This window comes from Glycine max, chromosome 15 (assembly GCF_000004515.6).
Source record: "Glycine max cultivar Williams 82 chromosome 15, Glycine_max_v4.0, whole genome shotgun sequence".
NCBI lineage: Eukaryota > Viridiplantae > Streptophyta > Magnoliopsida > Fabales > Fabaceae > Glycine > Glycine max.
This window is the reverse complement of record NC_038251.2, coordinates 24,180,658-24,252,746: the sequence shown is the minus strand read 5'-3', so window position 1 is coordinate 24,252,746 and position 72,089 is coordinate 24,180,658. Positions and strand designations below refer to the sequence as shown.

At 36.0% G+C, this 72,089-nt stretch overlaps 2 protein-coding genes, 1 long non-coding RNA gene and 1 other non-coding gene across 4 annotated transcripts; 1 reads left to right on the top strand and 3 right to left on the bottom strand.

The window, feature by feature from the left end:
- Positions 1-39,409: 39,409 nt before the first annotated feature.
- LOC102661927 (uncharacterized) lies at positions 39,410-40,066 on the bottom strand. The gene is made up of 3 exons (XR_418451.4): positions 39,943-40,066; positions 39,761-39,820; positions 39,410-39,463 (listed from the first exon to the last, which is right to left on the bottom strand). It is a non-coding gene; the product is annotated as an uncharacterized lncRNA (long non-coding RNA).
- Positions 40,067-57,686: 17,620 nt separating this feature from the next.
- Positions 57,687-58,439, bottom strand: LOC102667600 (translation initiation factor IF-2-like). The gene is made up of 2 exons (XM_006598400.1): positions 58,092-58,439; positions 57,687-57,953 (listed from the first exon to the last, which is right to left on the bottom strand). The coding sequence occupies exons 1-2, from the start codon at positions 58,437-58,439 to the stop codon at positions 57,687-57,689; spliced, it is 615 nt and encodes a 204-aa protein (XP_006598463.1).
- A 3,066-nt stretch (positions 58,440-61,505) lies between these two features.
- LOC102667469 (uncharacterized) lies at positions 61,506-61,853 on the bottom strand. The gene has a single exon (XM_006598399.1). It carries the CDS (start codon positions 61,851-61,853, stop codon positions 61,506-61,508), a length of 348 nt encoding a protein of 115 aa, XP_006598462.1.
- Positions 61,854-65,750: 3,897 nt separating this feature from the next.
- LOC112999717 (small nucleolar RNA R71) lies at positions 65,751-65,857 on the top strand. The gene has a single exon (XR_003264924.1). It is a non-coding gene; the product is annotated as a small nucleolar RNA R71 (small nucleolar RNA).
- Positions 65,858-72,089: the final 6,232 nt, after the last annotated feature.

The window sequence follows — 72,089 nt, the reverse complement described above, 5'->3', positions numbered from 1 at the left end:
ACTGACAACAGCCAGAATTTCAACATAGAAATCTAGTGTTTATGTTGCTTAAGGATTGGATAGTTACAATTTGTGTTTTCTTATGCTCAATTGTCTTGGATAACACAACTCAAGAGAGCTTAAGACTTATTTCAATTCACAAATCCAGCCCCAACTCAGCACCACAACTCAATTTCTTTATAGGCATCATATAGGAAACTTAGAAAACAAAACAAGTTCAACAATAAGACTACTTCTAGGAATTGATTTAGAACATGTTATGAACTAAATAACATGCATGAATTAGACCCAAAATTCAAATGATAGGCTAAAAATTGCAAGAATACATGAACAAAAAGTATCTAGAATTCAATCAACAAAATCAAAATTCAACACAAACTAGAACATAATGTGACAATTATTATGACTAAATATGACTCTAAGACAACATGAATGAAGTGATTTACACTTAAGATTTTTGTGTTTTCTTTTCTAATCAATATTTTTCAAGAAAATTGAGATCTAAGGGTTCAACACAAGAAGATCATGATTGAAAAATGGTAGAACCTAAAATCAACACAAAAACATGATTCAAGAGTAGATGCATACAATTTGAACAATAGAAATGCAAGAACAAGTGTATATCTAAGATTTAATTGGTTTTATTTTTTATTAATTTACTCTAAACAACACCAAACCACAAGATAATGGAGGAGATACATGGAGAAGACGATGAAGAACAAGGAATTAAAGTGAATTGACCAAACAAAAGATAGAGGAAGCAAAAGAACATCACCTAGATAAAGATGCTATGATACCACATAATGTAGCTCCATGTAGAGCTTGTAGGCCTTGGATATTCTTCCTCAATGGAGTCCTTTGCTTCTTGAAGATCAATGGCGGCAGAATGAAGAAGGAGGAATGGTGATTGGAGATGCCACTTCAAGGAAAAGATGAGTCAAGAACAAGCTCACCACCATAGGAAGCCATGGATAAGAGCTTGAAGATAGGAGAAGATGAGTGGAGGGAGAGGGAGAGAAGGGAACAAAATTTTGAGAGAGAAAAGAGGGAGAATAAGGTCTGAACTTTGAAATCTAATTTCTCAAATGATCAAAGTTTAAAAAAAAAAAGCACACACAAGGTCTCTATTTATAGCCTAAGAGTCACACAAAATTGGAGGGAAATTTGAATTTCTATTCAAATTTCACTTGAACTTGGATTTGAATTTCTGGAGCCAATTTGGTGCCAAAATTTCACTAATTATGAATAGTGAATTTTAGCTATAGTTCAAGCCATTAATCCAAGATCAAATCCAAGATTCTCCACTAAGTGTGCTTAGGTGTCATGAGGCATGTAAAGCATGAAGGATATGCATAAAGTGTGACTATATGATGTGGCAATGGGTGTAGCAAGCAAATGATGACCTCCACCTTAGGCTGGTCAAAAATTTAATTGGATTAGGCTTCTCTCAATTCAATTAAATTTCTCTCCCAACACACACATCAAATAGTGCACTTAATGCATGTGAAATTAAAAAACTACCCATAATACAAAAACTAGTCTAGGTGCCCTAAAACACAAGGGCTGAAAAATCCTACATTACTACAGTACCCTCCCTACACTATGAAGCCCTAAATACAAGGTCCAAAAATAATGAAACCCTAATCTAATATGTACAAAGATAAGTGGGCTCATACGTATCCCATGGGCCCAAAATCTACCAGAAGGCTCATGAGAATCCTAGGTCCTTCTTCTGCATCTCTGGCCCAATCTTCTTAGAGTCTTTTATCCAATACCCTTGGGGGGTAGGATCGCATCACAATCCATAGCAACCTAAGCATAGAAAAGGATTAAACTTTCCATACCTATTCAAACTCAAAAGTTGACTTTGTGAAGAGGAAGAAGGAAAGAAAGGGACTTTAGGTCCAAGATGGAAGCTTTCTCCCACTCACACAACAACTTCACACCATCCATATCACCCAAACCCCAAAAACCAACAGAAACCACATCAAAATCATGAAAATGAACACTTTTATGATCTTCCAAAAGTGCTCGTAAAGGGAAAATGAAAAGAGAAAACTCAAAAGGGAAGAATGAGAGTTTCTTACCACTAAACCAGTCTTAAAACTTGAAAAAATCACTGCTACAAGGTCCCTTAAGTCAAGGAAATTCAAGGTCTCACACTTTCTGTTGATGGGTTGTCTTGGAGAGAAAGAAGAAAGTGAAATGAGAGAGTTTATGTTTTTGGTTTAGATTTACTAAGGGTTTGTGAAGAGTTTATGACTCTCCTTTGCTTCTTTTTACACCCCACACTTCACTAAACCCACCCAACTGATGCAATCCTACCCCCAACGGCATTGGATAGAAGACTAAAAGATGATTGGGACAAAGATTCAAGAGAAGGCCTTAGGGTTCTCATGAGCCTTAGGGTAGATTTTAGGCCCATGGGATAAGTATGAGCCCACTTATCTTTGTACATATTAGATTAAGGTTTCATTATTTTTGGGCCTTGTATTTAGAGCCCCATAATGTAGGTAGGGTCCCCTAGAAATGTAGGATTTTCAGCCCTTGTATTTTAGGGCACCTAGACTAGTTTTTGTATTAGGGGTAGTTTGTAATTTCACCTGTATTAAGTGAATATTTGATGTGTGTGTTGGGAAATAAATTTAATTGAATTGGAAGAAGCCCAATCCAATTAAATTTTGGAGGGGGAGGTGAGCATTTGTTTGCTTCACCCCATTATCACATCATATAGTCACACTTTGCGCATATCTTTCATGCTTTACATGCCTCATGACACCTAAGCACACTTAGTGGAGAATCTTAGACTTGATCTTGGATTAGTGGGCTCAACCATAGCTAAATTTCACTAATCATAATTAGTGAAATTTTGGCTCCATAAATTTGATTTCAAATTCAAGTGAAATTTGAATAGAAATTCAAATTTCCCTCCAATTTTGTGTGACACTTAGGCTATAAATAGAGGCCATGTGTGTTCATTTTTTCAACTTTGATCATTTGAGAATTAAACTTTAAAATTTAGACTTCCTTTGAGGCACAAAGTTTCGTGCTCCTTCTCTCCCTCTCCCTCCACTCATCTTCTCCTACCTTCAAGCTCTTATCCATGGCTTCCTATGGTGGTGAGCTTCTTCTTGACTCATCTTCTCCTTGAAGTGGCGTCTCCATTCATCTTTCTTCCTTCTCCATTCCACTACCATTCATCTTCAAGAAGCAAAGGACTCCATTGATGAAGAAGATCCAAGGCCTACAAGCTCCACATCGAGCTACGTCAAGTGGTATCAAGAGCATCTTCATTTAGGAGATGTTCTTTTGCTTCCTCTAACTTTTTGTTCGGTCAATTTTCTTTATTTCCTTGTTCTTCATCTTATTCTCCATGTATATCCTTCATTGTCTTGTGGTTTGGTGCTATTTAGAGTAGATTCAAAAAATAAACTGATTAAATCTTAAATCTTCACTTGTTCTTGCATTTCTATGGTTCAAATTTGATAGATCTACTCTTGAATCATGTTTTTGTATTGATTTTAGGTTCTATCATTTTTGTAAATCATGCAGGTTTCGATGATGTCAAAAAGAATTTGCTTGACAAAGGGGGAGAATGTGAATCATGCATATCTTGATGATGTCAAAAAGAAATCACTTGATTGTCATCATCAAAAAGGGGGAGAATGTGAATGTATGTATACATGGTTTGATGATGCCAAAGAAGAATCAAACAAGGCCGCTTCAAAGGATAAGCATTTGCTTCAAGATTAATTCAAGATTGCTTCAACAAACAAAGCCTTGTTTCAAGATTCACTAAAGATCAAGCATTGCCTCAAAACAAAGGATTTCAAAGTCATGCAAGGCTCTGGTAATCGATTACCAGGAAGTGTAATCTATTACCAGAAGGGAAGAATGAAAAAAAGTTGTTGAAAAGGGTTTTGAATTTGAATTTTGAACATGTAATCGATTACCATATGTCTGTAATCGATTACCAGCAACGGAACTCCAGAAATTCAAATTCAAAAGTCATAACCCTTCAAATTATAATTGTGTAATCGATTACACAAACATTGTAATCGATTACCAATGGAGAGTTTTAAAAAAATCTGCCAACAGTCACATCTTTTCATTGGATTTGTGAATGGCCATCAAAGGCCTATAAATAGGTGACTTGGGCACGAATTTTATGAGAGAGTTTTGCTTGTTAAAAATTTCTTATCCTCTCAAAAGGAAATGAGAGAGATTCCAAGAGAACTTCATTTCCATATGCTCTCTCAAAAGAAACTCTTGGGCAAACACTTGTAAATCTATTAAGAGTTTCTCCATGGACTTCAATTGTAATATCCTTCTCTTCAAGAGAGAATTCTTCTTTCTTTCTTCTCATTCAAAGAGATTGTTTAAGGGACCGAGGGTCTCTTAAGTTGTAAGTAATGCTGAACACAAGGGAAGGGTTGTCCCTGTGTGGTTCAGACTTTGTAAACGGATTTTTACAAAGGGAGTGGAAAATCTCAAGTGAGTTGCTTGAGTACTGGACGTAGGCACGGAATTTGCCGAACCAGTATAAAATTGTGTTTGCATTCTCTCTTCCCTTATCTCATTTACTTTATTGCAAACAATTTTGCCTTGCATGTTTAAAGAACATTATTAAATTGATTGTTGTTGCTTCTTCTGCATTCGAAGCATATCCCTCTTAAGATTATTGAGGCCACAAGGTCCAACAATTTTCAGTCATAATCTTCTTGTGCTGAACCTTTAGATCTAAATTTTATTCCAAAATATTGATTAGAAAAAAAAAACACAAAAATCTAAGTGTAAATCACTTAATCCATGTTGTCTTTGAGTCATGTTTAGTCATAATAATTGTCACATTATGTTCTAAGTTTGTGTTGAATTTTGATTTTTTTGATTGAATTCTAGATACATTTGTTCATGTATTATTTTCATTATTAGCCTATCTTTTGAACTTTGAGTCTAATTCATGCATGTTATTTAATTCATAACATGTTCTAAATCAATTCCTTGAAGTAGTCTTGTTGTTGAACTTTGTTTTGTTTTCTAAGTTTCCTATATGATGCCTATGAAGAAATTGAGTTGTGGTGCTGAGTTGTGGCTAGATTTGTGAATCAAAAAAAAGTCTTAAGCTCTCTTGCATTGTGTTATTCAATAAATTTGAGCATAAACAAACACAAACTATAATTATCCAAGCCTTAAGTAACATAAACATTATTTTTAATTTCTAGGTTGAAATCGCTGGTGCTGGCAGCTTGAACATAAGAACTTGTAAAAATTACTGCGAATTGGTCACTGTGAATTCTCAGCTAAAATTTTTACTGAATTTTCTAGACATCTGGAAAAAAATTATAAAAAAATAAGCAAGTGATTTGGATAACATGAAAAAATACGAAAAATCACACAAGTTGGCAGGAAAATCAATGTCTAGAAAAAAAGTGAAAAGGAAGTGTGCTTGTTGTTTTGGCACGAAATTTGTTCTATAATTGGTGCCTATTTTATACCAATCTTAGTTATGAAATTTAAATTGAAAATTAGTGTGAAAACAAGTGCCAAAACTAGTGGTTTCTTGAGTCTTATTGTTTTAGTTTTTTTTTACTCTACTCTAGAGCCATTCTAGGTTTCTCTTTGAGTCATAGCTTGCTTTTGTGTGATTCTCATTGCTTTAATTGTTGAATAATCCTTGAAAATTTTTCTTGTTAAAAATATATTGGTTTAGCTTTCATTTCATTTTTTGGTCTTTGTTTATTGCTTGTCTCTTTGTTTCCTTGTTTGTGAGTTGCCATATAGGAAATTGGAAAGGAGGATTGGTGCCATCCCTTGAAGAATTTGAGTCAAGAAGCAAGGGGCCAACCACCTTAAGAGCTATTGGACTAAGAAGCACTCCAAATTGAGTGAATTACCAAAGAGAGAACAACCACCAAAATTGAGGACTGTTTGTAATTTTGTAATTCGCAATTTACTTACCTTCATTGCTTTCAAGTTTTGTAACAAAAAGGCCTTTCATTGGAAGTGTTTTGGGAGCCTCCAATAGGTTACCAACTTCAATTTGTGTGTAATAATTTTAGGCAATTTTCCCTTAGGATAGTGAGTGTTTTTTTGGGAACCTTAAATGTGGTCATCCATACACTCCTAGGATTCGTCTAGTTTACATTTCTTGAACTTTAATTTCTTGCTTACTTTCATAGCTTATTTTCTTTACTAGTCACACCTAGTTTATCTTGTTATTGCATAATACTTTCTTCTTCCTTATCACACTTATCTTGAGTTCCTTTGGAACCCTAGCTTTTACCTTTTTGCAAACCCCCAACAAGAAAGAACCACAACTTTTCCTTCTAGTGTTAATGGTGAGGGTACTAGTCATAAGGACCCTCTATCTAGAATCTTAGATGAGTTGAGTTCCCTCAAGTTATGGAAAGAAAAACTATAAAGAAAAGAAAAAGGAAAGGAGATGGTAGAAATAAATCAAGATGAGAGGGAAAAAATAAGGGAAGAAGAAAGAAGAAAAATACTAAAAGAGTTGAGAAAAGAAAAGTATGCCACCTATGGTAGTCATGACTCTTGTAAGAGCCTAAGTGAAGAACTTCGTGACTATTATGAAGGAAGGCATAGGTCACATCTTAGACCTCACTCCCATAGGATAGAAAAGGAAAAAAAGCTTCAAGAGGCTAACATTAACCTCTCATACTTCCATGGGAAGGACAATGTAGAGGCTTACTTAGATTGGGAAATAAGGGTAGAGCAAAAACTTAAAAGAAAGTCTACTTTAAAATCTTATGGCTCTCACTCTTATCCAAAGAAAGACCAAGGTCTAGGAATCTTAGGGACAGCACCTTCTAACCCCAAAGATGATAAGGGGAAGACAATAGAAAAGCAACCCCCTAAGGCTAGTATGCAAGAGAAGACTAGTTCTATAAAGTGCTTTAAATGTCTTGGAAGAGGACACATTACTTCTCAATGCCCCACCAAGAAAACCATGATTATGAGGGGCCAAGACATTTATAGTAGCCAAGATGAGGCTACTACTTTACCTTCCTCTAGTGAAAGTGAAGAAGCAAAAGGGGAAGAATCTAGTGAAGAAATCTACCCCTAAGAAGAAGGACAACCATTAATGGTTAAAGAGGAGTGTAAGGAGGTAAGTGTCTCCTCCAAGAGGTTAGCTAAGAAGGAAAGTCATTTTACAATAAAGACAAACATTAAAGAAACTTCCCCTCTTAGATAACCTCCACATTTTCTCCTTTGTAAAAAGACACTTGTTAGCATTGCCACATCTCTTGGGCTTGAGGTTATTCCTCAAGTAAAGGAGTTGTTGGATGAAGGTTTGGTTCGTAAGAGCTTAAATCCTTGTGTTTTGTTGGTGCCCAAAATAGGTATTATTAGGCACCAAATCCCTAAAATAGGTGGTATGATGAATGTGTTCAGTGGTGCAACCCTCTTTTGTAAAATCACTCATGCACCCAACATCTTCATGATTTGTGTACATAGGGAATCATTAGGTAGGTTTGTTCTTATTTTTAGTTTCAATACAAACTTTGGTGCTCATATGGGACACCTTAGGTTTGTCGTACTTTTTGCTAGAAATAATCAACATGAAAATACAGAAAAATGTATGTTTTATTGCATTACTTTCCATAATTTTTTAAATAGTGATCAAGGGGTTCCCACGAACCCTAAGAGAATAAAGGTCATTCCTGAGTGGCCCACTCCACCAAGTATAAGGAAAATTTGGGGCTTCCATGACTTAACAAAATTTTACAAAAGGTTTGTCCCATATTTTTCTATACTTGTAGAACCACTCATTGAGTTGGTGAGGAACCATGTTCCCTCATGGGAAGATGCCCAGGAAATGGGTTTTTAGACCTGACCTTATTCCAACATACCAAACGCCACTAATATATGTTTTTATTCTTTTTATAGGTGTTGAGGGAAGAGGCCCAGAGTTTCAAGAACCTTTGGATTTGAGGTCAATTCCTTTTCAGGGGGGGAATGATGCAATTCTACCCCCCAAGGGGATTGGATAGAAGACTACAAGAAGATTGAGCCAGAGATGCAAGAGAAAGCCTTAGGGTAGATTTCGGGCCCATGGGCTAAGTATGAGACCACTTATCTTTGTACATATTAGATTAAGGTTTCATTATTTTTGGGTCTTGTATTTAGGGCTCCATAATGTAGGTAGGGTACCCTAGAAATGTAGGATTTTTCAGCCCTTGTATTTTAGGGCACCTAGACTAGTTTTTGTATTAGGGGTAGTTTTGTAATTTCACATGCATTAAGTGAATATTTGATGTTTGTGTTGGAAAATAAATTTAATTGAATTAGGAGAAGCCCAATCCAATTAAATTTTGGAGGGGGAGGTGAGCATTTGCTTGCTACACCTCATTGCCACATCATAATATATTAATGGGCTGAACCATAGCTAAATTTCACTAATCATAATTAGTGAAATTTTGGCTCCACAAATTTAATTTCAAATTCAAGTGAAATTTGAATAAATTCAAATTTCCCTCCAATTTTGTGTGACACTTAGGCTATAAATATAGGTCATGTGTGTGCATTTTTTCAACTTTGATCATTTGAGAATTAAACTTCAAAGTTCAGACCTCCTTTGAGGCACAAAATTTTGTGCTCCTTCTCTCCCTCTCCCTCCACTCATCTTCTCCTACCTTCAAGCTCTTATCCATGACTTCCTATGATGGTGAGCTTCTTGTTGACTCATCTTCTCATTAAAGTGGCATCTCCAATCATCTTTCTTCCTTCTCCATTCCACTGCCATTCATCTTCAAGAAGCAAAAGACTCCATTGATGAAGAATATCCAAGGCCTACAAGCTCCACATGGAGCTACATCACCACCATTTCTCAGGACTCAAGGTTCATCCACTTAGGTCCAAACACTCTAAAACTCATGAAAACGTACATACAACATGACATATAGATAACATAGGCATAAATATAACAACCCATCATCTCATAATTGATTAATTAATTAATTACATGCACTTAAATTAAATTTCATTGCTCTTGAAATCTAATTAAAACATTTAATCAAGCATTATAGAAACTACAATGTTACAAAGGTTCAGACGATAGAAACAGATTTCGCAAAACAAAATGTGTTTCCAAACAAAATCAAATTCAAACCCTAGATCAATTTAAAATGGAAGATAAATAGAAAGTGTATAAGACAGAAAGATATATAATTGTTCATCTCTACCATTGAGAATACGTCCAGTTCTTGGCTAACAGCGAAGTTTCACTAACTTCACAAATGTTACAAGTATTAGTTACTGCTACTTTTGGCTCTACAACTTAAGCTTTACACCAAGCTTGAAACAAACCAATATTCTTTGTCCTGCCAAGTTACTGCTAGCTAAAAATAAATCAAAAGATTTGAAGTTCGTTTGCTCACTGACTAACTCTTAATTGTCTTACAAACAAATATGAAAGCTAAGCTCTTAGTCTTTTCTCTTAGCATATACAAGGTGTTTTGAGAGTGTTTCCAACTTTCCAAGAATATACATAATGCTTTTTATAGAAAGTGTGAATGGATGCATGTAGGATTCGTATCCCATTTCTTCAAAGCTTTTGGTATTTATAGGCCTTCTTCAACAAGTGTTCATTGTCTTTAAACAAATAGCTCATGTTTGAAGTTTGTGGTCGTTGGAGCATTTAATGTTTGCATTAAATGCACATACTTCTTCATGCTGGAAAATCTCTCTTGTTAGCTTTCGTGTAGAACACTTCAACAAGAAACTATTTCCTTTGCGTTAGAGTAAGTCTGTCATAGTAGAGCACGTCTTTTGATACTTTTGATCTTTAAAGTGATGAAAGTTCCTTTGCGCTTTAGGATTCGACAGATCCTAGGAGAATGTCATCTAAGATAGTTCCTACAAAATGGATCGACACAAAGTACTAAATTAGATTCTCAAATGCACACTTTAATGATGTACCATAGATACATGAGGCATAGTCTGATATCGCATAAGACACAACTTTTAACCTTTGTATTTATTTGCATCCAATCAAAAATAATTAAGGGTCATAATTCGTTGTAAGACACAAATATTTTTTGACTTAACACCTTCTTATATAACTTGTTTTGCTCTTAAGTTATCTCTTTCTCACCTTGGGCACACAAGCTTTGTGAAAACCTTTGTGAAAATCATTTACAAGTGACTAAAAGCTATCTAATAAACTTGTTTTTGTGAAATTGGAGTTGGTGTCGTTGGAAGCTCTTTCAAGAACTTTTTTTTTTCAAACCCTTTGTGAAAACCTCCTTAAGAAAACTTTCATCTTAAGAAACTCCCTTTGTTCATTGTATTTCAGTTGGTAGTAGAGCTTGGTCTCTTAGGTTGAGCTCCTGACATAGTAGAGGAACAAAAGATCTTGAAGATGGAGAACAAGAGACAAGTTGTGAACAAGCCATCTCTCTTCAAAGGAGAAAAGTATTACTACTAGAAGTAGAGGATGATTGCATTCTTCAAGTCATGCCATATTGATATGTTGGATATTGTTGAAAATGACAATCACATCCCATATAATGAAAACATGAATGAGATTCCAAGAAACAGATGGACTAATGAATAAAGGCAAATATATCTACTTAACTCAAGAGCTAGAAATTCTATCATGTGTGCCTTATCTAAAGCAGAGTACAACAAAGTCCATAGTTTCAAAAGTACTAGAGATATGTGAGACACTTTTGCGTTAACATATGGGAGTTCCACTAAGGTAAAAAGAAACAAATTCAAACTCCTTACTCGTAGATTAGAGGCCAAGGCCCCCTACCCCATAACATATATTTGTCCCTAGCAATGGAGCAGGGTGGACTCGAGTAGTAGTCACCTGCTAGTCGTCTTACCGGATAAATATTGACCTTGTTTCCACTTGTTACCCGCACGGATAACTGTTAAGCAGATACCTGAGAATTTTTTTAATAGTCGCGGATATCCACGAGTATCTGTGGATATTAAAAAAATACTTTTACCATAATTTTTATTTATTTTCATATTTTGTTTTAAAAAATAACTTTAATAGTTACAAGTAAAAATTATTTAAATATATTTGTACACAAAAAAAATTCAACGAAAAATATCGAAATCAGTCTTGATCTTTCCCTCTGATTAATTCCCATCAACGTTTCACAAAAATATCTTAAGTCTTACTTCTCCTAAATTGAGTTTTCAGACAAAAAATGCTCTCAAACATACTTTTGGGGAGTAACTAAATATAACTCCAACTAAATATAACTCCTAAATATAATTTGAGAATTATCCCACCGAAAATCCAAACACATCCTTGAATAGTTGAAACTGATGTTTGAAAATAAAAACTCAAACTCTACTTTATGACACCCAACACATTCTATAAGCAATAACTACAATATATTTTTTCCGTTAAAAACCTACAATATATTTCTCACCACTAATTACAATAGTGCCTTAAAGATATTTATTTTCTTATAGCATAAAGATATTTAATTTTAAACTACCAAATCAATTGCATTATTTTAGTGATTTATCGATTAACTAATGATAATAGTGCTTTAATTTTTGATAAAAAAAAATATAGTGCTTTAGTTTCATGCTTACAATATTGTTAAATAGATAACATCATTTAATAAAAATAAATACTAACCGTAACGAGAATCCACGGATATAGATATCATGATATTCGTTCCCACCCATTAACAAGCAAATAATGAAAAATACTTGTATCACGGTACCCATTAAAAATACCTATTTTCTATCTATTGTGGATTTTATCCACACATATCAGTGGGTGAGTTTTTTTGTCATCCTTATGTGAATACAAAATGCCAATAATCCATTATAGTTTGGCCATAATTTATTATATGGTAAAAAAATCAACATAAGTTTAAAATAAAATAAAAATAGGTACAAATCAAACGGTAAAAAAATATTTTATTTTATTTTATTTATCTTTTTTCTTACCTTCTCAACAACTTTAACACAATTTTTTTCTCTTCATTTTGACGTTTTCATTTTATTTCTTTCCAACCAAACAATTTATGTTTTATCATATTTCGCACATATTTATCTTCTTTTCTTACCTTTTTACTTCCCTTTCGTCTATTTCTTCTCCCCCTACCAAACATAGCATAAAAGTACTTTAAAATGTTCATATATTTAATAATAAATAAAATAAGATGGAATGAGAAAAAATGAAATGGAATACTATATAAAAACAATAAAATTATTATACTTGTTTGGTTCCATTATGTGTAAATACAAAAATTGTAAGGAAATTAAAGAATAAATAAATTAATTCTATCCTACATTCTTAAATTTGAAAAGAAAAAATTATTAAAATAAACTTGAATGCGTTATATTATATATATATATATATATATATATATATATATATATATATATATATATATATATATATATATATATATATTACCTACAAGTCATTTGTCTGAGTGGTCTTGGACTCGATATTCTTAAGTAAGGTCTCAAATTCAAACCTTGTGGATGGAAAAAAAATTGATTGAGAGAAGAGACCCCACTAAAGATAGTCACTCAAGTTCCCCAGGAGAGATTATTCATCAGCAAAGTTGGTGGATACTCAGCACCAATCACTACTACAAAGGTGTCTTTTAATGACGGTTTTAGAATACTTTTAATGACGATTTTCAACTGTCGTTAAAATGATCATCACTAAAGGTTTATGTCTTTTAATGATAGTTTATACCCATTGTTAAATGTCGACTTTCAAAGAGTTTTTAAAATTGTTTTCAAATAGGTATCTTAAATGTCTCTGAACTTTGTTTTCAAAGACAGTTTTGGGAAAAATCATCTTTGAAAGTCAAGATATAACGACAGTTTCTAGCAAAATCATCTTTAAATGTATTTTTTTTAAAAAAATTTGTGTAAACCATCGTAAAATGCAAGCTACACATAAGAGGAATAGATTTCCAAGCTGGATTTGTTGTTATTCTGAAAATCAATCCCCACAATTATATTTTTGTCAAAATGTTAATACCGCAAAAATGACATTTCAAAGCCATACATTAGTATTCAAGGACATTATGCAACAAGTACACACATTCGTGTGTGATACAAAAAAATTAACCATAGGATAAACGTGTTTAGAAACATGACTTTTGGTGGTTGTTATGCCCCCACAATAGAGTAAATGATGGTAAGTTGAAGCAATAGTTAAATACAACTAATAAGAATTTTCATTGCTTAAATCTTTGGCAACTTGTTTTATAGAGCTTCTATTTTCATGTCCCATTACCTGGAGTGTAGAACTAGCCATTTAAAAAAAACCTTAATAGGTAGTAATTAGAACAATAAATACAAAAATGAAGCAGGTAAAATGAAAATACACTATGCTCAATAAATTTTGTTTTCATTCTTTTTCTCCTTTTAGTCTTCTTTTGGAGAATGAGGCCATGAGGGTGTAATCTACCATCACCATAATAGTTCATTGAACTAATTCTATATATATACTAAAGCAACAAGTATACATTATTTTATATCTTCATCTTTACATTCTAAGACCTTTGATTTATATAATAGCAAGAAAATGCATAGAAAGAGAAGATGATAAGAGTTGAGAGAAGGTTCATGAACAAAACTGTACAAGGAGAAAAAACCTCACTCTGCAGTTGTATAAAGGAAAAAAGTTATGATACTCTAAACATATGTATACAAGAACTTATGCGAAAGAGGATTGAAAAAGTATTCTAAACATATGTATACAATTCGTTGTATACAAGAACTTTATATTTATATTTTACTTTTTTTCATTTTATATTCATTCTTTTTTCTCTTGTATATGATCATTTTGGTTTTGTGGGGTCTTTGTTTCTTTATTTCTCTTTTTCTAAGTTCTAGGGTGGTAAAGGGTAGCTAGGGAGAGTAAACATGGGCTGGACATATCACTTGAAATCATGTGTGTGCACTCCACTATGTTAACCCACATTTCTTTTCTTATTGTGCATTTCTTTTCTTTTCTTCATGATTAAATTTCAACCAAATATTCACAGAGAGATATATTTTCATTAATGATAAAATCTTGTATAATTATTATTTGTAAAGTCTAAATTTTAGTATAGTAAAAAATGTTATTAAATAATTTTGTATAATTATTTTATAATAATCATTGTGAAGAATACAATAATTTTTCATATTATTGGTGAACTAAATATACATCAAATAAAACTTATATAAGAAAATAAAATAAAATTAATTCACATGATAGTTAGTGTGAAAATTTTGTTGCAAATTTCTTTTTTACTAATTTGATTGAAAAATATATTATAATTAAGGTAACTATTTAAAAGATAACTATTATTAATGAATAAAAAAGGAAAAAAGATAACTATTTTGTGTGTGTGTGTGCGTGTGTGTGTGTGTGTGTTTTCATAGTTTAGTTGAAAATACTAACACAAGGTTTCAGTTTTAAATGTTTTCCAAAGGAGTTTTCAACCTTAGTAAGAGTCAAAAATAGTAAATAGTTCATAGTATAAAACACTGCAGAGGGAGAGAGAGAAAGAATTGATTTTTATATATTGCTTTACCCCAAACTTGGGCTACGTCCAGTCCTTATCCTTTACGATGAAATCTCACTAACACAACTAGCTATTGTTAGACCAACCAACAATTGATTTCAACAACTTGCTAGCAACCCCACTAGACTTCACATCTAGGCACTACTAGACCAGCAACACCACTGGTTACAACATTTGTCAGCCACTTGTTAGACTTTCAACAACAAAGGGTTTTTGTGTTTGGACTATACAGAGACAAATTTCTCCTAAAAAGAGGGTTTCCACTTAGGAAATTATAATATCATACTTCTATCTAAGATTTATTTTACTTTACAAGCTTTTACAAAAGTAAGGTCACTCTCTATTGAGAAAATTGAAGCAACAATGGTAGATTTCTCACACAGAGAACTTGGCTTGAGTTTCTCTTACTTGGAAGGCTTCAACTTGACTTAATGCTCCTTAATGACCTCTTAAATATCCAAAGAAGACCTTTTAAGTGGAGCCCACTCAATGAATAGACTTCTAAAGGAAGTAGACATAGATGACAACTGTCATGTCATGATACCTAGCATGGTCACTCTGAGGTTCCCATTCTGACGAACCTTTTTTATCAACATTTTGAAGTTACATTAGAATGAAGATTCTAATGTTATTTGAGAAAGGATCCATACTGGCCATAGATGCTTTTGATGAAGTTCAAATGATATGTCTTTCTAAAGTAGTATAGCTTCATCAATCTTACCACTTTTTCACAACACAAAGTATTTTGAAATAGATTGCTTCATAAAAACAAGGGGGATGTGTTGGATCAAGTGGCCTCGAAATAATTAAGAAGGGGGGGGGGGTTGAATTAATTATTACTGAACCTTTACTGTCATACCCTAATTTCGTCCGGGGATTATTACTTGATAATATGAAACCTTTGATCGGCCTCTTTGAGATACTTGTTATCCTTTGTTTCACAATATGTGAAGTCCCGAGACATGCCGGAAATCAAAAGGAAGCAGGCTTACGCGATCCGTGAAATTCCGTAATGTGGCGGAAACCAAAAGGAGGTGTTGTTACGCAATCCGTGAGTTTTCGTAACTTCTTCGAAAGCTAAAAAAGAGTAAATACATGATCCGTAAGGATCCGTAACCTTACGGAAAGAAAATAAGTATCGTTACGAAATTCGTAAAGTTTCGTAACGTTACGGAAAAAGAATCACCAAAAAAGGTAAAGGGGGGGGGTGAACTTATCAAGATAGGGGTGTAAATAGCAATTCAAATCTAGGCCCTTCCGGAACATTTTGGAAGTTGGATTGCTTAAGGAGGAAGCAACTGGGCGGCAAGCTCCTCCACCTTTTTGAAAAATGGTTTCTGAGGCTTCCGTGGCTTCCGTAATGCTTTCGTAAAATTTCCGAAAAACCCTGGGTAAGCATATTCCACTTAACATTGGTGAAAGGGAAGAAAAAAAAGATGAAAATCAAATTCGAAACACTTCCGTAAGGCTTCCGTAACTTTTCCGTAAAATATGAAAAGGGGGGTGAACTTAGTAATTCGGGTGCGCTTAGAAATCTTCTTCATTAAGTCTATGGGCAGCAAGCACGTCCCTTTTTTCTTATAAATAGGGGAGGGGGGAGGTGTTTCAAAATGTTCAAGACCCTTGGCTATGCATTTCGGCTATTTTGGGCAAAAAAACACGTTTTCGTGAAGAAAAATCGAGTCGAAGTACTTCCGTAACGCTTCCGTAAGCGATTCTGTGGAAATTCTTCATCGTTCTTCGTCGTTCTTCACCGTTCTTCATCCGTTCTTCGTTCTTTCTTCGTTCTTCAACGGGTAAGTTTTTGAATCCGAGACTTTCAATTCATTTCTTGTTTTGTGTACTTTCACTTTAATTTCATTTACTTTCAGTTTTTTTTTCTTTCATTTTTAACGTGCTTTAACCGTTTATTTAAGCCGTTTTCTCACCTAATAAATGATAAAATAAATTTCAACCGATCATTTGAATGGTAATATCCGTTAATTTCTGTTAAAATGAATTCCAACCGTTCGGTCGTGCCGTAATCACATTGGAAATCAAAAAAAAGGTAAAATAATAATATAATAATCAAAAAATACCTTTTAGTAAAATAAAAGCGGAAAAATCAATCGGACGCTTTCTCTTTGGGATTTCTCATTCTTAATTGAATTGACTAATAACTAAAGTGAAACTAAGGCTAAAATCAATTCGCCAAGTCAAGCTCGTCCACAAAAAATCACTAAAAAAAGGGATTTGAAAGTTTATTATCTCAGTCTTTCTTACCAAGTTAATGGATCATTTTTAAGGTCCAACACCTTTAAATGATCACCTTTCAAGTAAAAAGAAATCGTGTGATTCACCCTTAAGAAAGAACTACGTAGGTCTGATTTCCTCTTCGATGGAGGGTACGTAGGAGTAAGAGCCCCGCTTTTGTCGACCTCAAAAAAATAAAAAAGAAATAAAGTTAACGCAACACAATTTCCACAATTCTAAAAAATAGGCTGTTGTCCTTTGAGACAAACGTGAGAGGTGCTAATACCTTCCTCAAACGTAAATACAACTCCCGAACTTAGAATTTTCATTTTGACCGGTTTACTTCGGTTTTTCCGACATTTTCCACAAATAAACGTTGGTGGCGACTCCACGCATCTTTCCTCCTTTAGAAAGCGCACCCGTGAGCCACGCCTTCGCTCGCCCGCAAAAGGGCACATTGCGACAGTTGGCGACTCCACTGGGAACCTTTTTGTGAGTTAGGCCTATTCTAAGGAATTGTGGAATTGTGAAACCTTGTGTGTGCATTTATTGAACTGTGTAAAGTGTGAATAACTGCTGTCTTTTTTCACATTTTTACACTAAGCACCCACGGGTTTGAGTAAAAAATGGGGCCCTATACCCGGGTTCATGGGAATTTAAGGAGTGGAGGTGAATCTATGATCATGCTAGGTCTCTGACTTGCTTGATAATAGTGAAACCTCGTCTAGAGCTTTCTCTCTTTATAATATGTTGTCGCTGGTATTCCATACCGCCACAATATTATTATCTTGAGTGATGATACCTCTAGAAAACAACCGTGTGAGTTATGAATCTTTGGGAGTAGTTATTAGAGACCCCTAGATACTATCCTATAGGTCCCTAAAATAGGGGCACAGAGCAAACACGTTGCGTGCCGTTTTAAACACTGCCATGCATGTAGTCCTAAATGTCATATACGCCTTTGCTTGTAATTATTTATGGATATTGTCGTACTCTGTGCATCCCCCTGTTGCGCTTTTGCGCATCTGCATCATGCCGTCACACATGCGTTGTATGTGGGTCTTGTCTTTTGTCGTGGGAAGTCGAAAGATCCATATCGTCTTCTTAACTGCACACATGGGGCACTGCGCCCCCAAATGCGTAGTAAGGAGAGATGATTTTTTGGGCCCTCGTGTCCGTAAATGCATTCATATCATGCACCGCATAAACATCTCTTCAGCATCATAATGAACATATCGTTCCTGCATTTGTCCGTTATCACATTCCCATTTTGCATGAGTCATTGCATCATCATGCATATGCGTTCAACATACTTTTTGTTCTACATGTTTGCTCATACATGATCCTTGTATTTTCCTCTACAAAACAAAAACAAAAAAAGGGAAGCATGAAAATTCATGATGCATTCTTAGTTGCATGTGTTAGGTACCATGAGCCAACCATGTTGGGATCATAAACTCATTTCTAAAATTAAAAAAAAAACACAAACAACAAAACAAAATGATTGAGCATGGTACCTAATGCGTGGTTAATTAAGAAAGGATGCCTCTTCGGGCATCTCAATCTCATAATTACATTTTCCATGCATAGCATGCGTATTCTCGAGTCTTTCATCCCTATGAAATGTTGTTGAAGTATTGGCAATCAAAATTGCCATTCCCTAGGTTATGGGGTTGAACCAAGCTCGTGCTTTTACAAAAAGGTTCATCGAGTCAAGTTGAAGTATGGAAGTAACCATCTTGCAAAAAATTGGGGCAAAAGATGGATCGTGTTACATCGTTGCTTCGTCTACTGCCAAACACATTTAGGGCTGTCGATGTCCCTGTTACTTCCAGTTTCACCTTGACGAAGATGTCAAGGACCATGTTGAAAATCTAAATTGATTCAACCCCATATCCTATGTAAAAATAATACTTCAACTGTGCATCATTCACATACATCCATGCTTTTCATTGGTTACATTGTTCATTGCATTCTTTCCTTAAAAAAAGAGAGAGAGAGAGAACTTAATCATTGTTATAAAAAAGAAAAGAACACGCTTTACGGCGCCCTTATCGAACCCGTGCTAGAACTAGAGTAATGGGTAAAGCGGAGGAGGTACAAGAGTAGATGGAGGCTGACATGGAGGCCATGAAAGAGCAAATGGCCACAATGATGGAGGCCATGATGGGCGTGAAGAAGATAATGGAAGCCAATGCGGTTGCAATTGCCGCTACCAGCGTTGTTGCTAAGGTGAACCTGATGTCCCCATCCGGCAACAACCAAATGAATCATCCAACCTCAGATATGGTAGGCAAAGATTTGGGAAGTACGGGCGGCCCCCATGATGTGCAAATTCAAAACGAGCACGCCTTCCCGCCATATGGCTTGCCTCTCAACTATACGCCACCCAATGTGGCGTACACTCCCAATAAGAATATCAATAACTCCACTCCTATACCCATTGAGAGCCAACAACCCTGAACTGATCATGCACATGTCTCTTAAACCGTAGGGGAGACACATGAAATTCCCCACCACAATCTAGCCGACTTCGAGCCTTGCCTCGGATATGCCACTGAAAGGCAGGCAATTGATGGTATACCCCTACAAAACCCTTTGGAGGGCCCTCAGTATCACCCCCAGCTACACCTCTTGCATTCCACAACAAGTAAAAACCCTCATGCTATGGCAGAAATGGGAAAGTTGGATCATCTAGAGGAAAGGCTCAAGGCTATTAAAGGAGGTGAAGATTATGCCTTTGCTAACCTAGAAGAGTTGTTCCAAGTGCCCAATATCATCACCCCTCCCAAGTTCAAGGTGTTGGACTTTGACAAGTACAAGGGGACTACTTGCCCCGAGAACCATCTAAAGATGTATTGTTGAAAGATGGGGGCATACGCAAAAGATGAGAAATTGCTGATACATTCCTTCCAAGAAAGTCTTACTGGGGGTAGCTGTTACCTGGTACACTAACTTGGAACCTTCCCGAGCCCATGATTGGAAGGACCTAATGGTTGCCTTCGTTAGGCAGTGTCAGTATAATGGCTTTGGATAGGATGCAACTACTGAACATGTGCAAAAAAAGGGGCACGGATCTTTCAAAGAATACGCCCAAAGGTGGAGAGACCTGGCAGCTCAAGTGGCACCTCAATGACGGAGAAAAAAATGATGACAATGATAGTAGACACATTACCAGTATTCTACTATGAAAAGATGGTGGGCTACACACCTTCAAGCTTTGATGATATGGTCTTCACCGAAGAAAGGATCAAAGTGGGTCTAAAAAGAGGCAAATCTGATCATTATGCTTTGATAAATGCAAAAAAAAAAAAAAAAACTAGGGCAAATGAAGAGGGTGAGAATGAGGGAGAAGCCCATGCTGTGACTGCCATTCCTATACAGCCAAGTTTCCCACCAACCCAACAATGTCATTACTCAGCCAATAAACAAACCTTCTCCTTACCCACCGCCCAGTTATCGACAAAGGCCATCCCTAAATCAACCACAAAGTCTGTCTACCGCACTTCCAATGACGAACATCACCTTTAGCACAATCCAAAAACACCAACCAAGAAATGAATTTTGCAGCGAGAAAGCCTATACAATTCACCCCAATTCCAGTGTCCTATGCTGACTTGCTCCCATATCTACTTGATAATTCAATGGTAGCCATAACCCCAACCAAGGTTCATCAACCTCCATTTCTCCAAGAATACGACTCGAACGCAATGTGTGCTTGTCATGGAGAAGCCCCGTGGCATTCCATTGAGCATTGTAGGGGCCTGAAGCGTAAGGTGCAAGGTCTAATTGATGCGGGCTGGCTGAAATTTGAGGAGAATCACGTGTAAATCCTGACATTGACAAGAGATGCCACACATGAGGCAATTTTGAAAGCTGTTGTTAGATGTCTCTAATGACTCATCAGGATTTTTTGAAGTTTGTACCATTATTGTAAACCACAGTTACAATGTTAAATGAAATGGATGAAGTTGATATCTTTGTCCCTCATCCTCTCACAAACGCATCTTTGCTTATTCAACTTTCACCGGAATGTGGGTGCAAGCCATTGGTCTGTTTGCTCAAGCGACTTGTGCTCCTGAGTTTGGACTTCCAAGACCGTTCAATCAGAGATTACTCATCTTGCACGTTGTTGGGGGCGCCGTAAAACAACGAGTAAAGTTCAAAACAAATAAGTTTCAAAATAAAAAAAAAAGTGTTCAAAAAGAAAAAAAAGCATTTGATTGACTGTGTTTTCAAGACGTTCATGAGACCTCATTTTATCATGCTGGAAAGTTTGTCTTTTTAGAGAGAAGTGAGTTATCAAGAATAGGATGTTGGACAAATGGCCTCAGTTATCTTAAGAAGGGGGGGGGGGGGTTAAATTAAGATACAAAGACTATTCCCCAATTAAACTTTCACTCTCTCTTTTCGGATTAACAATGCACACAGGGACAACCCTTCCCTTGTGTTCAAGAATCCCCACAACAAGAGACCCACGGTCTCTTAATCCCTTTTCAGAAATAAGAAGAAGAGAAGAAGAGGTCTCTCTTAAAAGAGATGGATTGTACAATGAAGATCAATCAAAATTCTTTATTGAATATGCAAGTGGTTGACCAAGGAATCTTTTGAGAGGATAAAACTTTTTGGGCAATGAAAACTCTCTTTAAATTCGTGTTTCCAAGTCATATATAAATAGACCTTTGATGGCCGTTCATAAACCATTTGAATAGATGTGACTCCTGGGAATTATATTCTGAAAATCCCCTCTGGTAATCAATTACAAGACTTGTGTAATCGATTACACGTTATAAATTTTGAATTCAAATTTCTAGTGACTGTTATAAACATTTTCAACTGCTGGTAATCGATTACCAGAGAGCAAATCTCAATTTGAAATGATAGAATTCTTTGGTCAATCCTTTTGTTTGGAAACTTCTTCCTAAAGATTCTAGAGATCAACTTGATCATGTATCTTGATTTTTCTTGGATTCTTGTCTTGAATAAAACTTAGAAGCACTTGATCCTTTAGCATTATCAAGACATCCAAACATCTTGCTTCTACATAGGATTCATTTGACTTAATCCATCAACTGAAAAAATCCTTCAACTATTTCTCGTCCTTGGAAAATTCTTTTTGCAAGAATCAACTGCATCTTTCATTCTTCCTCACTACGAGGTTGTGAAAACAAGACAACGATTGTACCTCAAAGCCCTACACTGGGGCAATGAAAGGCACCATGCATAAACCTCAAACGAACCTAGGGGTAGATTAGAAGTTCTCACCCAATAGGTTCCTTGCTACAAGGTCATGACGAAAGACAACGATTGTACCTTAAAGCCCTACACTAGGGCAACAAAAGGCACCATGCAAAAACCTCAAGCGAACCTAGGGGCAGATTAGAAGTTTTCACCCAATAGGTTCCCAGCTACAAGGTCATGACGAAAGATAACAATTGGTACCTTGAAGCCTCACACTGGGGCAATGAGGGGCATCGTGCATGAGCCTCAAGTGAACATAAGGGCAAATAAAAAGTTCTCATCCGTCGATGTTTTTAAACAAGAAAAAAAAGGGGGGAGACAAACCCTGGAATTTCAATAGATTGATTAAACGTCAGACGGCTCCATTGCCGTCACTCCAAAATGGTCAAGTGACTAAATCAAACAGAACATACACTCTGAGGGAGTTCCCGGAAAGATTTGCAAAAGATAGGATAAGGTTGCATGAATTATCACCTTTTTCAAAAGGACAGTCAATCTGTGTTTTCCAAAAAAATTAAATCAAAATCAAAATCACAAAATAGGGAAAGAATGTCCTGAACATTGTACAACTTTCCATTGCATTGCATTGTTTCATGTGCGGTCAGCATTACCAAATTTCACAACAAAGGTTGCATGCGTCTGCATCCCTAAAAATCATGTTAACTGCATAGATTTCCTACATCTCGTGTCCAATCTTTTTGGATGACCTGCCCTCTCGATGAGTCGATCTCTTGCTTTCTCATAAAGGTGGACCCTTGGGTACTAGTACCTATCACCTTTAGAGGACTATATGTCATCGCCATCAGAGGACTGCACATCCTCGCCTACAGAGGGCTGCACGCCCTCGCCTTTAGAGGGCTACGCGTCCTCATTTTCAGTGTGCTCCATATCCACACCTTAAGAGAATATAAGGTCCTTTGCCCTTAGATGCTTAACCGAGACTTGCACTCCCGGTTAAGGGGCCAGTAGTTTCCTTTTATCAGTTCCGGGGCCACCCCTTGATATTGGAGGGCAACCAACTGTGCGAGCACATCCAGAGAGGGAGACTATCACGCATCTACTATGCATACTGGGGCAAGATTTCACCCGTGCCGTTGCAAAAAGACGAGTGCGGATCATGCGCACCAACATGACCACCCTGACGTTGCTATTTAGCAACATTCTGCCCAGCGACCATAATGCCAATCTCCCCCTGCAGATGTATCAGTTGGTCTGTGCCGTCATGACATAGGTAAGTATGCACATGGCTCAATTGATTTTTGATGTAATCTATTGTTTGCAGGAATCGTGCCCACAAGACACCCAGTGGACCCGAAGAAGTCCAACAGGGCCCTGGGGTTTCCAGCTCTGGTTACGGGCCTCTGTAGTCCTACAAGATGCTCGTTCCCCCCGGCAAGGTCACGTCATCATGACATAGGTAAGTATGCACATCGCTCAACTGATTTTTGATTTCATCTATTGTTTGCAGGGATCGCGCCTGCAAGACACCCAGTGGACCCGAAGAAGTCCAACAGGGTCTTGGAGTTGTCAAGCTCTAATTGCGGGTCTCTGTCAGTTCTACGGAGTGCTTGTCACCTCCAGCAAGGGCATCAAGCCCCCTACTAATCGAGCTTTCATCAAGAAGTACTGCGTCCCCATGCAGGCGCAGGGCGAAACACCACAGCAGCCTGGGGATGGCCGGCAGCGGGCAACAAACGCACCGCCATCACCTCTAGAGTTCACCTCAGCTCATCCACAAAAAGGTTAGAGCGTTGCTTAAGACCCATGGCCGACCAATAGGCGACCAAGTCCAAAGCCAAAGGTAAGCAAAGTACTAGGTCCATAACCGACAAGCCATCAAGTGTCCAGCTCAAGACGTTAAAGAAGCGCTACTAGGAGGCAACCTAGTACCTTTTAAATCTCTGCTTGTTATTTGATCACCTTTGTTTCTCAAGTCATAGCAGGACACACCTAGTTGCTCATGATCCTAGGAATTTAAATAAAACAAGCACAAGCTCGGAAGGTAGTCATACCTCACAAAATATATATATGTATGTTTAGGTAGAAAGATACCTTGGATATGCATGTATGTAGGAAAAATACTTCACAAAATATATATATGTATGTTTAGGTAGCAAGATACCTTGGATATGCATGTATATAGCAAAAATATCTCACAAAACATATATATGTATGTTTAGGTAGCAAGATACCTTGGACACGCATGTATATAGCAAAATACCTCACAAAAATATACGTATGTTTAGGTAGCAAAATACTTCATGAAAAAAAGAGAGCAAAGAGAGCGAGCAAGAAAAGAATAAGAAGGAAGAAAAAAAAATAGAAAATAAAAAAATAATAATAAAAAGTTGTCTAGCTAAAAAACAACATGCTTGTGAAAAGAGATAATTTCCAACTTTTCTTTGAAAGATTTTACTAATCTTAACCAGTTTTTGAAAAAAAAATGTGTGTACACACCTGAAGAGTGAATGCTGTGAAAATTTTCCGAATGCCCAAAATGGACTCGGATGAATGCATGATTTGATAAAAGAACATATTTTGGAAACACTGGGTTGACTTAAAATAGGGAAAATGAATCCTGAGCCCTAGTGTCACATGACCATAAAAACTTGATGCTTGAGTATCCACATGGGTGCACGCATGACCAGTTTTCCATAAAATTTCCTAATCATCATTGTTGCATGTGTATCATGGAAATAATGTAGGACATCCCTTTTATCCCTGAGCCGCTGGCCAAACCTTGACATATATCATGACCAGCCGTTCTACAAGCCTTGAGCCAAAATCCCAACTTATCATAAACCTTGACCCAGGGTGAGAATGTCAATCCTCGCCCTCGGAAGAAAACAAAAAAAAAAGAAGAAAAAGAGAAAATTCCCAATCAAAGAAGGGGAGAAAGCAAAAAAAAAGGAAAGAAAATTCCCGATCAAGGATCGGGAGAAAACTGAAGAAACATCCAGAAAGGTCTTTGGGCCAGACAATATCTGAACAATAAAGAATTGTCACCAAGTGAACAAGAAAAAGGAAACCACAACCTAAAGTGGTCCTCTCCCTTTGATTGCCGACAAAATCCTGTGCGCTAGCGACTTTCTCGCCACGCACTAAACAAAAACAGAAAGGAAAAGACAAAAACACTCAAAGCCAAAATTCCCCACCTAAAAACCATTCCCGAAAAAAGTCCTATTGATCCATGATCACGCATGTAATCTTTGATTTGATAGGAAATGATTTGCAAAATCAAGTCATGACATATCTATGGTTCGGAATTAGGATAAAACACTTACATGTGTGAGATTGATACACTTTGAGTGATTTTCTTCTATTTTTGTTGAACCCAGTGCTTCCTCTAAATGGTCATTTAGAAACGAAATGCTAACATCCAAAATCTCATTTATGGTTATGTGAAAATTTCATCAGCATACTCTCCTTCCCCGATAGACACATTGTTTTTCATCCAAAAAGCATATGTTGCTCTGATCAATTAGAAGTTTTGTCTCTTTACTAAAGCATGTTCACATTTTAGTGAAGAAAACACCGAGACTATTTTTAGTCTCACAGTAGGAAGAACTACGTAGGTCTGAGTTCCTCATCACAAATTGAGGATACGTAGGAGCAAAAGCCTTGCTTTTGTCAACCACCCCACTTTTTGTTACCGTGTCCCAAGAGTCCGGTGGCATGCGGAGCTACATGACCGTGGGATCCCCAAATCTGTATGTTCCATCATTTATCATTCGTATGTTATCTTGTTTCTATGACTTGAGGGACTAATGTTTGTTTTGTTGTTACGATTGTCATTTTTTTTGTGCATATATTTTGTTTGGACTATTGCATTAGTGCTTACTTCGTTGTTGTCAATAGTGTTTGTTGAAATTTCGGAACCGTGTAGAGTTTTTCATTTAGGAATGTCGTCCTAAAAATAAAATGAACAAAAAATCATGATAACGCCAAAAATAAAGCGTTGTGAACGAATTTCGTGTCTATGTATACAAAGAAAAGAAAAGAGTTTTTTATATATGTAAAAGGAAAATGTGTATAAAAGAATTTTGTGTGTGTAAATAATGTATGGAAAGAAATTCTTGTGTGTGAGAGCAACGAGTGTATATAAAGAAACTTTTGTATGAACCACAGGTGTGTGTTGGGAAAAACGAAAAAATCTTTGAATGTAAATAGGGTTTGTATATAGACCGTGTGACGTAAAGAGAAAGAGTTCCAATGCGTGTACATAAAAAGTTTTGTCATGTATAAGAATGTAGATGTACAAAGAAAAGTTTTCCTCATAGAGGGCCATGGGTGTATAGTTTTGTGAATATAAAAATGAAACAAAAAAAAAAGAAAGGAAGACATCAAAGGTCGACATGTTATAGTTAGGAAGCATAAATCATTCGTAGAGAGCAAACATATCTTCTAGAAACAAGGGACTGACGCTAAGAGTTTATTTTCCTGAATAACTGAGATAAGAATGGATGAATTCATTGAACTGATGAAAGAACATAATTGGGAAACGTTGAGTCTGTTTGTGTAAATTCCCGACCGTAGTATCACCATGCCATAAACGGGATGCTTGAGTGCCCACCTGGCTGTGGCCATGACTAATTTTGCACGTTGTTTCCAAATCATCATTGTCGCGCGTGCCTTGTGGAATAATATGGAAGTTCGGCCCGAGACCGACACCTTGACACCCAAATTTGTTTTGCCCCAGATATCAAGATCGGGTTCCCACAATAAAAGACCCCATTGACACAACCTTAGACCTTTTTTGAACCTTGGCCTATAAAAAAGAATCCTCATCCTTTCCCCCGAAGCAAAGGACAGCGGAATTCCCTCAAGAGAAAGCGAATAGAATGCTAAAACCCAATTTCCCAAAGAAAGGATTGGAGAAGGAGAAAATAGAAAGAAAGAAAAGAAAAAGATGAAAATAAAGAAAAGAACAATAAAAAAGAAAGAGAAAGAATGATTCCCGACCGAAGATCGGAAGGGGGTGGAAATGGAAAAGATCGGAGGCAAACAGAATAATTCTCGATCATTGAAAGAAAAAGATCAGAGAACCTTCCGACCAGATAAATTTCTGGCAAGGTAAGTGACTGCCGGCAAAGGAAAACCCATTTTTGGTGTTTCCTCCTTTCAGATTGCCATTCAAGGTCGCTCTCGACTGGCGATATCCCACCCCACATGAACAAAGAGGAAAAGACCGAAACACCCAGCTTCCTCTCCAAAAACACTATCCTCGAGAAAATCCTATTAGTCCGTGATCGTTCGTTTGATCTTTGATTTGATAGGAAATCGTGTGCAAAATAAAGTCATGGTGCAGTTATGGTTTGGGAATAGGGTGAAACACTTGCCTGTGTGAGTTTTATACACTATGAGTAATTTATTTTCAGCTTAGCCCGATGTTTCCCCCGCATGTTCATTTAAAAGCTAAATGTTGACATCCTGCCCTTCATTTTCGGTTACAAGGGAGATTACCCTTGGCACAAGTATATTGTTTCACTAAGATATGGTGCTCTCGCGAATGATTTATTTTTCTTTGCAAAAAGCATGTTTGCCCTTTTTAGGTGGAAAAAACCCGGTGGACCATTCGGTAATACCAACATTTTATTCGGAGCCCCATGAATTGCGTTTTCGTTCATGCATCCTCCCCCCAAAGAGTTTGGAGCTATGCTTCATGATTGACTAGTGAGGACCCTCTAGTGCAATACTCCATTCTCGCATTTTTTTCGGAGCCCCATGAATTGCGTTTTCGTTCATGCATCCTCCACCTAAAGAGTTTGGAGCTATGCTTCATGATTGACTAGTGAGGACCCTCTAGTGCAATCCTCCATTCTCGCCTTTTTTTCGGAGCCCCATGAATTGCGTTTTCGTTCATGCATCCTCTACCCAAAGAGTTTGGAGCTATGCTTCATGATTGACTAGTGAGGACCCTCTAGTGCAATCCTCCATTCTCGCCATTTTTTCGGAGCCCCATGAATTGCGTTTTCGTTCATGCATCCTCCACCCAAAGAGTTTGGAGCTATGCTTCATGATTGACTAGTGAGGACCCTCTAGTGCAATCCTCCATTCTCGCCTTTTTTTCGGAGCCCCATGAATTGCGCTTTCGTTCATGCATCCTCCACCCAAAGAGTTTGGAGCTACGCTTCATGATTGACTAGTGAGGACCCTCTAGTGCAATCCTCCATTCTCGCCTTTTTTTTGGAGCCCCATGAATTGCGTTTTCGTTCATGCATCCTCCACCCAAAGAGTTTGGAGCTATGCTTCATGATTGACTAGTGAGGACCCTCTAGTTCAATCCTCCATTCTCGCCTTTTTTTCGGAGCCCCATGAATTGCGCTTTCGTTCATGAATCCTCCACCCAAAGAGTTTGGAGCTACGCTTCATGATTGACTAGTGATGACCCTCTAGTGCAATCCTCCATTCTCGCCTTTTTTTTGGAGCCCCATGAATTGCATTTTCGTTCATGCATCCTCCACCCAAAGAGTTTGGAGCTACGCTTCATGATTGACTAATGAGGACCCTCTAGTGCAATCCTCCATTCTCGCCTTTTTTTTGGAGCCCCATGAATTGCATTTTCGTTCATGCATCCTCCACCCAAAAAGTTTGGAGCTATGCTTCATGATTGACTAGTGAGGACCCTCTAGTGCAATCCTCCATCCTCGCCTTTTTTTTCGGAGCCCCATGAATTGCGTTTTCGTTCATGCATCCTCCACCAAAGAGTTTGGAGCCATGCTTCATGATTGACTAGTGAGGACCCTCTAGTGCAATCCTCCATTCTCGCCTTTTTTGCGGAGCCCCATGAATTGCATGTTCGTTCATGCGTCCTCCACCCAAAGAGTTTGGAGCCATACTTCATGATTGACTAGTGAGGACCCTCTAGTGCAATCCTCCATTCTCCAGGGTTTTTCATCGTCAAGTGCGGATCCTCTTGACTGGGAAATGTGATCTTTGTTATTTTCTCGATTGATTCCTTTGCCAAACGTGTATGTGTATATTATGATATTGTTGTTTTTGTTGTTGTTTGTATTTTGTTTTGTGTTGTGCAGAAAAAGAAGGAGTAGAGACGAGAGTCGTCATAGACTAGTCACGGAAAGGGCAAGACGGACGAAATCAGTGTCTTATCTTTGTTTTCCTCTTATATCCGATAAAAGGTAAGTAAAGAGAGGCAACTGTCATACCCTAATTTCGTCCGGGGATTATTACTTGATAATATGAAACCTTTGATCGGCCTCTTTGAGATACTTGGCATCCTTTGTTTCACAATATGTGAAGTCTCGAGATATGCCGGAAATCAAAACGAAGCAGGCTTACGTGATCCGTGAAATTCCGTAATGTGGCGGAAACCAAAAGGAGGTGTTGTTACGCAATCCGTGAGTTTCCGTAACTTCTTCGAAAGCTAAAAAAGAGTAAATACATGATCCGTAAGGATCCGTAACCTTATAGAAAGAAAATAAGTATCTTTACGAAATTCGTAAAGTTTCGTAACGTTACGGAAAAAGAATCACCAAAAAAGGTAAAGGGGGGTGAACTTATCAAGATAGGGGTGTAAATAGCAATTCAAATCTAGGCCCTTCCGGAACATTTTGGAAGTTGGGTTGCTTAAGGAGGAAGCAACTGGGCGGCAAGCTCCTCCACGTTTTTGAAAAATGGTTTCCGAGGCTTCCATGACTTCCGTAATGCTTCCGTAAAATTTCCGAAAAACCTTGGGTAAGCATATTCCACTTAACATTGGTGAAAGGGAAGAAAAAAAAGATGAAAATCAAATTCGAAACACTTTCATAAGGCTTCCGTAACTTTTCCGTAAAATATGAAAAGGGGGGTGAACTTAGTAATTTGGGTGCGCTTAGAAATCTTCTTCATTAAGTCTATGGGCAGCAAGCACGTCCCTTTTTTCCTATAAATAGGGGAGGGGGGAGCTGTTTCAAAATGTTCAAGACCCTTGGCTATGCATTTCGGCTATTTTGGGCAAAAAAACACGTTTTCGTGAAGAAAAATCGAGTCGAAGTACTTCCGTAACACTTCCGTAAGCGATTCTATGGAAATTATTCATCGTTCTTCGTCGTTCTTCACCATTCTTCATCCGTTCTTCGTTCTTTCTTCATTCTTCAACAGGTAAGTTTTCGAATCCGAGACTTTCAATTCATTTCTTGTTTTGTGTACTTTCACTTTAATTTCATTTTCTTTCAGTTTTTTTTTCTTCCGTTTTTAACGTGCTTTAACCGTTTATTTAAGCCGTTTTCTCACCTAATAAATGATAAAATAAATTTCAACCGATCATTTGAATGGTAATATCCGTTAATTTCTGTTAAAATGAATTCCGACCGTTCGGTCGTGCCGTAACCATGTTGGAAATAAAAAAAGAGGTAAAATAATAATATAATAATCAAAAAATACCTTTTAGTAAAATAAAAGCGGAAAAATCAATCGGACGCTTTCTCTTTGGGATTTCTCATTCTTAATTGAATTGACTAATAACTAAAGTGAAACTAAGGCTAAAATCAATTCGCCAAGTCAAGCTCGTCCACAAAAAATCACTAAAAAAAGGGATTTGAAAGTTTATTATCTCAGTCTTTCTTACCAAGTTAATGGATCATTTTTAAGGTCCAACACCTTTAAATGATCACCTTTCAAGTAAAAAGAAATCGTGTGATTCACCCTTAAGAAAGAACTACGTAGGTCTGATTTCCTCTTCGATGGAGGGTATGTAGGAGCAAGAGCCCCGCTTTTGTCGATCTCAAAAAAATAAAAAATAAATAAAGTTAACGCAACACAATTTCCACAATTCTAAAAAATAGGTTGTTGTCCTTTGAGACAAACGTGAGAGGTGCTAATACCTTCCTTAAACGTAAATACAACTCCTGAACTTAGAATTTTCATTTTGACCGGTTTCCTTCGGTTTTTCCGACGTTTTCCACAAATAAACGTTGGTGGCGACTCTGCGCATCTTTCCTCCTTTGGAAAGCGCACCCGTGAGCCACGCCTTCGCTCGCCCGCAAAAGGGCACATTGCGACATTTACTAATTAAAAATCTACCCTTCTTAGGCTTTTACTATGTTGTTAAGAAAATAAAGAATAGAAATAAAAACTTAACCAAAAGTAAAAATGATTATTAAAGTGCACAGCGGAAAATAAAGAGTGTAGGGAAGAAGAAGACAAACACAAGAGTTTTATACTAGTTCGGCAACAACCCGTGCCTACATCTAGTCCCCAAGTGACCTGCGGTCCTTGAGATTTCTTTTCAACCTTGTAAAGTCCTTTACAAGCAAAGATCCATAAGGGATGTACCCTCCCTTGTTCTCTTTGAACAACCTAGTGGATGTACCTTCCACTAGAACTGATCCACAAGAGATGTACCTTCTCTTGTTCTCAGTCACAACAACCCAAGTAGATGTACCCTCTACTTGTACCACAAAGGATGTACCCTCCAATGTGTTAAGACAATGTTCTCAGGCAGTTAGTCCTTCAAAACTTTGTGAAGGGGGAAACAAAAGAATTCTCAGGCGGTTAGTCCTTTGAAATATTTTGTTTATGGGAAAGGGAAGAATCAAAAGAATTCTTAGACTGTGTCATTTTGAATTCTTTGACAAGGGAGAAGGGAGACACAAAAAAATTCAGGCGGTTAGTCCTTCGTTCTTTTGGAAAAGGGAGAAGAGAGACACAAAAAGAATTCAGGCGGTTAGTCCTTGGCAAATTCTTTTTGGCAAAGGGAGAACGAAATGAAAAAGATGAATAGCACACTTTTGTTTTCAAGGTTTGGAAAACCAGAAAACTTTTGAAAGCTTTTTGCAAAGGAAGAAGAAGAAGAAGAAGAAGATATTCAAAAGTCAATTAGAAATTTATTGAAATGCAAGTCAATGTCTTGCTTTTATAGACTCTTCAAGTCTGGTCAAGAAAACCATTAGAAGAGTTATAACCTTTAGAAAAAACTGAAAACCTTGTAATCGATTACACAAAGCATTTTTGTGAAAGGATGTCACTCTTCACAATTGAATTTGAATTTTAACGTTCAAACACATTGGTAATCGATTACCAATATCTTGTAATCGATTACACTATTTTGAAATTAATTGGAACTTTGTAAATTCAATTGAAAGCTTTTGAAAACAAACTTTGCCACTGGTAATCGATTACAGGAAACTGGTAATCGATTACCAGAGAGTAAAAACTCTGGTAACTTAGTAAATTTTGTGAAAACTTCTTTTTGAAAAATAAAATTGTGCTGTTTGTTTTTTGAAAAAAACTTTTCAATACTTCCCTTGTGAAGTCTTCTTGATTTCTTCTCTTGAAACTTGAATTTATCTTTTCTTGAATCTTGAAATCAAACTTCTCTTGATTCTTGAATTGTTGACTCAATCTTGAAATTATTCTATTGGGCTTTTTGTCATCATCTCTTGTTATCATCAAAACATCTTGAATCAACTTGATTCATCATCATGAAGCTTGCTTCTACAGGATGTACAATTGTTGGTGTGTTAGTGTTGTATCCAAGATTAGAATGCATAGTATCCTCATTCTTCTATTCTAATGTTCATTATCAGATCTTCTCATGGACGAATTCAACTTTCAACTTAGTTGCATCTTCTACTGCAATTATCATTCATTTTTTTATGTGCTCTCAGTATGTGTAGCAACATATGGAAAGTGAGATGTTGTCAACTTTAGTCTTATGATGTTCCTTTTGTTTATGTGGCAGCATATGGAAGGACTAATGTTGTCCTTGAGGTGCATTCTAAACTCCATTCTAATGTTTAGTCTTCAAAGTCAAGTTCTTTATCATTCTGATGTGGACTCTAATACAACTTCATTCTGATGTCATATGCTCTCATTGTAGCCTTTGATGTGTGTTCTATGTAAGGCCTTGTTGTCTTATACTTTGGCGAAACTAAGTACTCATAGGGAAGCATTCTTCATCATGTAAATGGGTTTCAAGGAATCTTCTTAGTTATTTACTCTTGACAAATGTTTTGAGACAACCATTCTAAGCATTATTCTAAGCACCTCAAAATGCATGACCACATATGCTTAATAACTTTAACATTGAAACATTTGAGAAGAATGTTAGTCATCACATAAAACCCATAAACATTTGAAAAAGTTAAAATTAATTTGCTTAATTAATTAGAGGTAATCATCTTTATGATAGACGTCATAAGGTGCTAATACCTCCCAACGCATAATCAACTCCTTAACTCAAATTTGGTTCCAAAGACCATTTTCATTTTAAAAATGTTTTTCCGTAGTTTTCATTAATAAACTATGGTGACAAGTTTTTAAACCTATTTTTTGTCGCCCACCACGATTCTGATTGCGTCACCAACCCAAGCCTCATCCACATCTGAATATGCTTCTTCTTGGCCTTCCTAACCTTGGTGAGAAAAAAGAGAAAAATATAAAATAACATAAATAATTTAATGAAAGATTATGAAAAATTAATTGGCGTACATGTTAATACAATAATTTTAATCCATCAATTAATTAAAAAAACATTCTAGATATAATTTTTAAAATAATAATTATAAAAAACTAATAGTTTTTGCTGTAACAAATTAATAATTTTATAAACCATGATAATATGATCAAATGGTAATATAAAATATATAGTTATATTTTTTTAATATTTATAATATAATTATATGAATACATACTTTCCTCCTCTACCTTAAAATATAATAATGAATATTTTTATTTTTTTGTCTAAATCACATGTATCTTTCACTAAAAAATAATCATATTGGAGCCATGTAAGATCACTAAGGAGTAAAGTTCTTCTTTTAAGTATTTGACACAATTGTGTACCCACAAACCCAAGACCTCTTGTTTCATTTGATAAAAACAAAAACTTCAACCTTGAATGAGCTAGTTTGTTTAAACTTTAAAATATAATTAAAAAATAATTTTTATATAAGTATTTTTTTAAGAAGAGAAATCTCTAATTTACTTCTTAAAAAGGTAAAAACTTATTTATTTTAAGTAAAAGTAATTTAGATAAACACATTAGAAAATCATCAAATTGTTTGATTTATTTTATAAAAAATACTTATTTTAAAAAATAAGCTTTAACAAATTATCCCATTAATAATAATTTAAAATTAAAAAAGCCCAAGTAATGGTTTAATTTCTCGAAATATGGTCCTCTTTTAGAGATTTACTTGGTTTTGGAGAGGGATCTTTGCCTTTTCAATATCTTGGTGTTCCAATTTTCCAAGGCAATCCAAAAAAGATACATCTTATGCCCATAGTGGATAAAATAGCAACCAAGTTAGCCTCCTAGAATGGTCTTTCGTTGTCATACATAGGACGAATTCAGTTGGTTAAGGCCACAATTCAGCGTATGCTTTTACACAACTTCTTCATTTATGCTTGACCACAGTCTCTTTTAAAGAAGCTGGATAATTACATCCGTAAATTTTTTGGACTGGGGATATTCTTAAAAGGAAATTGGTTACAGTTTGTTCTTAAACTTTATCTGGCAGGTTGGGAATTAGACCTCTGAAAAGTATCAATAAAACAATGATGTTGAGGTTGGGATGGCTCTTGGTTATTTTTGATGGAGCTTGGGCGTCCTTATCTCGAGCAACATTTATGCGTGGATTGACTTTTATATCGCCAGGAATTCGTCCAGAGCTAAGCATTGTTTTGGATAGTTTCGGTTGGAAATTGGGGGATGGTTCAAGCATTTCTTTCTTGTAAGATAAAATGGCTGTCAATTCCTATTGTGGACTCTATTGATATTCCACAAGCAATGAGACTGCTTCTGAAAGCTAATGTCAGTGACTTTATAACTGGTGCCTGGTGGTTTATGGAATCTACCTGAAGATTTTCAGAGGCATTATTATCCTGATGTTTCTAATGAAATTAAGCAGATGGTTATTCCTTTATGTGGTAAACCTGATCAAGCTGTTTGGTTCCCATCTTCTTCTGGTGAGCTAAATTTCAGAGAAGCTTTCTCTTTTCTTCAGCCAGAATAGTCCAAAGATTTCTTGGGCCCAACTTATTTGGCGTGATGATATACCACCATCGATATCCTTTCTCTATTGGAGATTCATCTTAGGTAAATTACCAACTGCTGAAGAGCTTAGCAAAAGATGATATTTGATTGTATCTGTTTGTTCACATTGTGGAAAAGCCTATTAATCCATTGAGCATGTGGCAATGGTTGAGTAGCAAAATTGGATTTGGCTTGGATTTATCACCTCCTATATCTCTTATTCCCATAACAAGTCAGATCAGTTCTCAAGTTATGGATGTGGTGCTGGCTAGTGTTATTAATGTGGTCTGGTTCTTGTGGCAAAGCAAGAATAATATTTGTTTTCAAAGTTGTCATGTTTCTCCAATTTCCATCCAGCATAATGTGTTAGCTGCTTTTCGGGAAATTTTTCAAAGGGAACGATGCACTCCAACATGCAAGAGTTTAATCTACTGTATTCGTTTAGGGTCCCAGGTCATCCCAAAAAGCATGTTCCTATTAAACAAGTTCCTTGGTTCCTCGGGTGTTGCTGCTTGCGGGGATATTTTCCGGGATAAAAAAGGCCATTTTCTTGGTGGTTTTGTGTTGCATATTGGTATATCAAATGCGTTTTCTGCTGAAGTTCATGGAGGGGTTTAAGCATTGGCTATTGCTTTTAAGAAAGGTTGGAACTCCCTTTGGTTAGAATGTGATTCATCTTTAGTGGTCGCTGCCACTACTAAAAAAAAGGCCTTCTACATCGGTTCTAATAGCCTTTCTACATCGGTTATGACGCGTGGTGGTAACACAGTGTCGTTGAATACCGACATCGGTTAGAGGACTGTCTTTGAAGGGCAACCTTTCTACATCGGTTGTGTAGCTCAACCGATGTAGAATGTGAGCTTTCTACATCGGTTCTAAGATTAAAACCGATGTTGAATGATAGGGTTTCTACATCGGTTATCAGTCAACCGATGTAGAATAGGTAATAATGACAAGGTTTCTACATCGGTTATAAGTCAATCGATGTAGAATTTGAACGATTTCTACATCGTTTATTACTGAACCGATGTAGAATGGGTAAGAATGACAAGGTTTGTACATCGGTTATAAGTCAACCGATGTAGAATTTGAAGGGTTTCTACATCGTTTATCACTCAACCGATGTGGAATAGTAAAATTTTTATTATTATTTTTGCGAAATTTATAATTTCCCCTTCAAATATTGATGTGATGCTAAAGTGCATGATTGTGGTTTACTAAATGTAAAAATACACATATTTGAGCCAGTAATAAAAAAATCACAAACTACGTGTAAGACTAATGTGAAAAATCAAGAACATCAAGAAACAGTTTTATTGAAATGTTATTTAACAACTTCTATAAAGATTTTGCAGGGTCAAGGAAAGTACCTACTGTAGAAGCATTAATCTGCAATAGATGGTGTGAAAAGCCTAAGTTATAATGCACTATCGACCCATCAACCAGCTGATAGACGAAAACAAGATTTAAATAATTAATATTGCAGAAGATAGGAATAAAGCATGACAATACATTTTCCTGTTTCATGATTAACAAACAATAAAAAAGATAATAATGCCACCAACCTGTCAATTAGTATGACCATCACGACTAACCAGTGTACCAACGAAGACAAATTAAACAAATTGTATTATCAACTTGTATTTATATGATAATTTTTAATAAAGTTTTTCAACTAGTATTTATTTTTCATTATATATTTTTTTATATTCTATTTTTTATACGAATTAAATTAATAGTATAAATATGTATTATATTATCATCTAATTATAAATGATTTTAATATATACTAAAATTCTGAGTTTTATAATATATATATATATATATATATATATATATATATATATATATATATATATATATATATATATATATATATATATATATATATATATATATATACAACAAACAGGTATGTTTTATATTTTGTAAAACTTAAAATACTAACTTTTATTTATAGTATATATTAATCAAAATCCCAATTAATTAGGGAAACAATTAACGATAAGAAGAAATATGATAACCAATCCTAAGAGATAATAAGGAAATAATGAAACTAATTTTACGTAGAGGATAATCAACGATATGATAAGATATTTTCACAAATTCTAACAAAATCATACTAATCTATATGCATCAGGTGTGGATTTGGTTCAAGCATCTCATAGTATCTCCAAAAAATAAACTTCCACTTGGAAATGAGGATGTCATGGTTGTTAGGAATTAATCAAAGCTTCAAAACTCTAGGATTTCCTCTCTTCATCCTCAATAGAAATAAAATAAGTGCACTGATACAACTAAAAAGATATTAGTAATATATTATGCCACTATAACACCATTGACTCTTCAATCATAAAACTGTTAAAAATAGAACTATTCAAGAACTTCATTTCAAAATAGCATTCTTAAAAACCAAGCTGATTAATATTGGAGTAATAAAATGCTTATAGTTGCCATAAGTAAGAACAATATAGAAATAGATTTAGATTTACTATGCACAGAGTCAGTCCTAAACCCTCCTTTAATAATTCGTCTAGTTATTATGATCTATGTTTTTTATTACTACAATTTTTAGTCCATCATAATAATCCGTCTAGTTATTATGATCTATGTGTTTATATAGTCTGATTAATCTCAACATGACATGTGTCATATAAAGATTAATTGAAATCACAATGATCTGGTTACCTAATAATTTGTCCTGCATGCCAACCAGCCAAATTCATCTTTTATCATCAAATTAACACTTTTACACGTAAAGAAAAACAACAATACATCAAATTAGTTTTTAGAATTTTATAAGTATCGATCGGTTAATCTAGTTTCTTTTTTTTTTTAAGTATAGGTTAATCAAGTTTCTGAAATTATATATAAATATCATTTCAATTTTTGAAATTACCAAATGTTAATCATTTTAGTCTTTATTGTTATAATTTCAAATACTAAAATAATATTTTTATAGTTTTAAAGTCTAATTTTATATATAATTACTCTGTACGTAGAAAATTAAAACACGTACATATATAGTCATGTCATCTCTCATCTCAACTATATAATTAAGAAAGTTTGATTAAAAATTTTAAAAAAAAATTGCTTAAAAAAATGTTTAATGAATTTTATGGGTCAACTTTGTAAGGCTCCTAACGTACCAATAATCGCATATTCATCAAGTCTGTTTTACTTTTTTCTACCTCTACGTGGCAAGAACTTGGGCTATCATTTATTATGGGTGAATATCTCGAGCTGCAAAATATAATTCAAATAAAGCTACCATCACTTGTTGAGCACCTTAACGTAACAAGAGAGAGAGAGAGAGATTATAGAAATTAAAACTATATAATTTGAAGTATTAAAGAAGAAAATTGAAAAAACTGAAAATTATAGAAATCATGATCACGTAGTATTAGGTAATTTTTTTTCTTTTGTTAAATAAAAAAAGAGATTCTTAGTATGTTCTATACTGCTGTAAAAAGTTTGTTTTTATTTGGTTAGATTTAAAGGAGATGAAATCTAAGTGTAACTAACTTCTCAGTGTATAGTTCTAATCTAAAAAAATATCTAACTAGAGATATCATGAAGAAGCAAGTCTCAGTGGTTCAAAGTTCACCTTTTTCAAAAGCTACATAGAACACTGATCTGATATGGAGAAGCTTGTAAGGTCCTGTGACAAAGAATATATGACGATAACCATGTTAAAAATCTTAGTCAAAGTTATCAATCGCACCATTCACTTTAGATTATCTTCATCTATAGAAGAAATAGAGTATATTTTACAACAACCATCCTAGCAACTATACATTCATTTAGGACAAATAAGATTACACAATCAACAATAGAGAGGAGTGAGTCAGATAAAAATTATACACATTCATTTAGGACAAATACATAAAGCAAGAAATTAATTAGTAGAAAGTGGTGTATTATTTTTACCTTTAGCAGAAATTAATTAGTAGTCTATAATCAAAATCCTCTGCTACAGCTCTGCTCCCCTAGTCTGCCACGCCCCCTTCATCATCACTTGCCTTTATTCATCTACATAAGTTCATAAATTGATCTCTGCAGGATCGAACAAGTTGAGATTAAACTGATTTAACAATCAATCTAAAAGCTAAAAAATAAATCATACAAGTTTTTCACACATTTTTCTTTTTTGCCTTTTCCTTTCATTACCAGGTTTTGTAACTTGTCATACCTCTTCTATCTATATGACATATAATACACTATCTATCACAGCATCACAAATCATCACAAAAGCATTGTATTCAGAAAGCTTACCAATACAAAGAAATAATGATCCTAAACTTATGCACCTCTGTTAAAATATAAAATAAATACCTCTCTTAAAATTAAAATAAAATCCGAAGCACTAAGAACACCAACAAATTGCCCCTTGCAGAAGTCCCAAAGAGGAGCCATGAAAACTAAGAACACCAACAAATTGCCCCTTGCAGAAGTCCTAAAGAGGAGCCATGAAAACTCCCTGCAAATTATCCAGATCAGAAAAATTGCATATGCAAATTTCTAATCAGCAATTCACACTAAAACTAAGAAAGCTAATGCATATAAAGGAATAAGGATTAAGAAAAAGACTTAAAATCATTGTCAAAATAACTGGTCAAATTCCATAGAGCAATTCAAAAGCACGAGTTCATTCTCACTTATTTACCAGGGTAAAGGCACATTTAAAATGGCACCAATTTGTTTGGCAAAAATTACTAAATATGCTTAAAGGACTCTGGAAACTTTCATTTCATCTGAGAGAAAAAAAAATAGCTACCTGCTCATGCAATATATGAAATGCCTGTTTCACTGGTAGATCAACATCCAAAGCAACAACCTGTGGCCAGGAGTCACTATCACTATTAGTAATTTTATGATTCAAGTTTGAGGTTTGTAAATTTGATGTAATGTAGGCAAATCATAATGTCAAAATAAAGGGTAAAGGTAAAACTTCCAAACCTTGCCTGACTCGGGAAGTAATTCATAAGCGGTGTGTGAAGATAGAAATGCAGAAATACACTGACGGGATATCTGTACATCAGTATCTGATATTCTTGGTTACTACACTTGACATCATTTTTTTCATTTTAGTCCCTATCTTGGTCACATTAGTCACTACATAATTTAAAAAAACAAAAAAAACTGGGTCTCTACACTTGACACATTATTTAGTTTTGGTGCCAATAGGTGGGGGAAAAGCAATATAACTTTAATAAATGGTACAGGCTAGGGAGTAATTTGTAGACAATTTTTCATGCATGGACCAAAATGTTGAGTTTTTACATTAAGGGACTAAAACAATCTTGAATATAGGGATTAAATTTATACTCTAACAAAAAAAAAAAGCAACTAACCTCATTCATATCGTGCCATGTTTTTCAATGTATCCAATATCCTTACATGTAAACAATTTTTATAGAAATATTTATTCTTACATACACAGGGACGAGGAATCCATAATTAATAGGAGCAACAACATGAAAATATGATAAAAAAAAATACTCAAATAAGATATTAGTTACACATTTTCGAATCTAGTGATCACTAGCACTTTCCAGTTCTGAGTAATACCATTAGTAAGCTATTATTATCTCCTACTTTATTGATACATTTCAAAGTAATAGGTTTATGTGGGACACTTTCATTGATATAATAAAATACTAATATATTTCTCTTAATTAAACGTGGAGCTCCTAATAAAATTCTCTTGTCTCGATCCGTAAAGAATATGACATTCTAATATAAAAAAATCTAAACATAAACGGAAAATTAATTAAAGCAATCCGTGAGATCATGGAAGTGAATTAAGTCAGTTAGATTAGGTTTACAAAACAAAAATCTGGTTTCCTTTTCAAATTAAATGCTCAAGTGCAGTCTATTTATTTAACATGTACAAGTGTTTTTGAAAATTTTGCCAGATCATTTTAAAAATCAGGCTAATTAAACTTTTATACTTCAAGTTCATATGCATGATAATAAATTAAATCCAAACTCTAAAGGCATATAGTAACCCTGCAGGATTTTAAAGCTAAAGAAAAACATTTAAATTATTAAATTGTGACTATAACATATAAGTAACAAGTGGCAAACAGGAGGAATAAATACACAAAAATACCAAAAAAAGCTACTCTTCCATGATTGCAGAACCAAATGGTGAATAAGAAAATAGTAAAGTGGCTAGGGAAAAGAAATGTGACACCAACTATCTCCATGAACAACAGCCAATAAATTGATAAATAAATAAATAAAATTGAATAAATTAAAAAATAATCCATTTGAATAAATTAACTTATACACGTATTAACTTAATTAATTAAAAAAATACCAATAGTATATATGGTGAAATAAATGCTAAAGCTGAGAGAGTGCATCATAGTCAAAATTCAAATTATAGGGGTATCCTGTAATAGATTTTTCATAAACATTAGTATATGAGATAGAAAATACTAATTCTAGAAGTTAAGGGAAGAAATAAATGTTGTATCATACCTGAATGATAGTTGGTCCTTTCAGAGATTTTTTGTATTTAGCCAACATGCCTGCCATATAAGCTTCCCTTTCCCCAGTAACCTCATCATCTATATCAGGCTCAGTGACTTTCAAGGCACGTGGTGTGAATATTTCTTTCAAGCACTATCTTTCTTTCTCCATTTTTTGTACCATTCTGAACAACCCCATTTCCCTATTTGTAGCACAAGAATTATCTGACAGACATAACACACAAGTGAATTATCAACAAATAGAAAAATCCAAGTGCAAACAAAATAAACTATGAACATAAAACTCAATCATCACTCCTTATCAAACATTTTTCTGGAAATCGCCATTCTAAAAAAAAGAAATGAAACAAGTCTAACCAAAAAGCTCGAACTGCTATACATGTTCATCTACACATATCCATGTTAGACATTTCTAATTGCATTGAATAGTATTCATTTCACTTTATTATTTTTTAAGCTTTTCCCGCAATCAAATCAATGAGGCTGTTTTGTCAAAAGGCAACAACTTTATCCATGCGCCACACACCCTCAATCTGTAATGGCTCATACTTAATTTTAAAACAATAATTCTAACTTTTAATTTATTATAAGCCCTTTCATGTCTTACAATCTCAACCAACTTTCATTTAAATATCCTCCACGAAAAAAAAGCATTTATAAAAAAAGAAAGTAAGCTTAGAAGGCTTCAAAGAAGAAGAAAATAAAAACAGATTTACCAGAAAAGGAACTAATTCAGCATATCTCAAGCCAAAACCAAAGTAACATGATGAAATGCTCTGTTTCGGAGATAATATACTCAAATAGTCAAATGAAAGAACAAAAATTCACAACTATAAGTAAAGAAGAATAGGCACAAACACAATGAACTACAATTTACAAGCAAGAACAAAATCTCTCTGACCATAAAACCAGAAAAACTCATTAAGTAATAAACGAAGCTAAGAAAAGTTCAAAAATCTAAGTATTTGGATCATACAGGAAGCAATCACAATTCACCAAACTTGCTTATGAAAACTAGAGAGCATGGAACAAAAGGAGTAGTACTATTCGAGACTCTAAATTGGATGAATGTAGGTGCTGGATGGAGAAGCAGGGAATAAAAATATCCATAGTGAAAACAACACAATTCAATGAAATTAGGATTCCATCACAGACACACACAGAGGACCAACGCCAAACACTCTTAGTCAAAAGAGAAGAGAAGGCTCACCACAACATCGTCGAACTCGAAGTGGCGAGCGTACTCCTCGACGACAATCATGGCGACAGCGCCTTTGCGCTGGAGGGCGATGCGCTTGGCCTTCATGGAGGCGGACTCATCAAGCGCGTCAGGGCCAAGAGGAACAGCGTCGGACGGAGGAAGAAGCGGCGGCAGAACCTTGGGGACGGGGACCTAAACGGTGGCGTCATCCCTGCGCGTGTTGGCGAGGAAGTCACGGAGCACTGTAACATCATGAACGAAGGCATTGGGAGCGTCAGGAGCAGCATCGAATGCGCGCAGAAACCCTAGCGTGCAATGGGGGAGGAATACGAAAAGGGGAAAGAAAGAGAGAGAGAGAAAGAAAGCTGCCGTCAATGGGGGGGGAGGATAAGCTTAAGCTAGGGTTAATAAGTGGTAAAGGAAGGAATACGAAGGTAGTTTTGCTTTAAACCCGTCGTTGTTCAAGCTTTTGATAATAACGGAAATGCCATCGTGTCACATTCTAAGGCGGTTATTTATAACCGCCTTAGAATGTACGACGTAAAAACAAATTTTTATTCCCTTAATTTCAAAAATGCCACCACGTCATGTACTACATCGGTTTTTTAATAACCGATGTAGATAGCACGATGTGGAAGCCTACTTTTGTAGTAGTGTGCCTTTCAGAATCCTCTTTTGATTAATAAATAGGAGTATTTCTTGTTTCAAATCTGAAATATGCAATTCAAAGTGACTCACATTTATCGTGAAGGAAATGTATGTGCTGACAAATTGGCGAATTTTGGTATTCTTTATAATGATTTTACTTGATTGGAGGTTGTTTCTAGTAATGGGATGGAGCTACCAATGTATAGGTTTTATTGATTTTGCTTTCATGGATTTGGTTTTGCCCCCATGTTATCTTTATGCTCTTGGTTGTTTTTTAATGAAATTAATTGTGGACTTTTCGTTATTTTGTACCGCTATTGACAATCTAGTTTGAAAGTCTTAAGGGTTCTCAAGATTAAAATCAACAATTATAGGAAACTGGTAGAATCTTAAAACCTATAATTCTCATACAATCATTAGAGAGTAAGACATACTTTTGTCCATAGTGAGATCTCTATCGAGTCTTCGGTCTTGATTTTCTTGAAAGATGAAGAAAGCAAGATTTCAATCCCTTAACTATTATTTCGGTCTCTCTATGTTCGTGATGGCTAAGGTTTTAAGAGAACATTTTTATGTCAGGAAGGGAATCTTGGTTCACGTTAATGGGATTAACCCCTTTTTTAAACCTCTACTCTCATCAAATAATAATTATTTTTAGAAATTTTTTCAATTTAACTCAATTACAATTTAGTCCTTAATTTTTAATTATTTATTTATTAATTCTTACATAAGTCACATGCCTTTCACATGAGACATTAATTCTTACATTCTCCCAATTGACTCACGTGACATTACCAAATATTATGGACTAAATAAATAAATAATTAAACTAACATAATGTGCATTAAGATGACTAAATCATTTTATACATTGGGTACATCATAATTTCATGATTAAGAATAATAACCAATTCGAGTCATAGCGATTGTACATCACTTATTTGCCATAGTCCCTTCCATGTACTGCAAATTAGTCTTCTCGCTAATATGACCATTAGTTAGGAGAACATAATTTGCCTAACATCAAGACAAAACCTATTAACATTACTCTAATACAAATATGCATGCAAACATAAAGAACATGTAATCAGAAACATATCATAAATGAGCTCAAAGTGTCAGTAAAATACATAAGATAAATTATACTTAATGATCATCAATAACAATAATACTCATGTTTTCAACATGTTCTATAAATTTCTTGGGTGGTAATCCTTTTTTCAAAGGGTCAACTATCATAAGGTTTGTGCTAATATGTTCTATTGATACTCTTTATTTTTGAACTTCTTCCTTCTCGACAAAGTACTTCAATTCCATATGCTTAGCACCCTTAGAGTATTTATTGTTCTTAGAAAAAAATACTACTGTGGAGTTATCACAATACATTTTTAGTGACCTAGCAATACTGTCTGATGCAATCCTACCACTCAAGGGCATTGGATAGAAGACTCCAAGAAGATTGAGCCAGAGATGCAAGAGAAGGCCCTGAGGCTCTCATGAGCCTTGGAGTAGATTTTGGGCCCATGGGCTAAGTATGAGCCCACTTATCTTTGTGCATATTAGATTAGGATTTCATTATTTTTGGATCTTGTATGTAGGGCTCCATAATATAGGTAGGGTACCCTAGAAATGTAAGATTTTTCAGCCCTTGTATTTTAGGGCACCTAGACTAGTTTTTGTATTAGGGGTAGTTTTGTAATTTCACATGCATTAAGTGAATATTTAATATGTGTGTTGAGAAATAAATTTAATTGTATTGGGAGAAGCCCAATCCAATTAAATTTTAGAGGGGGAGCTGAGCATTTGCTTGCTGCACCCCATTGCTACATCATATAGTCACACTTTGTGCATGCCCTTCATGCTTTACATGCCTCATGACACCTAAGCACACTTAGTGGAGAATCTTAGACTTGATCTTGGATTAATGGGCTGAACCATAGCTAAAATTCACTAATCATAATTAGTGAAATTTTGGCTCCATAAATTCAAGTGAAATTTAAATAGAAATTCAAATTTCCCTCCAATTTTGTGTGACACTTAGGCTATAAATAGAGGTCATGTATGTGCATTTTTTTCAACTTTGATCATTTGAAAATTAAGCTTCAGATTTTAGAGCTGTTTTAGAGCACAAAATTTCATGCTCTTCTCTTCCTCTCCCTTCATTCATCTCCTTCTTCCTCCGAGCTCTTATCCATGGCCTCATATGGTGGTGAGCTTCTTCTAGACTCATCTTCTCCTTGAAGTGGCGTTTCCTCTCTCTCTGCCTTCTCCATTCTGCTGCCATTCATCTTCCAAGAAGCAAAGGAATCCATTGATGAAGTAGATCCTAGGCCTACAAGCTCCAATGGAGCTTACATCACTATCGATAATTCCAAGCCCTAAAATAAAGTTCCATAACCAATTAGCTTGAATTGTAGTCTCAAAACATGTTACAAATTCAGCTTTCATGGTAGATGCAGCAACAACTAATTGTTTTTCACTCTTCCACGATACTGCTCCTTTGGCTAAAAAAAATACATATCCAAGAGTGTATTTTCTCGTATCCGCACATCCAGTAAAGTCTATGTCTGAATATCTAATCACCTCAAGGTGATTAGACCTCCTATACGTAAGAATGTGGTCTTTTGTTCCTTGTAAGTATCTCAGAACCTTCTTTGTAGCTTTCCAATGTTCCATTCCCAGGTTATTTTGATATCTTCCTATCATTCTAGCTGCAAAGCTTATATCTGATAGAGTACAAATCTGAGCATACATAATACTCCCAACAACTGATTCATACAAAATTGCTTCCATTTGTTTTCGTTCTAGATCATTTTTAGGATATTGTGCGAGACTAAATTTGTCTCCTTTCTAAATTGGAATGGGTGATGCCGATCACTTTTCCATCCTAAATCTCCTAATACTTTATTGATATATGCTTTCTAAGACAAGCCTAACAATCCTTGTAATCTATTTCAGAATATTTCTATTCATATCACATAGCTTGCCTCACCCATATCTTTCATTTGAAAGTTGATAGACAGAAAATTCTTAGTCTCATGAAGAAAACCAAGATCATTAGTTGCAAGCAAGATATCATCAACATATAGAATAAGAAAAATAACCTTACTCTTACTGACCTTCAGATATATACATCGATCAACAGTATTTCCTTAAATCAAAAGGAAACAATGGTATCATTAAACTTGAAATACCATTGGCGGAAGATTTGCTTAAGACTATATATTGATTTCTTCAATTTGCACACCATGTATTCCTTTCCTTCAACTAAGAACCCTATTGGTTGGTCCATATTAGAATTCTCCTCTAAATCTCCATTAAGAAAGGCAGCTTTCACATCTATATGATGTAGCTCCAAGTCATAATGGGATATTAATGTCATGATAATTATGAAAGAATCCTTTTGTGAGACTGGTGAAAATTTCTCTTTATAATCAATGTCATCTTTTTGAGTAAATCCTTTAGCAACAAGTATAGCCTTGCAACATTCAAGGTTGTCACGAGAGTCACATTTAGTCTTGAAGACCCACTTACAACCAACTCTCTTACAACCCTTTGGCAATTCTACGAGGTCCTAAACACCATTATGTTTCAAGGAATTTAACTCTTCTTTCATGGCATCTAACCACTTCTTAGAATCATCACAGCTTACAGCTTGTGAAAATGAAATTGAATCATTATCATTAATGCTTAAGTCTGTTTCTATTTCATGTAGGTATACCACATAGTCTTTCGAAATAGATGGCCTTCTTTCTCCTTGAGACCTCCTTAATGCTACTTCTTGTGGTTCTTCCACAATAGGTTCATTATGTATCATGGGATCATTATTGTGTCGTTCTTCTTCATTGTTGTTTCGAACAACAACTGAAGGAGCAATCACCTTACTGCCAGAGGCACAAGTTAAGGGACTTGCACTCTAAACTCCCACTAATTTCATCATTTTCAATGAACCTTGCATTTCTAGTTTTGACAATTCTCATTATGATTAGGACAATAAAACATATACCCCTTTGACTTTTTTGGATAACCAATGAAATATCCACTGATTGTTCTTGCATCCACTTTTCCTTCTTGTGGATTATAAATCCTTATTTCTGCCTAACAACCTCAGACATGTAGGTGCCTTATACTAAGTGTCCTATTCGTCCATAGTTCAAAAGGTGTCTTTGGAACTGCCTTACTAGGAACCCTATCCAACAAATACATGGAAGTTTTCAAGGCATACATCCACAAAAATATGCATAAAATTGAATTGTTTAACTTACTCCTAACCATTTCCATTAAAGTTCTATTATTCCTTTTTGATACACCATTTTGTTGTGGTGTACCACACATTATGTATTACGCACAAATGCCATGTTTCTGAAGGAGTTTAGCAAATGGACTTGGGTGTTGCCCAGTTTCATTGTATCTTCCATGATACTCATCACCTCTGTCAGACCTAACAACTTTCACCTTTCTGTCTAATTGCCTTTCTACTTCATTCAAGTAAATTTCTAAGGCATCCACTGCCTGAGATATCTCATGCAGTAAGTAGACCTGACCGTAACGTGAATAGTCATCAATAAAGGTGATAAAGTATCTTTCCTTTCTGAAAGAATTAACATCAAAAGGCCCATAATATGCATAATTTCAAGAAGCTGAGTGCTTCTTGTATCTCCTTTCTTTGTATGTTTTGTTTGTTTTCCCTTAATACAACCCACACAAATATTTAGATCCGTAAAATCTAGATTAGGAAGAATTTCATCATTTCTCTAGAAATGTGACCTAAACATTCATGCTACAAGAAAGCAGATCGTTCATTCATTAAACTATGTTTAATGCCAACATTATTATGCAGAGTTAAAATGGTTTCAACATACAAACCATATAATTTCAATTTATATAAACCATCACAAAGAACACCAATACTAATGAGATGATTATGCTTAAATAAACTGAAACATCCATTACCAAAATTAAAACAGTATCTAGTAACATTAAGTTTATATAATGAAACTAAATTCCTAGATAAACTAGGAACAAAAAGAGTTTCCAGTAAATCTAAATGACGTCTAGTGTTGAGTTTTAAACGATAAGTCTCGACTGCTTCCAGTGGAGCTCTAAAGACGAACTTCTCATTTAAGCTTATGGTTTGGATTGTAAGGAATCCCTGCATAGTATTAGAAACATGAGTCGTACATCCAAAATCAATCCACCATGTATTATGGAGAACTTTACTTAAATTTAATTTGAAACATACATAAGAATTAAGTTCATCTTTCTCTTTTCGAACCAAGACTGTTAGGCAATCCTTCTGGAAGTGTCCAGATTTTCAACAGAAAATGGCAATTATTGCTCTTAGATGCCTCCTTCTGGATTTGCAAAGAGTTGTCATTGATCTTTAATGTCCCTTTGCCTTTATCATGCTTCTTCACAAATTTCTTTACAGCTTCTTGATTCCCTTGGTGATTTACATAATAGACTGACTGACTTCCTTAATTCTTAAGCCTCGTTTCTTCTTGAACTAACATATTGTGCAATTCATGGACATTCCATTTATCTTTCATGGTATTATAACTCATTTGGAATGGCCCATACTCAGACGGTAATGAGTCCAGAATAAACTGAACAAGGATGTTCTCATTCATAGCCATTCCCGAGGTCTTAAGTCCTGCTGCAATGTTTGTCATCTTAATGACATGCTCATGCATAGTACGTGAACCATCAAACTTCATGGTGGCCAGTGTACTCCCCCCCAACCTAGAATATAGCTTGTCCTCAAGCAAAGTATAGAAAGAAAACTGTGAATAACAATAGTATAAGTATAATATAAAAACGCTTCAATATTTCTACATCCAAAACTATGAACATGCTTTGTAAAGAATCAACCTTGAGAATAGGAGAGCAACATAAAAACTGTTGGACCTTGTGGCCTCAATAATCTTAAGAGGGATAGGCTTAGAATGCAGAAGAAGCAACAACAATCAATTTAACAATGTTCTTTAAACATGCAAGACACAATTGATTGCAACAAAATAAATAAGATAAGGGAAGAGAGAATGCAAACACAATTTTATACTAGTTCGGCCACTTCCCGTGCCTACGTCTAGTGCTCAAGCAACCCACTTGAGATTTCCACTATCTTTGTAAAATCCTTTACAAAGTTTGAACCACACAGGGACAACCCATCCCTTGTGTTCAGATGCTTTACAACAAGAGACTCACAGTCTCTTAGCCAATCTCATTGAATAAGAAGAATGGAAGAAGAATTCTTTCTTCAAGAGAAGAATATTACAATGAAGATCATGTAAGAATCCTTATAGATTTTGCAAGTGTTTGGCCAAGGATTTCTTTTGAGAGAGCATTTGACAATGAAGTTCTTTTGGAACTCTCTCATTGTCTTTTGAGAGGATAAGACATTTTGGACCAAAAAAACTCTCTCTTTAAAATTCATGTCCAAGTCACCTATTTATAGGCCTTTGATGGTCATTCACAAATCTAATGAAAAGATGTGATTGTTGGCAGATTTTCTGAAAACTTTCCACTGGAAATCGATTACAATGTTTGTGTAATCGATTACACAGTTATAATTTGAAGGGTTATGACTTTTGAATTTGAATTTCCAAAGTTTCGTTGCTGGTAATCGATTACAGACATATGGTAATTGATTACATGTTGAAAATTCAAATTCAAAACCTTTTTCAACAGCTATTTCTCAACCCTGTCTTCTGGTAATCGATTACACTTCCTAGTAATCGATTACCAGAGCCTTGCATGTCTTGAAAGCACTTTGTTTTAAGGCAAGGCTTGGTCTTTAGTGAATCTTGAAACAAGGCTTTGTTTGTTGAAGCAATCTTGAATTATTCTTGAAGCAAATGCTTATCATTTGAAGCAGCCTTGTTTGATTCTTCTTTGGCATCATCAAAATCATGTATACATACATTCACATTCTCCCCCTTTTTGATGATGACAAACATGTGATTTCTTCTCAACACCATCAAAGCTTGCATGATTTACATTCTCCCCCTTTCTCAAGAAAATTCTTAATTCTTCTTGACATCATCAAAATCTTCATGATTTACATTCTCCCCCTTTGTCAAGCAAATTCTTTTTGATATCATCAAAACCTGCATGATTTACAAAAACAAGCTAGCAATTCTAATGAATCATCACTTCATATCCCTTCCCTTTTCAACCAAGTTAGCACTACTTCCTATACCAAAATCCCAACATATAAAATTTACAACAACTTTGTACAGTTTATAACATAATATGCTTAAGTCAAACATTTATTTATTCACAAAGAACTTGTTTCCCTTTTTCTTTTTCTTTTCTTTCTTTTCTTTTCTATTCAATAATTTAATATTTAATTTACCTTAATACCCTCATTTAAAAATAGAGTATTTACATCATATTAGCCACCAAATGATAGAAATCCCCAACAAAACACCTTTGTTCTCCTATCCTAAGGTAAGATAGGAAACTTTTATTCTAGGTTACTGTTCCAACAAAATATAAAGTGTTTGGCTCAAAGGGATTGCAAATGGTAAAACAATATACATTGGGATAGCTTTTTGGCCAGTGGCTTAAAATGTACAAAAAGAAAGAATGTCTAATTCATATCCATGAATTATATGTTATGACAATTAGAAATTCATGTAAAATAAATAGTAGAACATATCAATGAGGACAATCAATGTAAAATCTATGGTTGCACACAATCACTAAAGCTTAAGACCTGTTTCCGTGTTCAAATCAAATCAATGTTTTGGAAGTTATTCTTTAATCAAGTCCGGGCCAAAACATTTGAATTCATTTGGTATTTGGGAAAGCCATTCATTGTTTTCATTCTCAATGTTTCCAAAAATCACTTTGTTGTGTTATGATCCAATCAAAAGTAAGTTTCAAAAACACCAGTTGTTGATTCTTTCCAAAGCATGTTATGTCCGAGAAAAAAAATTGTTTAAGTCCCAAAAATAGTTATATATGATCTATAACTACACTAACATAAAAAAATATATCAAAGCACACATAAATCAGTCAAAAACACAAACTCACGTAAGTTTCCAAACATAAATCCAAAAACAATAAATAAGGTAGTAAAGTACTAAAATTTAATACAAAGCGATAAATGAACATCAAGACAAGTCAGAAATTTTTGAAGATCATGGCTGAGGAGCTCAGTCTCCTCCAATAAAATAATCAACAGGATATGTCATGTCTTCATCCTCTTCTTCTCTTCCTCCTCCTGAAAAATAGGCATGTCCTCAAACCATGCAATGGTAGCTCTAACAAAATAGATTATACATTCAAAAACATAATTTGCGCATAAAGACTCAAAAGTAAAGTTTAGAAATATAAGACATAAGATCAAAGTAGCACAAAATAAGACAAAGTTTAGAAACATTGGGTTGCCTCCCAAGAGCTCTTCTTTAGCATCTTTTAAGCTAGATGTCCTTGTTATGGCTCAGGCTCCACTGCTTCATCATCCATAATTTTTCCCTTCTTTGTAAAAAAATCCTTAATGAATTTAGCATATGTTGGCATCTGCTCCAACACCTTAGAAAAAGGAATGTTAATCTGCAGTCTTTTGAAAATGTCTAAGAAACGCTTGTACTATATTTCCTTGTCTTTTTTTTTTTTGATTGAGCATGCAGATAAGGAAAATGTTCAAATGGTGGATGGTTTACTACAACTTTATCTTTGTTAGTGGCTTGTTTCCTTGATTTTTGCTTCTCTTTTTCATTTACCAATTTCTCTTCCACTTTTTCACTAGTCACCATTTTATCACTTTTCTCTTTTTCTTTTTCAACTTCTTTATTATTTTTCTCACCATTATCCTTCAAACCAACCACAGTCCCCTACCTTGTTGTAATTGAATTAGATTGTTCCTTTGATTTAATCTGTGTGTTTGCTAAGAAAGATCCACATCCATGCTCAGAGAGTTGTGTTGCAAGTTGTCCAACCTGAACTTCAAGATTTTTAATGGAAGCCTCAATGTTCTTCTGGTTTATGATGGACTTCTGCATAAACTAAGTTAAAGTATCTTCCATCTTTGACATTCTATTCGGCTGAGCTTGCTGTTGTTGTTGTTGTGGACTGTTCACTCTTCGGCAAACCTAATCGGAAAGTGTACCGGGTCGCACAAGTAATATAAAAATGGTAAGAACCGAGTATCAAATCACATGGAACTTGTTTCATTCAGAAAATATGTGTTCAATGAGAAAACATTTGTTTAAATCAAGTAAATATTAAATGGGGTTTTTATATGGAAATCTAATTAACTACAAACTAAAGTATCTAGAAGTTGAGAAGTAAAAACAGTCAAGTAAAAAGCGTTGGGTCATTCTACTAAACTTGTTTTGATGTTGCTAAAGGTTTTTCTCTATTTAACGTTGTTTTAGTGTTCTTATGCTGAAAAATTACCAAAACCAAGATCCCTCGAGTGAATGGGCCTAACTCTATTTAAAACTCGTCCTTGATCCCTCGAGTGAATGGGCCTAACTCTATTTAAAACTCGTCCTTGATCCCTCAACAAACTTAATTTAAATGAGTTGCATTAAGATTACAACATAATAAAGACTAAATCACTGCACTCCACTCCTAGACATACAGTTTTCTAGCTTGCTCTATCAAGTTCTAAGGCTTTAAAGCACTTCCCAATGCTAAAAATCCTAACTATACATACAAATGGGTGATCAAGCCACAAGCATGTAAAAATAAGCATAGATAGAAGCAGTGAACACATAAGAACATCATTAAATAGATAGTAAAAGAGTATTACATCAAAGGTTCAGCAGAACTCCCCAACAAGAGATTTAGCCTTCCATTACAAGCAATGAACTTTTTAGCACAAAGTACAGATTTTTAGGGAAGAAAAGTGGTTGAGAATGGTTGAGGATGTCTCCTTCAACCTCTAGAACCTTAATCTCAGCCCTCTAACCTAGACTCTCTTGGAGGCTGGTGGGCGAGCACATCTCTGGCTGATCCTCTTCTAGGGTTTCTCATCACGCTAAGTGAGCTGAGTGCCTTGCTTAGTGGATGACACTCGCTAAGCACATATGCCTCGCTTAGCGAGACACCAGCTGCTTGACCTTCTCTTCTTTTGGCCTGAAACTGAAGTGGTTTCAATATTAATTCACAAAATGGGAGTATCTATTGTGTAAAATCAAACTAAACATGAAAACATGCACAATTCCTACAAAAAGAACCATAAATTGGGGGAAAGATGCTAATTTCATGCAACTATTAAATACAAAAGTTAGTCGTAAATAACGACTAACAAGCTCCCCCAAATTTATAGTTTTGCTTGTTCTTAAACAAAGAAATAACAGTTTACTTGTCCTCAAGTGACAAAATTCACAATGGTTACTCAAAAATGTGTTTGTACCAAAGCATTCAATCACATGACATAAGTGGCAAGCAATCCTTCAACCAATAGCTCTTCATAAAGATATGTAGAATTTCCAAGATATGAACATGATCATTAAGTAGCATAAATGAAATAAGCTAGCAAGCAAGACAGGTATCAAGGAAGATTCATCAAGCCTAATCCTCACGGTCACTGTTTCACTCATAAGCACAAGTGTTTAAGGCAATTCTTCAAATCAACAACCAACACAAGTCTCAACTTTTGCATTTCATCTCATGACATAAAATCACAAGCACACAATTTGAATCTGAAGGACTTTCTTGGCTTGTAATGAGGCTGGGCTACAAACAATTCATGGTTTTTCTAGGATGCAAAATTTAGGTTCTAGGAGAGCATTCATCCTTAGATCAACTCTTTTTCTTTTATTCCCAGCTTCTGTTGAAATGCCACAAACATATAAGACACTTAACTTAAGCAGCAACACATGTAACGACCTGCCTCGTCACTACGATATCAACACTCTAATATGTGATAATTTCAATTTTTTAAAAACACAAACTCCCTTAATTTGCTTATGAAAATAGAAGTAATTTTTTCACAACATACATTCACCCAACAACACACCATTACTTAAGTGAATATACATAATTATATAAGAACAGTAACTCGGTACATGTCATACACACACAACGGAAAATAAATTTCTTCATAAGTATAATTAAAATCTAAGTTTTACATCTTTAACTCAACAAATAAAACTTAAAGCCAACTACGGAGGAGTTGATTACAAAACACAACTCTCTCCCAAATAATGCCAACGTCATCACGTCGGCTCGGCGGCTCCTCACCAGAATCTTACTCCTTGCACCCTGCTACTGTTATTCTGCTCCCACAAACAATGTTCGTGATCATCACAGGTATCAACCACATGATACAAAATTGCAAGGGTGAGTTCATTATAAAAAGAACCAATACCAAATCCAAATAACCACAATTAGCAAGAAACATGGGCAACATTAAGAGCTTACACAGCATTCATTATTCGACACACACATCCAACGATTGTTCATCATCCACATACAACAATTACTCACCATCCATCCATGGATCAAATCAAGACTGCACAGAATGATGCATGCACCTGACTCAACTCTCAGATGTAATGTGGTACGTACCAACAACCAAATCTCAAGAAATAGCATAAGCATGTCCACACGACACTCTCACTTAGGGAACCATGCAGAGTTCGTCGAGACCACCCGGTTATGCACGTAACTGCCCCCCTCCCTATAGGTGATCAGCCTGGGGGCCCAAAGGAGTTCCCTACCAGGTGACACACCCCCTTAGTACAAAGTACACTCTGCCACAGTTACTCTATTTCATGTGTCGTATGAGCTATGAACATGGCCAAAAGCAAGTTTCAAAGACCATGGACCAATTAAAGCGCCTAAGTATCCCCTCAGAAATGCTTACATTCTTTAACCACGCTTGTCACCCACGTTTGGGCCACCCACGTCTGGGCCATCTGACAAGGTCAGTGCATTTACCCCCGATGACATACACTACATACAATGTATGAACGTGGCCCAAAGCAAGTGTCAAAGACCCTGGAAGGTCAGTGCACTTCGCCCCCCACGAACATACACAAAATCCAACGTATGAACGTGGCCCAAAGCAAATGCCAAAGACCTTCGAAGGTCAGTGCCCTTAGCCCCCCATGAACATACACAACATGCACATGCCAATGCATTTCCAACATCAATCAACATTCCATTTTCACATCATTCTTAACATAGACATCATCTCGTCTCAATGACGTTATCAACAACAACAACAACCTCATTTCATATTCACATAATCATCAACAATACCATCAATTCATGTTGACATGGTCTTTATTAAGAATGTCATCTCAAATCAATATCATCATAATTATCAATATCACCACATATCAATTAAAATCCTGAATAATGACATCAATAATAAATCGCATTCCACACACACACACACACATATATATATATATATAAAGACAACAATATCATTCATCACAATAATTATATATATCACATCCCATTAGTTAAAAACATCATTTTCTATAACAGAAAAATCAGCATGCAACAGGGACAGACAGTTATCCTCATAGCTAGGTTCTCTGACCCTAACTATGGTGTTAAAACGGTAAATTTTATAATAAACTCCCCTCACCTATTGTGAGTTACGCACTGGTTCCTCATCACGTCACTTAAAGATTTCATTTTCGTCCTCGCTCGTCGGTTCCATGTAAGCCTCTACCATGCCAAAAGGAAGGAGACTTAATATGGATTTCAGAAAACAAAGCTAATAACAATGCTCTAGGTCAACACCTACGTCACTACATGAAAGGGCTGAGAGCATTTCGAGTTTTACAAAGGATATCATTTTGAAGTTCCGATCACGCCAATGTGACCGGGGTTCAGTGTAGGTTACGAAAATAACATGCATTTCATGAAAAGATAACGTTTACAAAGTCTTTTTGCTCTAGGGTTTTTCAGAGGAAGCGTAAAACATGCAATGGTGGTTCCAAAGTCAGAAAAGATGCAAAGACAAGCTGAAACTAACAAGGAACAAGCATAGAACCATGGTTACCTCGAAGGAAAATGAAAGGTCAGATTAGGGGTTCGTCCTCTATCGAAACCGCAAGCCAAGTTGGAAGATTATGCTTCGGTTGAAGGGTTCCTCTCGGTGTGGGGTTTCAATGGAGAACAACAACGGTTTGTGGTGGCTAATGGTGGTTGTGGGTGATGGAGAAAGAGCTTGGGACGTTGGAAATGGTTTTGGAAGAAAGAAAGGAGAAGAATGGCATTTTTCCAATGCTACTTGGACTACAAGGCTCAAAACGCACAAGTGAGCAATGCTCTCGGAAACGGAAATGTCACGCACACTCCAGACATCTTCTCAAAGACCGCAACGGTCAGATCGTGGACAAGTGTCTTGTGAAGCTATAGACCAAATTTCGAGAAGATCCAACAGTTAACGAAAGTTGGACAGCATTTTTACCGAGACAGCTTCATGTAGCTTCCTTGAGAAGCTTCATTAAGAGGCTTCCTCGAGAAGCTTCCTCGTGGCTTCTTTGAGAAGCTTTCTCAAGAGGCTTCTTTGAGAAGCAAACGCTTTAACTACTAACACCCTTTTAATAACTAAACTCACCTCCTTGAAAATAATTACGGATAAAATAACACAACAAATATAATCAAACATCAAATATAATTGCTAATAATATATAGAGATATATATCAGGGTGTTACAACACACACAAACCTTTATTCTTGAAACTTCTTTTTTTTATTTTAGCAGTATTTACTTACTACTTCTTGACACAATTTTTCTGTGTGGTTGCTACTTGTCTTACCACAATTATCATCACCCAATATCTTCCCCCAAATTTAGGAAAAATTTGCTTTGAACCATGATGCTCTCCTACAACCTAAAGAAAGGCAGATGGAGATTATAATTCACATATTCAAGCTCAAAATGGGTGCAAAGGATTCATCATTCATGAACAGGGTAAGCTATTTGGCTAAGTGGCTAAATCAATCAATCACGACCTTCATCATTTCCAAAATCATGCATTCATTCAGTATTTAGACATTCATGCAAAAATCGATACTTAATGCTAGTTGTTTTCTCACAATTTAGGTTCACACACTCACCAGGTTATGGCTAATGGTTACCTTCACAATTTACCTATCAAACAAACTAACAATTTCACTCACGTCCCTAATTCATGTTCTTTCTCTTCTAATTACCGCATACTTATTCAAAGCACATGATCTAACATCGCAATTCACTCAAGTCATGCAATCGATCAATTTCCAAATCATTCACAAACACAAAAATTTCAAACCAAAACAATCCACTGCATATATAAATGTAAAATGTTTTAAAAACTATAAAATTTGCTAAATAAGTAAATAACTATACTGAAATGTAAAAGCTGTATCGAAAAGGTAGAAAATAAATCAAGTCCTGTCTTCAGTCATCTGTGCTGGTATGGGATCATCCTGAGGTGAAGAGGGAGCATCCTGGACTGGCAATGATGTCTCTAGTGTTGGAGTGGGCCAGGGATCCCAAGTGCTCTGCGCCGCAGCCATATCTGCAACATAATATGTGTCTGCAGCGCCGTTTCCCTCCTCAAGTGCCTCAGATGGTGTGGCAGCAGGGGTAATCTCTGGAGTCTCCTCCGGTGTGGCCTCGGCCTCTGGTGTCGCCTCCGGCTCGGTGTCTAGCTACGACTCCTGGGCTATAGGAGCCTCACCTCCCCCCAAAGGAGAAGGCTGGACTCCTGGCCAGGCAACCTGGGCCATAAAGGCCTCCATGTTGATAATCGACTAATGCTGAGCCAAATCATGGATACTCTGCATCACCAGGCATAAGCCATGATGGAGGCTCTTCAGTATCGGCACTAAAATCTCTGTGTTCTGAGTGGAGGGGATGGAGGGTGCTGGGACTGGAGCTGGAGCAGGTGCTGATGGAGTTGGAGGAGCGGAAGAAAAAGGGGCAGAAGTGCCAGGTCCCCTAGCCCTAGTCTTGCGAGTCCTTAGAAAGGTGATCGTGAGATCATTCGGGTTCCAACAATTCTTTTGGATATATGCCAAATTAATGGTAGGGCTAAGGGACTCAAAAGTCAGAGAATCGGATACTACTCCTCTGGCTATGCACAAGGCTGTAATGAGTGCAGGGATGCCTAGCCGAGAGGAGTTGGGCTGGGCCATTTGTTATATCTGGCCTGAAATGAGCGAGCCCAAGTCCATATCCATCTTCATAACTAGCCCGTAGACTAACCTCGCCCTATCCATATTAAGATCGGACGTGTGAAAGGTGGGGGCGAGGTTGGAGTATGAAAGCACTCTCCAAGTCTGGGCGAGGGTGGTCAGGTCCTTCCTCAGGAGCTTCTAGGGCACTCCCTCAACATTCAATACAAAACCTCGCCCTGGAATAAATAATCAGGCAGCGAGCTCCTGAGGGTCTGGGTGAGTGCTGCTGAACCTGGGGTAGGTGGTGTACCTCTCCCCTGGCTCCAAAACCATGGGGGTCTCTAAGAAGGTGTTCAGAGACTCAGCATCAAACTTTATAAGCTTTCCTTGCACTCGAACCTGCCTGGGGGATTTATCCTCTGGATCATAGAGGTTGGCATAAAACTCCTTGACCAAGGCCACATCAATGTGACCATCAGGCTGCCTGGTCAAGGTTTTATACCAACTACACCTCTCGAGCTCCCGACATAACTCATCATACTCCGAAATGTATAATATGATGTTCCTCTCCGGAAGAATGTTCCGGGAGTGAACATTCTGGTCATATCTCTCCCAAGCGCCCTCGGAAATGAATCTGGTGGTATCATAGGGCTCTCAGGGTCTGGAGGCAATAGCTTTCCCCTTCCTAGAGGCCATCTGCTTCAAAAGAATCACAGGAATTGAAATTAGATAGGTTTTATTCACAACTAAAAATAGAAAAATAAAATAGGAAAATAGACAGGGCAGTTAGCAAGATTGACTCGCTTAGCACGCCTTAAGAAAATAACAGGATACGCTTAGCGCGACAACATAAAAATAAGGACTCTGGCTAAGCGAGACATACTCGCTTAGTTGACATAGCATAATGGCTAAGCGAGCATGGCTCGCTAAGCTTTATTCTCTGATAGAGAGCTAATTGCGCTTAGCGAGACAGGCTCGCTCAGTGTGACACACTACACAAGCTTAGCGCCAGCAGGCACTTAGCCCAACTTGACTACTGGAACATAATTGGCTTAGTGAGATTGGCTTGCTAAGCCTTATTCTGAAACAGAGAAGAAATTACACTTAGCGAGCATGACTCGCTTAGCGCATGAACAGAATTTAAGAAAACAAAATTGCCTTGGGCTTAGCGAGACTGACTCGCTTAGCCCAGGCTTATTCAAGCTAAAGAAGCATGGTGGCTTAACGAGACTGACTCGCTTAGCCGCCAATAGAATACCAAAAGCCTCAAACATTCTGACCTAACTAAACTAACTCGTTAAGCGCGGCATGCCGACTTAGCGAGTTCATACGAACTCAGAAATTAAAACTGGAAATTTAAACACTCGCTAAGCCTAAGTGCAGTGGCTTAGCAAGTTCATATAGAAAAGCATAAATTCAAACAGAAATGATGAACACGCTTAGCGGGACAGGGACAACCTAGCGAGTTCATCAGAAAACCCAGAAATTCATCCAAAATTGATGAACTTGCTTAGCGAGCAGACTCACTTAGAGAGTACATCAAAATTTACGAAAAATAATGGGGCTTCTAAGCCCCTACTAACCACTACTTACAGACCTAAAAACTTTAATCAAAACACAGCAAATGAACCTACATTACATGCGAAATTAAACCCCTAACAACATGCTTTCTAATAACTAACTAATGAACATCAATAGCAACACACAATCAACAATTCACATAGCAAACAAAATGGTCTTCTACCCTAAGGTTCAAACTGAAATTATAAATGAAGAAGAAGGTACTTACTTGGATTGCTAAGGAGTGAGTGAAGATAAAGGTAAAAGAAGCAGAAATCGCAAGAAAATATGAGCATAGTGCAGAAGTAGGGAATGCCAATGATGAGGAAAATGCTATGAGTTTTGCACAAAAAGTAATTGCCTAAGGCAGTAATGCTTATTTTTGGTAGTTTCGACTATCTCGCTTAGCGCGAGTGACTCGCTAAGTGAGCACTCAGTGATGTTTGAATTTTCAGATTTTAATTTCACACGCTTAGTGGGACAGGCTCGCTCAGCCCAATTCAAAAATTAGAAAACCCGAGAAGGATTTGGGCTTAGCGAGTTCTGCAGCTCTGATTGGTCTACAACTTTCACTAAGCGGGACGTGGCCGACTTAGCGAATTAAATGCCTCAAGATGCAGTAGTGGGGTTGCGCTTAGTAAGATGGTCTCGCTTAGCACAATTCCATACCTGAGAGGGAATTGGGCTTAGCGGGTAATCATTCTTCTCATTCCTAATTACTGTCATACCTCCTTTCTTCGGAACCACTTGTACGGGACTAACCCAAGCACTATCCGAAATGGGATAGATGAGGCCTGCTTCTAGCAATTTCAGCCCTTCCTTTCACGCTTCTTCCTTCATAACAGGGTTCAATCTTCTTTGTGGATGTCTTATCGATTTATAGTCAGCTTCCATGTTGATCTTATGCATACAGTAAGAAAGGTTGATCCCTTTCAAGTTAGAAATATGCCATCCAATAGCTGTTTTATGTTTCTTCAAAACTTTCACCAACTGAGATTCCTCTTCCTTTCTCAAGGAATTGCTGATGATCACCGGATTAGCTTCATTTTCTCCTAAAAACACATATTTCAGATGTCCAGGAAGGGTCTTCAACTCCACTTTAGCTTTTTCTACTGGGATGTCTTTCTTCAATTCTTCAAAAATAGCTCTTCCAAGAGGATTTTCTTCTGCACCTTCTAATTCCTCTAAACAACTCAGCACTTCTTTTTTCTCCTCCGTTGTCAAACACTCCATAGTATTAGTCAATGCTTTTTCAAGTGGAGACTACATTACCATGGCTCTAGCTACCATGTCTATCTCATGTTCCACCTTTTCTATTCTAAAATAGGCCTTGTGGTCGCTCAGGTGCTTCATAGCTTCAAACAGATTGAATGTAATTTTTTGATCATCTTCGCTCATTTCCAGATTACCCTTCCCCATATCCACTACACAATTGGCAGTTAGCATGAAGGGACAACCCAAAATAAGTGGAATTTCAGCATCCTCTTCAATATCCATGACAACAAAGTCCGCAGGGAAGGTAAACTACTGCACCCTGACTAGAACATCTTCTATCACGCCATAAGGCCTTGTAATAGAATGATCTTCCAGCTGCAGTGTCATTCTTGTTGGCATAATTTCCAACTCTCCAATCCTCCTGTACATGGAGAGAGGCATCAAAATAATGCTGGCCCCCGAATCAATGAGGGCCTTACCAACTAACACTGGACCAATAGAGCAAGGGATGGTGACACTCCCTGGATCCTTATGTTTCGGTGGAAGGATTCTTTGTATAACAGCACTGCAGTTTCCTTCCACTATGATATTATCACTATGGATATATTTACTCTTTTTGGTCAGCAGATCCTTCAAAAACTTTGAATAGAGTGGCATTTGTTGTAAGGCTTCTCCAAAGGGGATAGTTATCTCCAATTTCTTCAAGATGCCAAGGAAACAAGCCAAGTGTTGTTCCTTGTCTTTCTTGGACGGTACCAGAGGATATGGTGCTTCCTTCCCAAAGCATGAGACAACCTCTTTCTTCTTTTCTCTGGCCAACTCATTCTTTGTCTTCTTTTCTTCCTCTTTTTCTTTCTTTTCTTCATTTTTTTCTTCTTTTTCTTCTTTCTCTCTCAACTGATCATCTTCTTCTTCAACTACTAGCTCTTATTCATCGTTATTCCCCTTTTCATCTTCCACCATGATTGCCTTCTTGCCTTGGGTCATGACAGCTTTACATTCTTCTTTGGGATTGCTCTCAGTATTAGCCCCAAAGCTTCCAGAAGAATTATCGACTATCTGCTTAGCCAGCTGTCCTACTTGAATTTCCAGGTTCTTTATAGCAGACTCTGTGCTCCTGTGATTTGACATTGCAACTTGCATGAACTTAGCCAAAGTCTCCTCCAGCTTGGTTGTTCTCTCATAAAGGCTAGGCCCTTGATTTTAAGGCCTATTGGATGGTCCACCTTGGTCTTTATTGAATTGGTTTCCAGGATGAGACCTCCACTAACCTTGATTCTGATTAAAATTGGAACCTTGCTGGTAACCTGCAAATCCTCCTACATTAAATCCTGGTCTGTGATGATTCCCCATATAATTCACTTCCTTTGCAGCTTCATCAAGACATATACAACAATCAGATTCATGAATGTTGAGTCGCTTGCAATTGGGTTGGCAGCTTACTAAGTGTCTCCGTCAATGATTCTAGCTGCTTAACTGGTAGCTTGTTCTGTGCCAACAGTGCATCTTGTGAAGAAAGCTCTAGTAGGCTTCTCTTTGTAGGTATATGAGTCCGATCACGCAAGATAGCATGATCACTAGCAACCATATTTTCAATAAGCTCCATAGCTTCTTCAGGGGTCTTCAATTTAATCTTTCCTCCAGCAAAAGCATCCAATAACTGTTTGGGCTGTGGCCTCAACCCATCTATAAAATTGTTTAGCTGAATTGGCTCAGAGAATCCATGAGTTGGTGTTTTCTACAGCAAGCTACGGAATCTCTCAAGCGCTTCACTCAGGGATTCATCTGGGAATTAATGGAATGAAGAGATAGTTGCCTTGTCTTCAACTGTCTTGGACTCAGGAAAATACTTCTTCAAAAACTTCTCTACAACCTCCTCCCAAGTCTTCAAACTGTTTCCCTTAAAAGAGTGCAGCCACCTCTTAGCTTCTCCAGCCAAGGAAAATAAAAATAAACTGAGCCTCACTGCATCTTCTAGCACACCGGCAATCTTCACTATGTTGCAAATCTCAATATAAGTAGCCAAGTGTCCGTAAGGGTCTTCATTTGGCAATCCATTAAACAAATTTCCTTGAATCAGCTGAATCAAGGAATGAGGATATGTGATGTTGTGAGCTTGAACCTCTAGTGGCGCAATGCTTGTAAAGAATTATGGCACGGTCGAGCTAGAATAATCTTCAAGAGTTACCCTCCATGGTTGATCTTCAGCCATAATTGGAACTTTAGTTGCACTTACTTCAGATTCTCTTAACTATAGAAAGATTGAAGATGATTCAAATGATTGAGCTTCCTCCAAACTTGGTTGTGCTGTCCTTTCCTGCAAAAATTTTCTCCTTCTTCCTGCATTGTTTCTCCTGCAAGTAGCCTCTATCTCCAAATCTAATGGAATTAAATCACCTACAGAAGAGTTACCTCGCATACAAGAAACACTAAAACGAACAGTAGTTAACCAAATCAAGAGAAAGTAATTCTAACTAACTATTCACAAAATCAATCAAAGAATAATGAATAAATGTCTACAAACTGAACTATACTTTCTAAATGGAAAGAAGTTGCCCGGCAATGGCACCAAAATCTTTGTTCGCTCTTCGGCAAACCTAATCAGAAAGTGTACCGAGTCACGCAAGTAATATAAAACGATAACAACCGAGTATCGAATCACAGGGAACTTGTTTTATTCAGAAAATATGTGTTCAATGAGCAAACATTTGTTTAAAGCAAGTAAATATTAAATGGGGTTTTTATATGAAAATCTAATTAACTACAAACAAAAATATCTAGAAGTTGAGAAGTAAAAACAGTCAAGTAAAAAGCATTGGGTCATTCTACTAAACTTGCTTTGATGTTGCTAAAGGTTTTTCTCTATTTAACGTTGTTCTAGTGTTCATATCCTGAAAAATTACCCAAACCAAGATCCCTCGAGTGAATGGACCTAACTCTATTTATACCTCGTACTTGATCCCTCAACAAACTTAATTTAAATGAGTTGCATTAAGATTACAACATAATAAAGACTAAATCACTGCACTCCATTCCTAGACATACAATTTTCTAACTTGCTCTATCAAGTTCTAAGGCTTTAAAGCACTTCCCAATGCTAAAAATCCTAACTATACATACAAATGGGTGATCAAGCCACAAGCATGTAAAAATAAGCATAGATAGAAGCAATGAACACATAAGAACATCATTAAATAGATAGTAAAAGAGTATTACATCAAAGGTTCAGCAGAATTCCCCAACAAGAGATTTAGCCTTCCATTACAAGCAATGAACTTTTCAGCACAAAGTACAGATTTTTAGGGAAGAAAAGTGGTTGAGAATAGTTGAGGATGTCTCCTTCAACCTCTAGAACCCTAATCTCACCCCTCTAACCTAGACTCTCTTGGAGACTGGTGGTTTGTCGCTCTAACTTCTTCTCTTGCTCTATTTTTTTGACCCCTCCCTTTAGTTTCCCCCAACTTCAGTGTTTTAAAGGCTCCTTGACGTTTCAAATTCTAAAGGCTTGCTTAGCGAGATTGGCTCTCTAAGCGCGAGTTAGTGAAATTTGGCTTAGTGAGTTGGGCGCGCTGAGCGCGAGAAGAGACAAATGACTCGTTGGGTGAGCTTGCGGCACGCTAGGCGAGCATATCTCTGGCTTATCCTCTTCTAGGATTTCTCATCATGCTAAGCGAGCTGAGTGCCTCGCTTATCGGATGACACTCGCTAAGCACATATGCCTCACTAAGCGAGATACCAGCTGCTTGACCTTCTCTTCTTTTGGCCTGAAACTGAAGTGGTTTCAATATTAATTCACAAAATGGGAGTATCTATTGTGTAAAATCAAACTAAACATGAAAACATGCACAATTCCTACAAAAAGAACCATAAATGGGGGAAAGATGCTAATTTCATGCGACTATTAAATACAAAAGTTAGTCGTAAATAACAACTAACATGGACCCCTATTTGAAAAACTTGCATAAGAGTTGTTAGAAGAACCTGCAAAAGAAGTGTTTAGTGGGACCATAATATGCATTATTATTTTGTGGCCTCCAGCCATAAGGTTAATTTGAACCTAAGCAACCTCTGTAGCCTTGGTAGTTTCCTTAGAAGCTCTGTTGAGGTTTGGCTTGATTCTACAAATAATGGACCTCCTCTTCCTGTTGGCAATCACCAGGTGTTGAATAATGGCCATTCTGATGGTCCCCACCATAGAAGTCACATCTCAGAACTTGTTGAACTTGATGAGCTTAGTTTGTTTTATGTGATCCACCTTGTTGAAATTGTTGAGGAAGTTGGCCTATTTGTTTTGTTAAGGCCTCTATTTGCTGATGCAAGGGTTTGTTCTGAGCAAGAATTGCATTCTGAGTATCCAGCTTCATTATACCTTTTCTTTGAACAGGAGTCCTATCATGGTGACTCTAACAATCATTGGCTGCAATCAAATCAATGATTACAATTCCTTCCTCAGGGCTCTTAGACATCATAGTACCTCTAACTAAGGCATCAAGAATCATTTTTGTTTGGGGTCTCAAACCACTATAGAAGATATGTAGTTGTGAAACATCATCAAAACTATGGTTTGGGCACCTTCGTAACAAAGCCTTGAATCTCTCCCATGTTTCACAGGAAGGTTCATCAGACCCTAGGGAAAAAGTAGCAATGGCGGATTTCGCACTAATGAATCTAGACGGAGGATAGAACCTTGCAATGAATTTTTCCTCCCTTTCTTCCCAGGTATTGAGACTTCTTTTTTGGATGTGATTGGAGTCATGTCTTTGCCTTACCTATTAAGGAGAATGGGAAAAGCTTTTAGGTAGACAGTTTCAACATCTTCATCAAAAGCTCCCATGGTACTGCACAACTCCATGAAGCTAGACAAATGTGTGTGTGGATCCTCATGATTCATTCCATCAAAAGGGTATGAACCGATCAAACTGAGTACTGTTGGCTTCAACTCCACAACCTTGTTACTGAAAGGAGGAATGACTATGTTGTTGTAATGCTTTGGTCCTTGTTGATAAGTATAGTCACCAAGAGTCCTCCTTGGTGGTCTATTTCCTTTTCCTTTTCTTCTTGCCATACTATCAATTACAAGTGGCTTTTCTAGTGAAGGAGAATTAATAGAAGAAGATTCACCCAGTGGCTTAGTGGTTGCTTATTTCTTTTTCTTTTTGTTCTTCCTTCAGTCTTGGCAATTTCTGGATCAAAAAGCAATTTATTTGTAGAAACTTCACCTTGCATAAAGGAAAAATAACACACTACAATAAACTGTAAGCACCAAGGTTAGCAAAAATAAAATATAACAAGAGAGAATTTATACAAAATCAAAAATAAAAGAAATAAATACAAAAGTAAGGAAAATAGCCTATCTAATTGAAAATTTAAATTAGAAAGAACTTGAGTGGACAACTCAAATCCTCGACAACGGCGTCAGAAACTTCTTAGACTATTAGCAAGCGTACCAATGTCGCCACATGTTACATATTTTATAAAAGAGATCCAATCCACAAGGACTTGAGTTACTCAATTCCTCTGTTTAAAAGTCAACAGTTCAATAGTTATGTACAAATTTAATCGAAATATCATAGGTTTGACGAAAATAACAAAAATAACGAAATAGCAAAAATAATGGAAACAACAGAATTAATGAGTCCAAAATACGTAAAATTACGGAAACAAATAAAACATATTTAATTAATTCATGAAAAGCATAGGATTGGATTTCATTGTTCATACCCTCAGTATCCTAATAAGAATAATATATATGAATCATTTTCTAACATCACTGATCCACACATTAAATTTCCTTGAATCGATCCCTCGCATTCGAGAATCTTAAGAATATTTACCGAATATCGATCCCTCACATATGAAATAAATATCCCAACATTACAATCATAATCTCGTGCTATTTGTAGTCAAAACATTATGCTTTATTCCTAGCAACGTAACATAAAGAGTAAATTCATTCAGTTCAAATTCTAAGAGTACTTTCGGACTTAAAATCCAATTTCATGAAACTATTGATCACATAGAATCAAGCATTACGAATAGAATGAAATCACCAGTAATGAGTAGAAAAGATTCATTCATATATAAAATATCAAAGCAGATACATAAAGGTACGAAAATTACATCTAATCCTTCAGAGAAACTAGTTGATCATTGTGTAGAACACAAGATCAATAGAAGAAATAATGAAGGATGTGACCCACGGTCACTTCTCTATAGCTCCCCCTACACTTTTCTCTCTTCTCTCTCCAAGCTTTATAAGAAAACTATTATAATCTAAAGATAAGTGCTAACATTTTAATCCCAAAAATAATTAAATTATGGCACTTATCATGTACCCATTAATGTCCCAACCACTACTAGAAAAAACATTTTCTATGACAACAAAACGACGACGGTTCCTCAAGAACCGTCTTAGTATGTAAGGTAGTGACAATTTTGTAAATATGGGGTCTTAGAAACTACCCTTCCACGACGGTTTCGCAAAAATTGTCTTAAAAGACTGTCATTCTAAGACACTTTTGTAAAAATCGTCTTAGAAGAGAGCATATTTTTAATTTTTATATCTCCCTCTCGTGCGCTTAAATGTTTGCTCTTCCTCTCACACTCTCTCTCACTCTTCGTAAGTGAGAGCCACAGAGACCTCTCACTCTTTCCCTCTTTCCCTTTCAGATCCCTTTCACTAGTTATGGTTGTTGGTGTTGCACAACCACAACCAGGTATTCAAATCCATCTTTCCCTTTTAGATCTGAACATGTATCGTCCCTCCCATGGCTTCAAAGTGCATCCTCAAGGAGCTCAAGGACTTATAGAACAACTCACCAATTTCTTACAGCACTGGTAACCCTTTTCTAGTCGTTATGGTGCTTCCCTATCAAGTTTTATTCTTTCTACTTCCAATCCCTAATTTATTGCCATTATTTTCCCCTCTTCAAAACCAGTTCATTTTGCTTACCAGTGTTCCCACAATCGAAACAAAAGCTTCCCCATTTTGCTTCATCGTCTGAACAAATTCCACACAACCTAAGTCAAAAACTTGAATGTTCATTGTTTGAAATTAGACTCTGATTACAAAAGAAAAGACATGGTCGCAAGAACAGTTGCCAAAGACATAATCACTTTTTGCAGTTCTGCAGCAATCGTTAACAAGTTCTTCGGTATTCATATCCCTCTTCTCTTTTCTTGCTTTCCTCTGATTTCTTTCATTTTTGCATACTTGTGTATTTTTTTTTTTGTAAATACAAAAAGTAAACATATTAAAGGAAATAGGGAAGTTGGAAAGAAAAAACTATCCTAATAACTGCAAATATATTTTGAAGCGGGTCAAGTTCAGGGTACAAGGAAAATGTGGTTGGCTTGTTCACTGGTATTGCCGCAGTAGCCACTGGCCACCCCTTTGACACCGTCAAGGTTTGATTTTTATCAACTTTTAGGGAACCCTTTGGTCTTAATTAGAGACTCCTTTGGATACATTATTTGATAATTGTTTTGTTTCTGTGTTACTGTTTACCCCTTTGTTCAATGTTTTTGTTGATTTGCCCCGTGCTTTTTTAGGGATCTTAAAAATAGTGTTTTTGGGTACTTTGGGATGCAGGGTTGAAAATTAAAATGATGGATGGGATGCTCTAATTTCAATTTTCCATTGTTCTGAACTAGTGTGAAACAATTTTGGGTCTCAAATTTTCATCAGGTTTGTTTTTCATTTCTATTTTTTTGAGTTGACACTTAACGTGATTGGTGTTATATAGTTTTGTTATTGTTCATGGGTTTATTGGTTGGCAGAGCAGCTAAATATAGTGTGTGGAATTGTGTTGAGCTTGTCAGCATTACTTAACTAGCTTAATGGTCAAGTTCTATTGTTCTTGTCCTTTTAACTGACAAATGACAATTGCTGGTTTTTGCATAGGATGATAAAAATTTGTAACTTATGTGCTATCTAGGGATGACATGATGATTCAAAAATATTACTGACTTGCTTTTTTAATTCATGTATGTTCTTTTTTGTTAACCTTTTTAAATAGTTCAAGCATGTATAAATATGATAACAAATAATGGAGTGAAAAAAAATAGTGGTTGACTGGCTGTTAGACTCAAGAAATAAACAGACTAAATAAAAAATATATAAAAATAATTTGGTTTTAAAATCAAAATTGAGTACAAAATTATCATGACTGAATACTATGTGAGATATGAGCAGAAATAGGATTATAGGAACACAACGTGACTTGTAGCTTAAGAGGGAATAGTGCTAATTCATGTACAATTATAACATATATAAATGTTATGTATATAATAATTTGATTAGCAATATCATATTTGTGACCTAGACAATATAATCTAGATGTACAGAAATTTACAATCCCTTAATATTTAATGACTATTCATATAATTCATTTCACAAGGAGATAATATCAATAAGCAATGAAAATACTGAGAAATTTCTGAAATTTAAAATTTATGCATCAGAACCACTCCTTGTTTTTGAACAATTTTCCTATATTATGGTTCTTTAATTCCAGTGAGAAGTGGGCTATCTTTTTGGTCATTTTCTTTTGGTCCACGATCTTCTACAATATACTTCTATTTATATCTATTTTAGCCTCTTTATTGCAAGTTTGTTGGTGACTTCAGGATGGTTTTTTTGTTTAATTATATTTTAGTTGTTATCTGCTTTTAAAATTGTAGCCTATCTGTAAACTATTTTTTCCCCATTTATTAGGTGATGTTGCAAAAGCACAATGCAAAAGCACATACGATTCAGTATAGAAATGGATGGCATTGCACTGCTAGGATATTGAAGACTGAAGGAGTATGGCTAATTGACCTTTAACTTCCAAAGGATAAAAATGGGTTATTCATTCCAATTCCATATAGGAATATGAATTATTGTTAATCATTGATCCTATCCTATGGATGAGACATATTCTTTAGCCATTTTAATTCTTTCATTGTTATAGTTCTGTTTTCGAGGATAATTTATCCTTGTACTTTCTTCCTGCTCTTTAATGAAATATCTTCTATTGAAAACAAGCTATCCTTTTACATTAATGAAACTAACATTCCATTTCTTCCTTTTTTGTTTCTATCAATTTCTCATTTATCTTTTCTACATTCATAATTTACAATCTTCTTGACTTCTATGACTACTACAAGGGTCAGATCGAAGCTTGGGATGAATCAGCCTTGCTTTTGTTCAGGTATACAATGATATGAAGTTCTTAATTTTATGAGCATCACTGTCGCAACCTACCTTATGACTGGAATGCGGGTGATGTGTCAATATTTTCTCCTATTTCTTAACCTTTTTTGTCACCATTTTAATTACTTATTAGCCTTAATTGTCAAATTAACTATGTAGTTTTATCATTTGGGCCTACTTGACTAATTTTGTGTTTTTAATTTAATTTCAGGAGAATTATAAGCAATTGGGCTTGGATCCGGAATTGGGATGAACCGGCTTGGACTTGAAGAGAGCAGACAATTTTATTTTATCCAATTTTATTTTATTTGGGCCAATTTTATTTTATTTCTTTTTTGGGCTTGGACTTAAAGCGGAATTGGAAACTTTGGGGCTGAGGACATATATAACAGCACCAGGGTTTTAGTAGAAGGTAGATTGTTTTTGATAGGAGAATAATTTTAGGGTTTTGCAATTCTAGTTTTTTACTGTTTCTAATTTTCTGGGTGTTGTACCTCTTGATGTTGATTTTTTAGAGTCGGAATGCACTAACCATGTTGCAGGAAGTACATATACTTCTGACTTGCTTTATGAGGTACAGGCTAAGTCTCCAGTGTTGCTTTCTCTTGAGAATCAAGCACAGCTCTCTTTGAGGTTTTGTTATTACTATTGAATTCTGATCAATTTTTCCTCTTCACCAATTGCTCTGTATTGTTGCTATTAATCCATGCATGCTTAGTGCTTGATTAATTGTCTTTGCGCTTAATTTATGTTCATGCTTAATGATCAGTTTCGTTCATGCTTAATGGACATGTGAGAGGGATTAATTGGTGTATGTGTTGCTTAATCACATAATGACAGTCTTATGTTAATTTTCGCTTAGTAAATTAATTTAGGGTTGGATTAAGTGGTTGAACTGCTTAGGGATAAATTCTCGTAACCTAGGATAAGAGACTTGCTTGTGAATCAAGGGGAACAACATGTTTTAATTCTTTTTTTTTCTTTAATTCGAATTTGCTTGCTGTTTAATTTACAAAACAAACAACCCCCCCCCCCCCCAATTCGTTACTGTTTATTACTATCTGTTATGAATGTTTGGTTGGCCATTGCTCGTTGGGAGACAACCTAGGATCACTTCCTTGATACTACATTTTTAATGTTTATTTGATTCGGGTACGACCTCGATCAGCGGGCAAAAAGCCAAAGGAGCATCTTCCAAAAAGGAAAACGCGCGAGAGTTGCCACCAACATTTATTTGATGAAAACATTAGAAAAACCAAAAAGAGGTCTGTGAATTTTGAAAATAAGGGTTCGGGAGTTGTTTACGCATGGGGAAGGCATTAGCACCCCACGCGCCTGTCACAAGGGACGGTATCCTTTAATCGAGTGTGTGCAACGTGACTTCAAAATTATTTACTTTTCCTTTTTATATTTTTTTTATTTTTTTGGCATCGACAAGGGTGTTGCCCCTGCTCCTACGTATCCTCAGGTGCGATGAGGAATTCAGACCTACGTAGTTCTTTAAGTCTAAAAGTTTGTGTGTTAAATTTATTTTATGTTTTTGAAAGATTGATTTTAATTGCGAACAAAAGGTCGTTTAAGGAGTTGGACCTTGAAACGATGTTTTAAATTTTGAAAAGCGGAGAGAATTTTTAAGGCGTTGGACCATAAAATGATCTCAAGTGATATTTGATAAAAAGAAGTTAGTTATGAGTTGG

Bases quoted from the DNA above. Each gene is read 5' to 3' on its own strand.
- LOC102667600 (XM_006598400.1), bottom strand. From the start codon at position 58,439: ATGGCCCAGCCCAACTCCTCTCGGCTAGGCATCCCTGCACTCATTACA. The intron at 57,954-58,091 runs GTGATGCAGAGT...CAGGAGTCGTAG, and splicing joins TCCATCATGGCTTATGCCTG to CTAGACACCGAGCCGGAGGC.
- LOC102667469 (XM_006598399.1), bottom strand. From the start codon at position 61,853: ATGCCACTCTATTCAAAGTTTTTGAAGGATCTGCTGACCAAAAAGAGT.